Source organism: Amblyomma americanum, chromosome 5 (assembly GCF_052857255.1).
Source record: "Amblyomma americanum isolate KBUSLIRL-KWMA chromosome 5, ASM5285725v1, whole genome shotgun sequence".
NCBI classification, from domain to species: domain Eukaryota; kingdom Metazoa; phylum Arthropoda; class Arachnida; order Ixodida; family Ixodidae; genus Amblyomma; species Amblyomma americanum.
Window position 1 is genome coordinate 193,589,941 of NC_135501.1, and position 71,623 is coordinate 193,661,563.

General features: G+C 47.0%; 3 protein-coding genes across 5 annotated transcripts in view; 2 read left to right on the forward strand and 1 right to left on the reverse strand.

Annotated features, from left to right (window-relative positions):
* Positions 1-6,222: 6,222 nt before the first annotated feature.
* On the forward strand, positions 6,223-10,083 carry LOC144135451 (boophilin-G2-like). Its single transcript, XM_077668117.1, has 4 exons — positions 6,223-6,334; positions 6,843-7,022; positions 8,204-8,396; positions 9,952-10,083. Exons 1-4 carry the CDS (start codon positions 6,277-6,279, stop codon positions 10,004-10,006), a joined length of 486 nt encoding a protein of 161 aa, XP_077524243.1. The 5' UTR covers positions 6,223-6,276; the 3' UTR covers positions 10,007-10,083.
* Positions 10,084-18,645: 8,562 nt separating this feature from the next.
* Positions 18,646-57,359, forward strand: LOC144133289 (long-chain-fatty-acid--CoA ligase 4-like). 3 transcript variants are annotated; one of them, XM_077666266.1, is made up of 3 exons: positions 18,646-19,052; positions 48,031-49,279; positions 55,715-57,359. In XM_077666266.1, the coding sequence occupies exons 2-3, from the start codon at positions 48,563-48,565 to the stop codon at positions 57,146-57,148; spliced, it is 2,151 nt and encodes a 716-aa protein (XP_077522392.1). In that variant the 5' UTR covers positions 18,646-19,052; positions 48,031-48,562; the 3' UTR covers positions 57,149-57,359. The 3 variants fall into 3 exon arrangements, with proteins under 3 accessions (XP_077522392.1, XP_077522393.1, XP_077522394.1); XM_077666267.1 differs by lacking the exon at positions 18,646-19,052 and adding an exon at positions 43,976-44,093; XM_077666268.1 differs by lacking the exon at positions 18,646-19,052 and adding an exon at positions 47,374-47,507.
* A 14,090-nt stretch (positions 57,360-71,449) lies between these two features.
* Positions 71,450-71,623, reverse strand: part of LOC144133291 (nuclear RNA export factor 1-like) — a 52,363-nt gene continuing 52,189 nt past the window's right edge. The window contains exon 24 of the mRNA XM_077666269.1: positions 71,450-71,623. This exon is cut by the window's right edge and continues 69 nt beyond it. The gene's annotated coding sequence lies outside the window, so the exon portion shown is untranslated.

Sequence of the window (71,623 nt, forward strand, 5' to 3'; positions counted from 1 at the left end):
TTCCGCTTATGCTTCTTCTGGCAGCGTTTTTTTTTTCTGCTTCCATCCTTGTTTACACGTTTGTACAATCCGCTAAGTTTATTCCTGGCTGAAAAAAAAAACAGCCTAATGCCTCCTTTGCTTACTATTTTCTTTAAATGGTGTGAAACTTTGTGCATATACGGGATGCATGCTGTTTTCTTCTTCTCTGCCTGACCCGCATCGGTGCGCTTGTTCTTGCGCAGACTACATTCTGCAAGCAAGGACTCAGCGACACTTGACACAATCTTCTTATGGTATCTCCGCTGCAGATAGCCTGTCCACCTGTGCGTAGCAGCTGCCTTTTGTTTGATGCACACATGATCTTTGCTATGCGGCTCTTAGGCATGCCTTGGTGATACTGCGCTTAACAATCTTGGAGTGAGCCGACCGTAAAGGGAGAAGGTTCTTCCTAGACCGCGGCGAATACGGTCAACACACATGGTTGTTAGAAATTGTCAGTTCCATGTATAAAATTTGCGCCTATTATTAGTGGAAAGCTGGTAAGTCAATTGGATATCATTAGGTTAATAACGGAGCACGTCGAAAATCTCTGCAGCTGCTTTCTGTGCGTCATCAGTTCGATATAGGATTAGAAAGTCATCAACATATCGCATTATTTTAACAACGGTCGCGTCATCGAGGTTGGTCCGAAGACGCGGTATCGCCAAGGCATGCCTAAGAGCCGCACTGCAAAGATCGTGTGTGAATCAAACAAAAGGCAGCTTCTACGCACAGGTGAAAAGGCTATCTGCAGCTGGGATACCCCAAGAAGATTGTGTCAAGTGTTGCCGAGTCCTTGCTTGCTGAATGTAGCCTGCGGAAAAGCAAGCGCACCGATGCGGGTCAGGCAGAGAAAAAGAAAACAGTGGGCGTCCGTATGTGCACAAAGTTTCGCGCAATCTAAAGAAAATAGTGAGCAAAGGAGGCATTAGGCTGCTTTTTTTTCAGCAGGGATTAAACTTAGCGGATTGTGCAAACGTCTAAACAAGGATGGAAGCAGAAAAAAAAAGGCTGCCAGTGGAAGTTTCTCAACTGTCGTGTTGGTGTTGTTTACAAGATTCCGACCTCATGTGGCAATTTCTGCATCGGTGAGACGGGACGCCGCATAAACGATCGACTACGTGAACACGCAAACGATATAGAAAACAGGTCGCGCAGAAACCATCTTGCATTGCATTGCGCGGTGTCAAGATTGCGAAGCGCATCTCAATCGGACCACTATCATCGCCCAATATAAAGTTGAGACCTCGAGGCTCATTTCGGAGGCCAGCCATATACGAAAGCAAGGTGGCACCTGTATCAGCAGCCCGTCGATTAGTCTGTTACCGAAGGAACACGCATATCTTAATCAGTGACGCGGCTTGTTTTCAATCGGGTTGTGTGGTTGTGCGGTATCTTTCTCTCGTGCTTTTTTCTTGAGTTCTTACTGGTGCCATTTTCCTTTATATGCTGCCTCACCTGTAGCAATAAACCATCTGATTGTTAGTCAGCGCTGGTGTTTTTCGTTCTCTTGTCTCGTCTTCCGTAGCGCTGCTTTATCCAGTTCTTCAAAAACGTACCAACCAGCCCGTATTTGTCCTCTTCTGAAACGCATCTTCTTGCATCTTTCTGCCCTATTCGTGGTCCTGTGCATCTTCTTAGCCTTCCTTCTTCATCTAAGGTTCCTTAGATGTTCCTGAAAGTCACAGTCTCTAAGGTACTCTCTCCGTGATGAGTCTCGACACGATGTTTTGAACAAATTAAAATTAGCCAATGCACACGTGGAAGGCTGGGTGCAACTGTTGTATGAATGCATTGCCGCCGATTGCCCCTAACGGCTTGAAATGCTCTATCGAGGCTATCTTTTTAATAGTCAATTACTCCTGGCTCTTCTTTATATACTGAAAGTACTAAAATGGCTTGCATAACGTGAATAACTCGTCCTGCCACCACAGCGGCACTGTGCACGAAGTGAAGCGGGGTGGGCGGTACGTTATGATGTAATGCTGGTAGTTACTGTAAATGAGTGAAACAGACTGATCAGCCTACCCGCACTGCGCGTTGAAAGGGCTCAGCACACAATGACACAAGGTGTATCAAAATCTTGGTGTGGGCTAGTCGGTGGTTATCTTAAGTAAGAGTAGTGCAGCGCAAAAAACAGGGACAGAAGGAGAATACACAAACAACAGGACAGGCGCCAGTCCTGTTGTTTGTGTCTTCTCCTTCTGTCCCTGTTTTTTGCGCTGCACTACTCTTACTTAAGATGACACAAAGTGGTTCGAAATGTGCAGTTGTGAAATGAAGTTACCGAAGAGCACGGTAAATCTGTAGTCTGGAAATTCTAAGGAAGCGACTAAATATATCTGTGAGAATGCCAGACCATCTCTTCTAATAATGTGATCGTTGCCAGCCTTCCTTAGGCACTAGGTCTCTTCTGGTTTCACAGGGCTTACAGCTGTAACATGATCCTATCTGCGACAGAGGTCAGTAAAAACGGCTATGGGACTACTCCCGCAAAGGCGGAAAATCAGCGTAGAATCAAGTCTTCGACGTTCGAATTCGCTGAATCCTTGAGGTTGACACGCTTCTGCTTAGAGTATGAAGCATGTAATTATATTAGGTTTTTTATGACTTGTTTATGAGATGAGCTGACCCTATAGAGAATTCTCTACCGTTTGCTCCAAGAACATCGAGAGAAAAAATCAATAGCCGCTACAGGACAAAAATATCAAAACAAAACTCCAACTGCTGGTTTTACAACATTTATTTCCCATTCTTTAACCTAAAAGGCCATTAAAATTCTCTACCTTCAAGCAGTCCCTTTGGCCGCCAACACCAGTGAAGACCGTGCTCATGAAAGGAGTCCGACGGAATCCGAGAGCAAACACGCTAGGCCCACTTGCACGAAGTCAATAAGACTGTCTAGTTCACAGTCAAATCTTATTCGCAGTCTAAACCCTTTCTTTGTGCACTGTCATAACGACATGGTCGTTAATAAAAGTTCGTCAGTCGAGTCCAGGGCTGACAGTTCGAACCAATCATCGGTCAATGAAAGGCAGTTTGGACTTTGGCTAGTTGGTGCTAGATCATGTTGAGAAGTATGCATGGAGATGACGTAAGATTCTAAAGTTTTGTTTCACATTCTTCTTGTGTCGTGTTTCCACGCTGTCATCTCAACAAGTTACTCTTGGTGGTCTATACAGGCGAAAACTCATCTTTGTTAGGACTAGCACTGTGAACAGTGACTGCAAATATCCTGTAGTGAATACGGCGGTCGTCAGCAAAAAAAAAAAAGACCTTCAATGGTATGGAAAGAGTGAGACCAACCTTTGCGCAGTGTAATTTTAAAAGGACAAGGCGCAGAGAGCGATGTGCGTACAAGAACATGACATATAGTGACACAGCACCGTCCTCTAAACCCGAGTGTCTGCAAGATATAACGAGAATATAAACGAGTTCATCCTGATACTGTGACGGCAGTCCAGCAGTAAGAAGACAGCGAAAAGGACTTAAAAATAAAAAACTTTACGGTGCTGACTCTTGCTCACGAAAAAAACTTAGTGATCACAGCAGAGACTGCATTGGAGAAATGCGAAATCATTAGCATTTGCCGAGACGTTGGTGGCTCCCAGTCGACGCCTTTCAACACCTACGTACCCACTCCGTTAAGATCCGGCCGCCACTCTTCGATCCACGATGCTACCACTCGACGATGTGTACTTTTGTGTTGCTGTTCTCTGATTGGTTGTAGGCGTGACGTCATCAGACATATGGAAGACGTCACATCCTTATGACGTCAAATTATCTCTTCAGCCAAACCAATTAATTAAATTAATTACCCAATAGCATTGTCGTGGATAATTATGATTGTTAATCAGCTTCTTTAGATATGGTCATTCACTAGGGTCATTAATTAAAGCCTAACGTTAATGACCAATGACTAATGACTGACACGATATTGTTTAATCATTGACTTTTAATGATTTCGCCACAATTAATTTATTGAAATAACGCGAAACAAATGTAATATTAGTAATTTCTCCTCAATCTGCGTGTTTTAAACCCAGCTGTACCCTTTTCAGGGAAACATAAATTATATGAGGAAAGGGCTCTGTTTCTGTCACGTAAAGAAGATGACGGCTCATTTTGAAAAAAAAAATATATCAATAATTTACTTCTTTGCTTCCAAGCTACAGCCCACACATTTATTTTTTTTCTTTTGCTACCAACGAACTGTCAAAACTTAACAAGTCACAACATGCGACATTTTCCCCGACACCGATTCATCCATTAGAAAAACTGCCAAGCACGAAATGTCAAGTACACAGTGCTTCGTGGGGATACTTCTACTTTCCGTGTTTTTCGGCATCCAGCGTTTATCAAGAAATCAATACAAGAAATAGAGTGAAATAGTTAAAGTAAAGGTTTGCCGGTGGTGTTGGTCAGGTGATTTCCAGAAACTTGATGCACTGCTTGAAGGCTTCTCGATGATATGGCTTGCAGGCGAAGCGATTTAGTGCGAAACAAACTTTTATACAGGCTGTTTACAGATGGGTACAAACGAAAGTCAGTCAGTGTACGGCCACAACTATCCGCGGCCGGCCTAGCCGACCGCCTGCACAGAGGCGAGGGACACTGCGTCCCAACAGTAAAACCGGCGCGCCTCGCACCAGCTCTCAACGGTCACTCCCACCGCACTCGGCCAGACCGAGCGCCAGCTAGCGACAAAAGCACACGGGCGCGGCTCCCTTCGCGGGTACACCCCGAAGATGCCCGCACCCCTTTCCACACGTACACATAAACTACTAACTGCGGCTCATCAGTTTTGACGAATAGGAAATCTCAGAACTGATGTCAGCGTTTTCCCTTACCCCCGAGTTGCTCCCTAGGTGGTCTCGCAATCCGCCAAGGGGACAGGGGTCCAAGGTCGAGGCCGGCAGATAGCCCCGCCGTCCGGAGCGGCGAAGGAAACCGCAAGGACGAATGGGGAGACTAACCAAAAAGGCATGAGTCCCCTTCTAACGGCGTGCACCAAAGCAAAACAAAATAAAACAAAACCGGACGCGCAGCCTAGGTCACTGCCCTCTCGCGGAATATTCGCAACACATGTACAAAAAGATGCGACAGCGCGCCGAACCCTACAGTTAACTTCGGTTGAAAGACAAGCGCCACTTACGTACTCAAAACTCTCTCCTTCCAACCGAAAAAGATTTGTTATCATCCTTTACGCCTCCAGCAGCGATCCAGGGCATTCTATAACCGCTGCTGATTGGAAATTTTGTCTTAGTGCAATGTCGGCAGAGAAAATAGTGGGATGCACAATTTTCCGATAAGCTCCGATAAATATAATAATCAGGGTATTTCACGTTCGCCCTAAGATAGGCAATGCCAGCTAACAGTTCACACTCATTTTACCATCATTTCGCGCACACAGACAGCGTTCTTTTTTTTTTTTACTTTATTTTCAATGGATGTACGTTCTCGCTCAAAATTATCAGTTATCTGAAAGTGAAATGCGCGGTAACTGTCTCACTTCTCGGTGGACACCTCAACCGCGCCGTGAGGGAAATGAGGAAGCTAGGAGTGAAACAGGAAACAAATCCAAAAAGTTGATTCATTATAAAGACGTGCGAAAAGAACGTTTAAATACATGTTCACTTGTCGATGGACACCTCAACCGCGCCGTGAGGGAATGGAGGAAGCTGGGAATGAAGCAGGAAAGAAATCCAAAAAATTGATCTATTATGAAGAAGTGCGAAAAGAACGTTGAAATACATGTTTGCTGATGCGGCTTTTCATTGTCTTACAGTGAGAGAACACGGCGGTAAGAACCAAGCCAGTGCGTGAGATCATTTTGCGCTAAAAGAAACCGAAAGCTGTATGCACACCTTCAACACTGCCTGGTCTAAATGTCGAAGATCGAAGAACTAAGCCTAAGTCACTGTCATGTCAAAAGTGAGGCATCACATATTTTCTCTCTCACTTTGAATTTGCACGCTTAATGCCACCGAAGCCGCTCCTTTCTGGCGATCTCTAAGCTCTATTGAAAAGGGTCGACCTGTAGCAATTTCTAGGGAAGACTAACGAGCGACACCGTTCCTTGAACTTTACCTTTATTTGTTAGCATTCACAGCTTCGCTAACGCTGTTTTCGCAAAGCTGTCAATCATGAGCTGTCAGTCATGAGCAAGCCTCATGTGCTTGAGAGAATATAAACGTGACCGATGCTAGGCAATCTCGCTGGACACAATTAGTGATCTCGCGCCAAGAAATCAAGATGCGTCTCCTAACTTCCATCCTCACCGTATGCGCTCTCGTGGCTTCGATTCTCTCCGGTAAGTCAGTTCACGTCTAGAGGTTCGCACTCGTAAAGTTTTCGCTTTAAATCAAAATATTCAGAAACTCTAGCAAACTTAAAAAATGAGTATTCATTTAGTACGACGCATTATCGCGAGCCCATGCGCAATAGAAAAAACTGCCACAACCACATTGCAGTAAAGAATAACCGAGCAACAATGAACAATTACTGATTCCCTTGCACGGCGCATGTCTGTTCTGCTTGGCGGGTTGAGAAAATATCCTTGACTAATGTTCTATCGACGAAAATCCGAACACAGAAAGGAGAAAGCATAAGCATCATTTCTACTGTTACCTTCCATTACTAAATTTGAAATCTGTAAAAACGTACCGATGTTTTTCTTTTCTTTTTGTTGTTGCTCTATGTTCGTCAGCTAAAGTATGTAATTTGCATCGCATGTCGACAGTAAGCTTCGCCTCCACAGGCCGCAGTAATCATAGAGCTGATTTTCATGTTGTGTGTTTTCAAACTGTTATCGATTGCAGAGCCCAAAAAAACGGAATGCGTGATGCCAGATATTGAAAGCGGGTCAAGCTGTCGCCAAATCATCTTGAGGTACTTTTACAATACAACGTCCGGAATGTGCGAACACTTCCGGTGGAATGGCTGTGGTCAGAAAGGCGTCTTTGAATCTCGCTACGATTGTGTCTCCACATGCAATGAAAGTAAGTTCCCTCCAATATTTTCATTTCATTGAGAAAGGCGCTGTACATGCCGAGAGCAACTGCACAAGTTGCTAACCGAACGGGCTCAGTTAAAGCCCAGTAAATACACTCTACTTGCGTGTATATTTGCAAAAACTTTGGTCTCTTCCGATCCCGTTGCGGGGCAAAGTCGATACAACGCAATGAGAAAAGAGCGTTTACAGTTACTTCTGAGAAAGCAAAAATTCGAAGAAAGCGTAATTAGTGTATTGTGTGTCTTGCGCGCGCGCGCTCTTATTCCTTTTCTTTTATGGACATCCCGCGCGTACGACCTGTACATAAGCGAATTCTGTAAATAGAATACTTGCGTATAGTTCCCGCCTCCTCCCCCCCATTCTCTCTTCCTGTCCCCTCACCTCGCACGGGCAGGGACACTTTATTTTTTGTTATTTTTATAATCCCACAATAATTTTTGTCCCCTAACCTCTTCCATTTAATTTCTCCAGTCTGCCTGCTATCCTTTTATTTCCGCTGCCCCAGCTCAGGTGCTTCCTGTAGCGATGCCAGATAATGGGGCTAGCAAAAATGTTTTCCTTCCTTTTTTTATTATTTTGAATAAACCACTACTACTACTACTACTACTACTACTACTACTACTACTACTACTACTACTACTACTACTTAACACGCTTTTAAATAGGTTTGAAAATTCTCAGACATATTAAGTTTAAATTAAGTGATCATTATAACGAAATGGTTTCCGGTCATTATCCGGCAGTTCCAAACCGCACTACGCTCATGTTAATGAAGGAATCCCGCAGTCGCCGAAACCAAATAGCATAAGAGGATGTTTCTATTTATTTTTTTGTAATTTTTGGTGTAATTCTTTTAATAATTTGAGAGAAACATCCCCTATGCTACTTGGTTTCTGTGACTGTTGACTTCCTTCATTTGTGTGTCATAGCAAGCTCCTTATTTCCCTTTCCTTGTCTGCACCCAAGTTTGCAATCCAAGATATTCTTGTGTTTCGTGCTCAAACGTTGTCCACTGCGTGATGCCAGTGTTGTTTTTTTTTCGCCCTTCTTTGGTATAGAGGTCTGAAAAATTTACACAAATTAGTGTTCTTATAAAAATGATTCTCGAAATTCCTGCAGCTCTTTTTTGCTACGTGTAACACTGTAACGACTTTTCATCTAACCTAGACCAAGGCGCTCCATTCTGCGCTGATCCTCCATCAAGTCCTTGCGAGGAGGAGAAAGCTAAAAAAGGGAGAAAAAGGTATTACTACAACATAACGACAAAAACCTGCGAGGAGTACAACTTCTGCGGAGGACGGCAGAACTTGCTCGATAATAATTATTTCATCGCAAAAGGATACTGCAAAAAGCAATGCGGGTGAGTGACCAATCTTTTGAACTTTTGATTCCAGATTTTAAACGAATACAGTTTTTTGCACCCGCGAGAGTAGCCAAGTTACTCACACCTAATACGTCGCATAGCGGATTCAACATAGTCCCTCTTAGAGGGAGTACATTCTATAATTTTGCTCATAGTACGAGAATGCACTAGAGTATGAAAAATGGGGGAGTCAAATCGCTTCAAATCTTGACATGTGGCAGTGCAGGGTCGTTAGTGTTATCTGTGCGCTGGGTGGAGGGGTTAGAAGCCACTCGCTTCCGGCTGATTCACTTACGGAAAACAAAAGTAAAAAAATTTCACAGGGAACCTCATTCCGTTCTTTGTTAGCAGTGCAATAGCACTGGCAGCTGATGATGCCTTTACCTTAAGTGACAGCATTTCCGGTTTGGCGTCTTCACTTCCCTCCTAGCGACGCCACTTTTCTCCAGCCAATGGGAATGCTCCTGTTTGGTGACGTCACTCCCCTCTAGCCAATAGGAATGCTCCGATCTGGTGACGCCTCTTCCCTCCATCCAAGGAGCGAGTTTTATGACCCACGATACATTTTCGCCCATTGAGGCATCATAAAGGCTCCTTCTGCGCTTCTCGCCCTGAAATTTAGAAGTCGAAGGGGGGTGAGGGTGATATGAATGGAAGTGGAATGCGATACAGCCTTCGTACGACAACTTGCAAGGTTGCAATTACGCAAGGCATTGTGTCGCTTAATAAAATGTAAAGTGCGGATGATCCAAGATTTAAATCGAGAGTAGAACTATCGCGCTTCTTCCATGAATAAAATACATATCGATCACTCCAGTCCTGCCCAAACGGGATCCGCCTACGTTAATTCGTCTAAATTTTGCCTACGTCACACTGGAACGACAAAATTAGCGCTAAAAATGACAGAGGACAAAATGGATGCTACATTAACAATTGAATAAATTATCTATTTGTTAACGTAGCGCTTCTTTAAGATCTCGTCTCTTTTTTTTTGCGGTGTTTTTAGCGCTGTTATCATCGTTTAAGCATGCCTTACATACTGACCACTCAATCTGCCTTGTCAATGTACATACGTCGGCCTGCCTGCAAGCATCATGTAGCCGGCCCCAGGGAAGCGTTTAGAGCTTTTTCCCCCTTAAATACAAGCGGCACAACTCTCAGAGCAGAAATTACAGTAGTATATTTGTTTGTCAGACATTTAAAAGACGAAAGACAAGAAACATAACTTACAAGTCTTCAAACACACCACTCAGCAGATGATAAGCGCAGTAAGCACAACAGAAGGTGTGGATTTTCAAATGAAACTGATCTTAAACTTGCGGCATAGAAGAGACGTGCTGGCGTTAACTAATGGTTAAAGCTGTCAATTACTCCTAGAAAAAAAAAAGGCCAAACCGCGCGAGAGAGACTGAGACGCAAGAGCGGACACAGAGTTATCTTGCCTCCGTCTTCTGGTTTTATGTCAGCTTCCTTTTAGCATGTGTGTTTATTTTAATATTTGAGCGAATAACTAAATCTTTGTTTTTTTCTGAATCTGCAATCACTTTTGCAGAGGTTTCAACGAAGAAACAGCAAAGGCCAAGGGTGGGCCGGTGGTACTCGAATGACGTGCAATGGACGTTATCCACTTTTCGCGGCTTGAAGATGAAACCGCATGAAATAATAAAGCGTTCGTCTAAAAAGCGTACATGAATTCAGTCCATTTACGAGATGTGCACTTGCGAAGCAACTCCGTAAAGATTCGTAATTCCTGCGCCAGTGACCTATCTGGCTATACAGGTCCGTCCAGTCCATGTTGCAGAATTCCGATATGGACGAATGGAAAACTAAGGACGTGCGCTTCCTAGCGGAAATTGTCTTTTTTGCTTTCGACAAACTACACGCATCGTATAAACTACAGGCAATGAGCGCGCGAGCAAGGTCTATCTTCCAAGATGCTTAGTTGCTCGTAGTATGTCATATCATGGGCATGTTCAGGATGGAACCTGTAAGCTTTTAGCAATGGCCCGTACTAGATCCTCTTCTGATCAAAGTCGGTTTTGGGCTTCGTAGCCATGAAAAAGTAGACACGGTCATTTTTTGTTGACCTTGGTCAGTGACCAGTGAACCTCATCAAGCCATGATTCCAGACCAGACGGTATGCCGTCGAACCCTTGACTGCCCGACGAGAATTCGGCGATGAGAATCTGGCGGCAGCTGGTCTCTCGCCGAACAATCCTTCGTCACGCGGGTTCGATCCCGGCCGTGGTGGTCGAATTTCGGTGGAGGCGAAATTCTAGAAGCCCGTGTACTGTGCGATGTCAGTGCACGTTAAAGAACCCCAGGTGGTCGAAATTTCCGGAGCCCTTCACTACGGCGTCCTACATAGCCTGAGTCGCTTTGGGACGTTAAACACCCATGAACCAAACCATATACCGCTTGGACAAAGGGTCCGCATTATCGCTTGCTCCTCGACTTCATTCGAGCGGCCAATGTGTTTTCATTCATTTAACCATCCTTTTCTTTCATCCACCAATACATAACCGCCCCTTTATGTCTTGAGGCAATAAATGGCTACAAAAAAAAAACTTACCCGCGTGCGTACCTTGTAGAACGTGACGTAAGCAGTAAACAAGAGGCATAAGATAAACATGCCCTCACACGCAATGTTAAAGAGCTTAGCTGGCATGTTGTGCCAATGTGTGAGCGTTTTCGTGCCAGTCAATGACACTGTGTCCAGGAATTTCCCCTGCTTCCGCGCACAGCAGAACTGTTACGTGTTCGAACCGTGTTCAGTTTACTTTTTGTTCCACCCATACACTCGCATATGGATCTTGGTTGTATGACACATATGCATTACATTTGGTTGATTTTGGTTTCGTTGGGTTTAACGTCCCAAAGCCACTGAGGCTATGAGGAACGCCGTAGTGGAGGGCTGCGGATAATTCCGACCACGTGGGGTTCTTTAACGCGCACTGACATCGCACAGTACACGGGCCTTTAGAATTTTGCCTCTGTATAGAAATGCGACCGCCGCGGCTGGGATCGGACCTCCGTCTTTCGGGTCAGCAGCTGAGCACCATAACCGCTCAGCCACCACGTCGGCTGCACTAGACTTGCAGTGAAAACTCTACATCCCCATTTAAAGAGTCCCTGAAGCGTTGATGTTACCAAACTCCTGAATATCTTCAACACCTCGCTACGCTCGGCATCTCAAGACTCGAGAGCATGCCTTTCGGCAATTAACGAGAAATCTGTTCAGCACAACCATCCGTTGACCCATGGTCACTGCCCCACAGCAACTGCAAGAAAGCCTGCCTTCGACGAGTCGCGAAAATACCCGCACTTATTATTATTTTTGCAATCTTTGGCTGGCAGTGCCGTTTCCAGCTGCTGTTGTGTTTGACTCGGGGAATACTTTCATTGCTTCGCATAGATTCATCAACATTGTCATCAAGATCATCAGCCTGACTACCGCAACTGAAGGACGAAGGCCTCTCTCACATCCCCCCAATTAACAGTGTACTGTGCCTGCTGCGGCCACCTTTCCACCCGCAAGCTTCCAATCTCATCCACCCAACTGACTTTCTGCCACCCTTTGCTACGCTTGCCACCTCTTGGAATCTAGTCCTTTACCCTTGAAGGCCTTCGGCCGTCTTGCCTTCGCATTACAGGTCCTGCCAATGCATTTCTTCCGTTTACACATTAGATTAGAGAAATGTTTCTACGTAGCTCCGCTAGTGTGAAACGCGATGCACCTCTTTTAGAGGCATTCAGTTACTAAGCCTAATAGTTATTTGCATTTTAATACGAACATGTAAAATTCCACTCTCATTTTTCCGAAAATTCGTAACGTTACAAACCACAGCTCCGCTTGGTAAAATTAAAAGCGAGCCAGTGAGTTGTTCAGATTTTCTGAACATGTATAGCGTTATGGAAAGGAAGCATGGAATGACCAAAGCTCTGGTATTGAGGAGAGCACGTCTGCTATCATACCTTTGGAAAAACAGCAGAGAAAATGTGTATGATTTTGAAGCGCTGCACGTGCTCATCTCAGCATGCGTCACGGGCTTCCAGGAAGCTATAGCATGATTGAACAAACAAGGAAAGCCTCGTGAATAGCGAGAGTATCGACTCAGCGTGCTTCAAGGACCTTTTGGGCACACGAGGAACATTCGTATATGCGCGTATTCAAAACATATTCGCGGAAATGAAATAATTTTAGCTCATTATCTTTTATTTTCGAAATGAAGGCTACACGCGTGCATGAAGCTATTAAATTCTGTGCTCCAACTTCCATCCATTGCTTCATGTCTTTCTTTTTTTTTTTCTTGTGACAATTGTTTTGCCGAAAACTGCGAAAATAATACAGTTCATTTATTCTAGCAATGCAAACAATGTAAGCAATGTAGACATGAACACTGCGATGGCTTGTTTGTTTTGTTTTTATTTTTTGCTGACCTAGACCAAGGCGCTCCGTTCCGCCTGTCTCCCCCAAGTCATTGTGTTCAGACGAAAGCCGGTAGGTAGAGAGTAAGATACTACTACTACATAACTACACAAGCCTGCGAGAAGTACGACTTTTGCGGTGGCTTGGAGAAGTTGCTCGATAGAAATGTTTTCATCGTGCGAGGATATTGCGAAAATCAATTCAATCGATCCTCTGTAACTGGTCACTCAAATATAACCGCGGCTTACAATGGTATGTGGCAAGCGACCCAGCCATTCTCTTATAAAAATGGTCTATAGAGTGTCTATAGACTTCTTATAGACTCTATTGTCTTCCTATAGATATTTCATTTTTCGAGTCATAGTCTATAGATTGTCTATAGAGAAAGTCTACTAATAGTGTATGGCCATAAATCTGTAGATTCTCTATAGACTATATATAGGATTTGTATTGCCTATAGACTGTTCTCTAGGGTTTGCCTACAAAGAGTCTATAGATTTTAAAGACAGAAGTCTATAGACTGTCTATAGACTGTGTAAAGAAATTTTTTTAAGCGCTGGGCGGTTGGCGACAGGACCTTACCATTGGCTGAAATTGTACGCAATATGCAGCCTAATGTGAGGTGCATCGCAGTGCTCTGTGAACAGCAGGCGAACGTACTTGACAAATAGCTGCACATTGCATGCTCGCTAACATTCGCGACCTGACGAATGGGCACTTCAATATCTACACATGTGTAAGCGCTGCTCGAAGAAGGTGCAATTTTTAAAAAGTCGAAGGAAAGATCAAGTCAACTTTTGAGCCTGATTCCCCATTCTCTGTAGCGTGTGGCAGTGTAATATTTAGTTGAAATATTCGTGTCGACACAAACTAACGACTGTGCGAGTTTATCTATCATTTTCAAAAAAACTGTTGCAGGGGTCCTTTACGGTAGTTTATGTTCTGATATGAGATAATTAATGAAATGACAACGGCAGCGGCACTACTTACTTAAGCTAATATTCGGATGTACAGGACAGTAAACTGGACATATTTCTATTATATGATGATAGTCATGTCTCCAACGTAGATTCCGATTAAAGAAGGATGGTCAAATGTATTACGGTGTTCATAAATGCTTCGCACGAAAAAAAGTATTCCCGTCAGGCACGAAAAGACCGCAAAAGAAGCAGTCTAGATGATAAGGTAAAAATACGATTGCAGGACAGAAATGGAGGGTTATCGCGAATGATACGGGGCCGCCCCTTCTATCGGAACACAGCTAAGTCAGCTTCTAGAGGAACGCGACAGACCCGGCTGTCACTTGCCTGCCTCGCATACCCGGCAGTTTGATGCCCTCATAAAGTGATCCTTTTGTCTTTCTTCAGGAGTAGGGCCTCGCCCATCGAGTTTGAGATGATCGTTAACATGCACAAAATGGTGGCGTGTAGGGTTGAATCAGCGTATTTAGTGTTCATTCGAGCCTTGCGCGGATTTTTTTCGTCGATTTCAACCGGCCAGAAAAGAATGATTCGCAGTCCTAGGAGGACGTCCACGCAGGTAGAAGTCGTAGATGGGCTTTGTAGAAAGTCCACGCGGGCGGATCGCGCAGATCGTTCACACAGGCCGATGCTCGGCAAACCGCGGCCAACGCAGAGGAGTCGGTGAAGAAAATAGACACCTTTAGCATACCGTGTTCCGTGTTACCGGTACCGTTACCGGTGTGCCGGGAGCCAGCACGCTGTCAGTGCGCATGCGCAAGCCACGTTGGGGGCGCCAGATGGCGCCAGGTACCGGGCAGCTGCGCGGGCACCTGCCGCATCGCGACCAATCAGTGCGGGTGGACTGGCGGTGGGCGGGATCCCGGTAGTCCGGTAACGGTAGCGTTAACACGGTGCACGGTATGGGGAACTTGCGCTGAAGTTTGCGGTGCCGATTACAGCGCCATAACACACTGCCTAGCGAGAAGAGCAAGCAGTTTTGGGTAGTACCCTTAGTACTTTTCCGCGCCACCTTCAGGCGCTTATTGGTGTGAGCCTCCGCGCTCTGTCGAAGGCGCACGTGCCGTGCGTCAGCTATCTGGGCTACGCCGAGACAAGCTAGGCAATGAATTCTGTCAGCCAAACGCGGGTATCTAATCGCGCAGAATGTGTTCTCGCGTTTGCAGCGGCCCAAGCGGCTGGCAAAAGCAGTTTTGAGCCACCGAATAGAACAATTGCAGTGCCACCTTGACAGCGCAGGTTCCCCATTGCAAAAAGTTGGCTAAAACTGTGCTCAAGAAGAGGGGCGGGATTGTTTTTTCACTCACGAACTCCCTTTGCGGGGATGTTTGCCGTTATTAGATCTGAATCTTACCCTCGGCGAGCATCATGTGTGCTGGCGATACTCACCTCGAGCATAGAAGGAGCTGCTGCCTTATACCTCGCCTCATTCAAAAACTGTAAAACGCGCCATTGCTAACCTCTGCCTCGAGTCTGCTCTCGTGAAGTCATGTCACCATGCCATGCAGGTGAGTTTTGATAAGCAAGTTGATCGGTTGGTTTCGACCGGGTTCCCATGCTCGGCCATCACTGCAGTTGCTGAAGCCCTCCTAGGGAAAATCAAATGTGCCATGTTTCAGAAGTCGTCTGAGCCAAGAAAGAAAACCGTAAAACCAGAAGTGGTACCGTATGTCCACAGGGTTACGCGCAATGTACAAAAGGTGGCGAATCGGCACGGCGTTCCACTCGTGTTTTCTGCTCCACGAAAGCTGGCACAGCTACGCGCGTGCTGTTATTTCTTCTGAACTTTAGTAACTGCGACCGTTGACACCCCGGCAAGTAACGACTGAGCCGCACTAATTAAAGCCAAACTGCGCGTAAGACTCGTTCGGGCGGCGGGGCCGCGCGCGGGAGCCTCACAAAGACGACGCTCTCTCGGTGGCTTTCACTTTCACACTGACTTTATTTACACGGGTCGAAGTTTGACACAGAACACATGAATACAAAAGGGAACAGTGTGAAGGGGAGAAAAGAAGGCATCTCGAGCGGTTGGCCTCGGGCAGTCGGGAGAAAGAGAGATAGAGAGAGAGCCACTTGTGACCTTGGTCAGACCCGGCGCGAGGGCGGGTGTCGCGTTGCCCCACGTTGAGCGTCTTCCCGTTCCGTCCCTTCGGGGCCGTCTCCTATTTTCCACATCCTCCCCCGCAATGAGCTATTTCGGCTCATTGTGCACTGTGTGACACGTCTTAACCTTGAAGTTCGAGAGGGAAAAGGGCTTGCACTGGTCGACGCATCTCCCCTCTGTTTGGGAGCAAAATCTTGCAAGCGCGCACATTACCGTCCCTTCCTGGGAAGGTCTCCTTGACTCTCGCCATCGGCCACATCTGGCGGGGCGTCCGTTCGTCGCCGAGCAGCACAATAGCGCCTTCCTGTATGCTTCGCTGCTGTGTAGGCCTGGTGAAATGAGCGGACCTCAGTTCTAAGAGACACTCCCGCCTCCACCGTTTCCAAAACAAATCCACAAGTGCGACGCGGTACTTCCATTTTCCTTGCAGCGTTCCACGCGTCGACTTCGCAGAAGTGGCCGCAGTCGTGGGCGGCAAAGCTGTTAGCCGTCGTCCAACAAGGAAATGAGCGGGTGTTAGAGGAGCAGGCTCCCCCGCATCCGAGTGGACATATGTGAGGGGACGGGAATTTACGACCGCCTCGACCTCTGTGAGAACTGTGTGGAGGCTGTCGAAATCCAGGCTGCTTCTGCCGAGTGTTTTGCGAAGGCACGTTTTCACGGTCCGAACCATTCTTTCCCAGAAGCCGCCCCACCAGGCCGCTCTTTCCACAATGAATCTCCAGGACATTCGGTGTTCGCTGAGATATGCCTGGACCTCTGTTTCCCTCGATGCCCGAAACATCGCTTCAATGTCTTTTGACGCTCTTTTAAAGGTCAGAGCGTTATCAGAATAGATTATTTTGCACATCCCACGTCTACGCGAACACGCCAACGATATCGAGAACAGGTCACTCAGATACCATCTTGCATTGCATTGCCCAGAGTGTCAATATTGCGAAGTGCATCTCAATCGGACCACTATCATCGCCCCATATAAAGATGAGACCTCGAGGCTCATTTCGGAGGCCTGCCATATACAAAAGCTATAGGTGACACCTGTATCAGCAGCCCGTCGACAAATCTATTACCTAAGGAACATGCGTATCTTAATCAGTGACACGGCTTGTTTTCAATCGGGTTGTGTGGTTGTGCGGTATCTTTCTCTCGTGTTTTTTTTTTGTTCTTGCGTTTATACTCATGCCATTTCATTTATATGCTACCACACCTGTAGCGACAAATCATTTGGTTGTTAGTCAGCGCTGGTGTTTGTCCTTCTCTTGTCTCGTCTTCCGTAGCGCTCTTTTCTTCAGTTCTTTCAAATTTCTCTCAAAATTTCGTGACTGATGCGAAAAAGTCGTAAGACATACAACTTTAAAAAAAATTGTCACACAGTCGTTTTCAAACTGCGGCAAACGAAAAGTTCACTCAAAAGTTTCAACAGCGTGTCGCGACAGTACCTCTGACGTGCCCCAGGTGCCGCACCAACCAATGCCATTCAGCAAGAATCGTGATCTTTAGGCGCTGCGTAAACCGAATCAGTGGGCTACCGCCATCTGCTCATTAGGCGTCAATAGCGGTTCAAGGAAAAACCTGCCACTGGGTGTCTATCGTCCCTTTGTCAGTGTTTTTTTTTTAAATATTAGAGCTTTCGTGCAGTCAACTGAGCAAAAACTAGCCTGATGAACCGTATCTAAAGCTTTACTTTGCCCAACACCTCAACGTCCTCCACAGTGGCTGGATGGGAGCACATTATGAAGTCTATTCCCCGTTTGGGCTCTTCCATGTACTGAACAGTCCCTGTTCTCGCGTTTGTGGAAGGGGGATTCGTAATACTTATACTGTTCATTTATGCGTTACATTATGTCGTACAATATGCAGGGCATGTCCTGCCGTTTGTGTCTTTTTTCTTCACCTTCGTTTTTTTTTTTAGCACTGCTTAAATTTTCAACAGCGTTTGTTTAGGAGCTAGTTGGTTGATGTTCTCAAGGCACAACACTTTTACACATAAGTTTCAAGATGCATTTCAAGATGTCTATGATTCAGCGCACGACTGTAGTATAAACGCGCTACATTCGGTAGCATTTGAAAACAACTGCAGTTGATGTCAGGATGGCGCGAAATTTACGAGGACAAGATAGGCACAAGAAGACCAGAGGACAGGCGTCATCCTTGTTCCTTTCGCACCGCCCTCACATCAACTACAGCTATGAAAACGCTAAGGCGCCCGTGTGCTGTGCGATGGTGTCAGTGCACGCTAAAGATCCCCAGGTGGTCGAAATTATTCCGGAGCCCTCCACTACGGCACCTCTTTCTTCTTTCACTCCCTCCTTTATCCCTTCCCTTCCGGCGCGGTTCGGGTGCCCAACGATATATGAGACAGATACTGCGCCATTTCCTTTCCCCAATAATAATAATTGTTTTTTTGGGGGGAAAGGAAATGGCGCAGTATCTGTCTCATATATCTTTGGACACCCGAACCGCGCCGTAAGGGAAGGAATATAGGAAGGAGTGAAAGAAGAAAGGAAGAATAGGCCCCAAAAAACCACATATATAACCAACTAGCCCGAACCAAAATACTTGAAAACAACCGCGAAAGGGGAGTTCACGCTCTAGTCACAAGTTTAACCCGAGGCCCACGAGGCGGCGTCGCACGCCCGCGGAGCAACTTGCACGTCGGGAGCCTGCGCCTACTAGAACAAGCGAAAAAAAAACATCTAAACGTCACATGACAACACAGCCGTGACACAGCTTCCGTCCGTTCGGCAGCTTTCGCGTCCGTCGACAGCAGGCGTCGTTGCTAAAAAGCCCCAGTAGTTGTGCGAGGGCGTATCGCGGCCGCTGGAGCAAGGGCCTTCGGTCTGCGCCCCCTTTCCCCTTCCAGAGCGACGGCCAGACCCTCTCCCGCGCGCATACGCTCACGACAAGCGCCCTAAAGCCAGACGCCCCCGAAGCGCGCGGCGGCGCCGTAGAAACGTGGTATTCGCGCAGCGGGCGGCGTTCGTCACGTGGGCTGCGAGGCACGGCTGGCTCGGCAGCCTGAACATACACCAACACACGTGCTCGCGCGCGCGCCTGTCGACGGCGGAAGGGCTGTTACCGCAGAGGCGGGGCCGAAGTCGAAGTGCGCAGTTCGAACGCCCGGAGAAGACAGCTACGCGGTGAGTAATGCTCGGATATTTCTATCAGCGTGCTCTGACCATGATGTACTGACGGCAGGAAATGTGAATAGACCAAGGGGATTATTTTTTTTTTATTTCTTGAAACCGGTCAGAGCAGTAACGGTCGATCTGTTCTGCCATGGAATGCTAAGCATGGTTGAAAGCGCCTGTTGTAGTGCAGTAAAAGTGTTGTCACTTTCATGGTCCATTTGCTCTCCCAATGTCCAAAATTCATGGACAAAAGTTTTGAATATTGGACAGTTGTTAGGTGCTACTATGGAAATATTGAAGGCCGTTGTTCATTGCTCCGATGTGTAGCAAAATCTTTCCTTTAAAGTTTTTCCATCTCTCGCATCGAGCTAACTGCTCGAACATAGAAAAATAACGGAAAAAGCTTTTGACGATAGCAAAAACATGAATAGCGAAAAAATGCAAGTCTGCCGACGGGACATCTGCGAGAGTATTAATTGTTATGATGAAATCTTACAATATATAAAAAATCGCATTCACAAACTGTCCCGTTCAAAAATGCTTTTGTCCAGAATTATTGGGTAATGGCCTGTATAGTACGTGGCTCGCGTTGAGTATTAGTATTAGGACAGCTGTCTTCTCCAATGCGCTGTTACGCTTGCCCGCCTACGCGGTCCGTGGCTCAACAGTCGGAAAGTGAGTGCTCGGTGCTGCGAGATATAGAATGTTACTAAAGATCAGGAAATAAGTTGGACAGGGGTTGCAGAAGCCAACCGCAATTCCGCAATACAAAAATCAGACGTGCAACGCGGTCTGATTATTCCTGAAACTGATTGGTCAGCCCTGCCGTTGTTTAACATAGATCAACTACAACCGTCCTAAAAGAGTTTATGAACTGTCTTACGAGAGCTCTTTTCTGCAGCTCTGTCGTGTAACTCATTCTCAACGCGACTTGTGTGTGTGTGCTCAATCCAATGTTCTTGATCTGAGGTGAACGGCATCTTCTCGACTTTTTGACAGTCGTGGTGCTGCCTCGGGAATGATGGATATGATACTTCGTTATTGCCTAGGACTTTCTATACGACACACATATTGCATGCAGCACCTAGTACGCATGGTGAATTTGACGCACAAGAGCTGCATGTACTTGCACATAAGAGCAAGAGTGCTTGCGCAACAGACGTCGCCTTGATTGCTCACCGTGACGGCTACAAGCAAGCGACGGAAGACTTGGCACAAGCTCCTGTTTTCTTTCTGTTCGTCGCAACTGCCAAGTCGGATCTGAGGAGAGGGGGAGACGAGGGAAGGGGGGGGGGGGTGTTAAGAAAGAGGCAGTGACTAGGCGATAACCTTAGAGAAAGTCGAAGTTCTTGACAAAGGAACTGCGGTCACGTCGGCGCATTCCCAGGCTCATCAAGAGGCATTAGTAGTAATTGACTAAAAACATTATGGGGCATGCGTGGTGTACTTTCCCCGTTGGAGCAACGAGACAGTGAGATTTCAGATTGCTATCAATGTACAAAACTGCGGTTATTACTAACAATGAAACCACTCTCTCGCTTCTAGAAATATATCGCTATTCAACCGTCTATGATACCCGCTATCATTTTCCCTGGTCATTGCCTTTTTGTCGCACCAAATACGATGTGCAGTCATTGTCTTTTATTCTGTCAAATTACCTGAACATTATAGAAAATAACAACATGTCGCTAAGAGATATCACAGTGAAGAGCCTCAAAACCATTTTGTTCCTTTTTAAAGATGTTTTGCTAGAACTTGCTCTGAACTGTGAACAAAACTATAACGCGGGTGAATTCTGCTTATGTTGTACACTAGGATGATGTGATGCTTTTGTTTTGAGTATATATATCACTTTTTGTTGAGACTGTGATCCTAAATGTTTAAATGCTACTGTAAATATTTCATTCATATTGATACTTTAGTTTATTTGTTTTTCGACTGCCTCACCTGTAGCTGTCTAGTAAACAACTGAGGCAATGCCTAGCCTCAGCAATGTGGGCGTAGGGTGCCTCTTAAGCTGCATTCAAGCAGCTCTTTTCCCTGCGTCTTCTCTCTCCCAGTGATACCTGTACTACTAAGAGTGAGAAATAAACTTCGACTTCAACGCAAAACCAGGGTCATCTAAAGACGTGTGAACCCCTGCCGTGAAACGAACCCCCTACAGCGGCCCGATCCATAACCCGCCACAATATGCAAGTCGCAGCCGTCCTTACGGAAGCTACAGGTGTTGATGAACGCGCATGGCAACTAGACTTACCGAGGTTAGACTTATCGAGGTTAGAGCCTCCGCATAAGCTGGGACTTATGAATAAGAGCAGCCTGCACCCACGAGGAGAGTGTCACGAGGAAATTTCAGCTTTAGGCATGAATGGGGTTTTACTAAACTTTTCTTAATGCGAACGCTGAAGAGTTTGTTTTGGACGTGCTGTAAAAAAAATTGTTGCGAGGAAAGGGTGTTCTAGTTTTTTTTCGCATAAAAACTTATTTCTGAATCTTACAATCGAATCGTGTGGGCAAGAGTGATCGAACCAGTGTTTGAACGTCCCTTAAAAACGATTGTTTCCTGTTTTATTCAATATGTGCTGTATAAGAGAAACGTCACCTATTGGGACTCGCTGCCATAGGCTAGTGATGGGTCCAAGCTGGCCATAAAGTGTGAGCACAAACAAGCATTGATGAGAGTGCACTTAAGAAAATTTATCGACTTACATCTCACTAGCGATCATCGCGCAGGACAGATGAAATACATATAATGACGTAAATTGTCGCAAAAAAAAAATGGAGCAAAATACACAAAGGCACGAAAGAAAGCTAAACTACAGTGCAGTTCTGAAGGAATGTATCTGTTGTTGGAAGGCTTGACATGTATGCGGTGATTGATGGATTTTCGTCTGAGAAGGTTGCACGGCTTGTAATTTCATATTTTTTAATAAAGGTCAGAAAATAATTCTTACAGATTGCTCAAGGTTTCGTTTCTGATTTTTTTTAAAAATCCAAATGGTATTCATTCCAAGATTTAGCGCCAGTATGTTCGAAAAGTCTTTGCTTGTTCATAAGCGTTGCGTACGCATGGCTACATTTCAACGTAGTGTACATTTCATCGATATCCGCAAGAACGTATGCCCCTATTCCTCTTTCGGTACTTCTTTAAATATCAAAATCCCCGGAAATTTGCTGTTCGACACCGTAACTGTCCCACTTATGGTCATACACGGCTAACTTGGTTGGGCTGAAGGTCGTTCAAGGTCATTCTCCGGCCTACGCGACGACTGCTTTACCTAGTGTAGTGAAGCTTTCCCTTTCAAAAAGAAAAAAAAAGGGGGGGGGGGGGGGCAGTCGGGACTATGCCTCGCCTCTCCCGGTCCCTCCCACCTCACTTGGGCACTCTCAGCAATTAGGAGGCTCTCCCGGATTCTCCTCTCTACGTCAGAGGAGGATAGAGGCGGCTAAGAACGAACTGTGAGGTGTCGCCCTAATCCATTGCGGGCAGAAATGTTTTTAAAAAATGATTTTAAAAGTATTGAGTTCACGCTTTTTAAATTTGACTCGAGTACTCAAAAAGACGACCTCTACAGATTTATTGCATTAGAATATGACCATGAAAACCATTTCACGGTCCCTTCAAGCGCGTAGTGGCCGCGTTCGTGGCTGTGTTGTTTGCCGTCTGGCAGGCGGTTTTGGCCTTGCAAAGCAATCGGCAGCACTTGCGCGGCGCTGGCGTATAAAGATATGTGCCTATTGCCGCGAAGCCCGGCATCTTCCACGAAGACAAGGGGCGAGCATTCGCGTCCAACCGCACGAGCAGACTGTCTCCGGCTATATCTGGCTTTGTGCCCCCCCCCCTCCAAGGACACTCCTGGCAGACGAAAGAGGGAACCCGAGGGAACGCATCAGTGGTGATAGTGACGCGCCTCGCAGATTCCTTTCCTGTCTTCCTTAGACACAACGCTGTTGGAATTCCTGACATACTCTCTTCGGTGCCAGTCTGCCGTTTCCCGTTACGAGTTTCGTGACTGTAAATCAAGCAATCAATTTATTTCGGACATTGCACGGTGTCCGCGGGGAGAGGCTGGAGGAGACTTGGTTGTCACTCGTGGCGAGGCCCAACCGCCCCATTACACATCGGAGCAGACGGCTGGCAGCAAACATGCAGATGAAAATAATGATACAGCAAACATAGTGGTAAAGGAATTCAGCGTAGTGATACAGTAAGCAAGGCCTAGACAGTAGTTAGGCGGGAAAATACAGAGAAAAATACAACAGTAAGCAAGGCCTAGACATTAGTTAGGCGGGAAAATACAGATAAAAATGCAACAGTAAGCAAGGCCTAGACACTAGTTAGGCGGGAAAATACAGAGAAAAATACAACAGTAAGCAAGGCCTAGACACTAGTTAGGCGGGAAAATACAGATAAAAATGCAACAGTAAGCAAGGCCTAGACACTAGTTAGGCGGGAAAATACAGAAAAAATGGAACAAAAGAGCAAGAGTTGGGAATAAGAATAAATGGAGAATACCTAAATAATCTGCGATTTGCTGATGACATTGCCTTGCTGAGTCACTCAGGAGGTGAACTGCAAATCATGATCAATGAGTTAGACAGGCAGAGCAGATCGATGGGTCTAAAAATTAACATGCAGAAAACCAAGGTAATGTTCAACAGCCTAGCAAGGGAACAACAGTTTACAATTGGCAGCGAGAGCCTAGAAATAGTGACGGAATACGTCTACTTAGGGCAGGTAGTGACAGCTGATCCGGATCATGAGAGGGAGATAACTAGAAGGATAAGAATGTGGTGGAGCCCATATGGCAGGTTCTCTCAGACCATGAATGGCAGTTTACCAATTTCCCTCAAGAGGAAAGTGTACAACAGCATAATCTTACCGGTACTCACCTACGGGGCAGAAACGTGGAGGCTAACGAAAAGAGTTCAGCTTAAGTTAAGGACAACGCAGCGAACCATGGAAAGAAAAATGATAGGTGTAACGTTAAGAGATCGGAAGCGGGCAGAGTGGGTGAGGGAACAAACACGGGTTAATGACATCCTAGTGGAAATCAAGAGAAAGAAATGGGCTTGGGCAGGGCATGTAATGCGAAGGCAAGATAACCGCTGGTCCTTAAGGGTAACGGAGTGGATTCCAAGAGAAAGTAAGCGTAGCAGGGGGCGGCAGAAATTTAGGTGGGCGGATGAGATTAAGAAGTTTGCAGGCAAAGGGTGGGTGCAGCTGGCAAAGGATAGGGTTAATTGGAGAGACATGGGAGAGGCCTTTGCCCTGCAGTGGGTGTAGTAAGGCTGATGATGATGATGATGATGATGATGATGATGATGATGATGATGATGATGATGATGATGATGATGATGATGAAATACGACCGCACCATTGGTAAGGTGGCAAAAATGCAAGAAAACAGTTACATTCGCAAAGAATAGTATGAAAACAGTACAGAATAGTCAGAGATGGAAAAAGGGACAAAACCGCTGAGTAATGTATGAAACAAGCAATGCTATTGATGTTCATAATAATGTTGATAACGTTCCAGTATCTGCTATATATTATGTTATACACCAGTACTTAACGCTTCTTCAACGAGTTTTAGGTATATGACTCCTAAACGCAAGTGTGCTTGTTCATTGAGACCTATGGCAACGTTGAAGTAGGAAAAAACATAGGGGCCTCAACGTGCCGCCTGTTGAATCCTGCCTGTCATGCGGCAAAGTTCGAAAGTTTTTATTGCTCATACCCAGCAGTTTTGGACAAAAGCATTTTTAAATTTTTTTCATATGTTGTAATATTAAACTATGACAATCAATATATCCGCAGATCTCCCCTCGGCAGGCTTGCATTTTTTGCTATTTACGTTTTTGCTATTATCTAAAACGTTCGGCGTTGGTTTTTTATGGCAGTTTTAACTGCTCGATGCGAGCGGCGGGAAAACTTTAAAAGTAAGATCTTGCTACTCATCGGAACAATGGACTATTGCCTTCAATATTTCTATAACGGTGCCCTACAATATTCCACTATTCAAAACTTTTTTCCAAGAATGCTGCACATGGCAGTGAGCGCAATAAGTCTATCCGAGCGGACGAATAAGTGTCGATAAAACTTGGGGAAGTTATCATACCTAACAATTAAGAAGATCACCCCCCCCCCCCCCCTTCAACGGTCGCTTTCAACTAAGCGCTGTTCGTTTTCGCCAGCCTTGTAATCGGCCGCAGCTGGCATGAAAACCGGTCTGCCCATCTGCCAGAACACTAGACCACTCCGAACCGCACTTAACCGCTGTTGGCGATCAATTCGATGCATATACATCTGCTAGCAAGGCATCACCCAAACGTTAATGGGCGAAACCAGTCGTTTGCTGTTATTCACTGGCCCCTTTACTGCCTCTCGGTAGATGCTGCTTGCGCTTAAGAAGTTGTTATTCTTACCTGGCTTCGCGTGCGCGACAGGTTTTGACTTCGAGGCCGAAATAAATTCTTTTAAGCTCGTCACTTCGCCACGTTACGGAAATGTGCGTCTTTTTTCCTTTCTGTTTTTTTTCTTTATTTACCCACATTCAGGAAACCGCAGCAGGGCTTCGTTTCCGGGTAACTCTACGCAGCTCTTTCCTTGTTTTTATCGGTGGACATAATTATAATGCTCACGGATTTCGTCATGTAAAAAAGATAAAAAATAGTTCCCTCGCATGAAGGCTATCCGACTTTGTCCTTCGAGCACTCTTGACATCGAGGCTTCACGGTACATTATTCTGTATATATAGTTTTCCCATATGGTGCGGTCATGTTACGTTTGCGACGTCTTTATTATCTTGCTGTAAGCGTGATCCTGCATCCGGCAATAACCTCCAGAGTGACGGTAGAGCTCGGGTTGTGAAACTCGCCATGGGGCCCGTGCATCTGCGCAGGCAGCACCGAACATTACAATAATGTTATAAAATTGTTGTATGAGGCGCAGTTACGTACTATGGCGATAAAAAGTTTACGGGGACACGAGTGTGCGGAAAAATAATTATTTCAGAGCATTCATGTAATCCAGTCCCCTGAAATGCGTCAAAGCCTGAAGGTACACGCATGCTCTATTTGCTGGCAACAATTCCACGCTACTGAGCCACGAGGTAGACCACAACGAAAGTTTTTTCCTGAGAACATATGCGTCGCGTAATATTTTGATCGCTATATTACGTTACAGGAACGTTATGTTACTATTAACAATTAATAAATAATGTTCTGTATTGTATTTGTACATATTAGATTAACATCCACAGTAATAATAATGCTAATGCTGGCTTCTAAATGTTATAATGTTAAAAATTAACAAAACAACGTTGCATGCCTTATCATAATCAGTAGTTAGTCGTTACTATTACATCAACATTTTTGTAATGGTGTGACCTAAATGTTATTACAATGTTTAGATCAAGCTCTGTAGCATTATAAATATTCACGAATGGCATCCCAGAACTTTTCCCACTTTGCTTATAGTAATGATGTTCTTCAACTAGCAGTACTTTGCAACGAAATTTCTTAGATTCTGCCTGCCATAGATTGCACGCACGGCCTCATTGTTTTGTTATAAAACTGCTTATTACGCATTCACTACTGTTACTCGTGAGGCACCTTTTAATAACGGCTATATAAGTGTGTCACATGCATGTTATCTCCTCGGATATGAGTCTATGAGTTGTATTTGTCGCTCTGTATTGTGGAGCTCAAGCATCGGTCTAGTTGTTCGTCGCAGCAAAGTGGTTGTGTACCTCCACAAGCGGGTTTGCATGGTCTTGCAGGGTTACTTAACCATTTTAGAAAATGTTGCGTGCATGTTGTTCAAATATTTATAGAAGGTTTTATAACGTTTATTTGTAATAACGTTTCAGAAACGTTTGAAAAAAAGCACATTAAGAACAATGAATTAACGTTGGACCAAAGCAAAAAGTATCATTGTTGAAATGTGTGCCATTGTTGTAAGGTTTCAATGTAATGGTCGGTTCTACCTCAGTAAATCCAGCTCTCTGATTGGTCCACAACACGAAGCGGAGCCGACTGTCACGCCTCTTGCGGCTTTGGGACGAACTTAATCAGAGGTAGACAAAACAAGGTCACGATACAAAAACAAAAGTTGCAAGATGGCACAGATATTCAACTCACCACGTTTTATAGCGTATACACTGTTTACAGCTTCAACTTAGCGCGCGTGAGTCTCGGACTGTGCTGCGCATGCGCAGTAGATGCCTGTGTGAAATCCGCCAATCAGAACGCTGCTGGCACATCCCAGTGGAAATATGGCTGCGTCCAAAAGTTCTGTATGCTCAACTCCAGCAACCGGCCGCTCGTCATACCCGTCGGATTTTGACCTAAGAGTTTCGTAATTTTGCAGGATTGAAAAACTTTCACACATTGACAGGACTGACGTAGTCACCCTAATAAAAATGGTCTATAGACAGTCTACACACTTCTATAGACTCTGTTGCCTTAATTCCTATAGATATTTCTTTGTGTCTAATCATAGCTATAGACAGTTTGTAGACGAAAGTCTACTAAAAGTGTATGGCCATAAATCTATAGATTGTCTATAGACTGTCTATAGGATTTGTGTTGCCTATATACTGTTCTCTAGGCTTCGACTATAGACAGTCTATAGACTTTATAGACAGAAGTCTATGGATAGTGTATAGACTCTCTAAAGAATATTTTCTAAGGGTTGTCATGACGGACATTGTTTCGCTCGGCCAGCAACTTACGCAGTCAACCAGGTGTCTGTGATGAAGAGGTAGATATGTGCTCTGTAATTTTCTTGCCTCGTGCTCGCTCCCGCTACAGTCTCACCAGAGCGAAGACCGGAACCAAGGGCGTCACGCAACGTTGGCTTTTCCTTCTAAGGGAATTCCGCCGGTGTAGTATTTGCGTCGACGGTATAGGTCGCGGAATTCTCTTCACTTTTTTTAAGATGCCGTTAGCCGTGCGCACTTTACCAGTAGGCGAAAGTGCGGAGATTGATCCACCAAAGTACGCAAATGAGGGGTACTGATTTATTTGGTATAAAAGGGGACGGACTTCTAAAAAATTCTCCGTCCGCGTTTCGAACCCGACCGCGGCGGCTGCGTTTTTATGGAGGAAAAACGCTAAGGCGCCCGTGTGCTGTGCGATGTCGGTGCACGTTAAAGATCCCCAGGTGGTCGAAATTATTCCGGAGCCCTCCACTACGGCACCTACTTCTTCCTTTCTTCTTTCACTCCCTCCCTTATCCCTTCCCTTACGGCGCGGTTCGTTCAGGTGTCCAACGATATATGAGACAGATACTGCGCCATTTCCTCTACCCCAAACCAATTATTATTATTATTATTATTATTAATATTATTATTATTATTATTATTATTATTATTATTATTATTATTATTATTATTATTATTATTATTATTATTATTATTATTATTATTATTATTATTATTATTATTATCGCTTCTTGAACGTTAGGTAGTTCATGTTTACATGTTTATGATTACCGTCAGAAGTTCCATGCGCAGGCATGCAAAACATGCAAAACTCTAGCGAAATTTTTGTTTTCACTGCTATAAGAGCAGTTCAAAAACGTATGAGTGAACAGAATGACTTGCACACTTACAGTCTAGATGGTAATTTCAAAACAGTGCTGCAGTGTTAACTGTACTGCAAGCCCGTTCGTTTATATATAAACGGCATATATGTCGCTAAGCGGAGTTATTAATGTCGTAATCGTACGCACTTGCGTATCATTAGACGCGAGAAATAGGTCAACAAAAGATTGAGTAAATAAGCGGCTGTCCGTGCAACTCAAGGCAAGTGCTCCCGCACCGTGAACACCGGTACAGTGAGGGCTTGGACGTGAGGGCAGTGTTCGATAAAACAGCTTCACCTTCTCAGTAAACTGCGAATAAGCACTGAAAATGCACGCCTTGCGAAGATAAGACTACGCGAGGGCGTTGATAAACAGTCGTGAATATTATCAGGCGGCATTGAGAACATCGGAGATAATTGTCAAGTTGAAGTAGAAAGAGGCAGCGACCCGGAGATTGAGCATAGCTTCGTACCGTGCTATGTTTAACAAATTTGACTCAGGCAACGGAGAAACTCGACGATCTGTCATCCTGTAAGCAACAGTGATCGTCCTGTCACCTTCACCAAACGGGCGCCGCTGGGAGAAGGTGATTAGAGTCACTGGGAGGTTATTGCGATATCTCTGTAAGTGATGTTGCCACATCATCTCATGACAAAGCTCAAGGTCTCCGGAATAAGTTCGACCACTTAGGGATCTTTAACGTGCATTAACATCGCAGAGCACATAGGCACCTTTTTGCGATGCCGCCGCGGTCTGGTTCGACCCTGGGTACTCCGGATCAGTATACGAGCGCCTTAACCACTGACCCACCGCGGCGGGTAACTCCATCCATATTTACGCAGGTTGACATAGACAAAATGCTTTTGTCCATAGTTGTTGGGTATGCGTCAGTATACAGCTTTACCTCACTGGTGATATTGCATAAAGTGCTGCTGTTACACAACAGTATGTCTTCTTGCTTATTTATTTTTTATTCATTTATCATCAAGGCTGAAGCATTTGGAAGGGGGGGGGGGGGGGCACTACTTTTTAAACCAAAAAGAAAATGGACGTATTTGCATGTTGGCGCTGAAGCCATGAGTGAGAACCCTTTATACCGCGCTTCCCTTACAAAAACTTCTTTAGACAGTTTATAGACTGTCCATTGACTTCTGTCTATAAAGTCTATAGACTAACTATAGACGAAGCCTAGAGAGCAGTCTATAGGCAATACAAATCATACAGACCATCTTAAACAATATATAGATTTATGGCCATAGAGTTTTTGTATGCTTTTTTTATAGACAGTTTATAGGTTATGAGTAGACAAAAAGAAATATCTATAGGATGGAAATAGAGTCTGTAAGAAGTCTATAGACTGTCTATAGACCGTTTTTATAAGTGTTGTCTCTGTTTCGCCGCTATTTTTTTTTACTGAACAACTTTTATTTCTATAAGAAAAGAGACCTTACTCCCCGACCCCCAGCACGCAGGCCTCGCCGCACTCCTGGATAATCCGTATGCCGGACTCAGCAGCTCACTGTCAGAGAGTCTCGGTCGTCCTCTCCCCTCACGCCACACGGTTCTCCTCAGCGCAAAACAAAGGAGTCTCTTTTGACGACCCTTCAGAACCCATGCCCGATTGCTGCAAGCGCGTCCCGCCCGCCTCTCGGCGATGCGCCAAACTTGTCCTGTACTTCGACCTCCAGCCACTGTGGCGTCTCGCTTCCGCCCCCGCCGTTGCGAATGGCGCTGTCGTCTCTCTCTCTCTCTCTCCCCCCTCCCCCCTTTACCCCCCCCCCCCTCCGCGCCGTCGCTAATGGCGCTGCTCCAAACTCTCCCCGGAAAACGCTGCGTCCTTTGAGAGAAACCGCCCTTCTTTCTAGGTTCACGAAACCCGTTATCTCAGTGCGTGGCTGAGCCTTGATAACGTCCACCCGAGTCCAGTGGGTCAAGTGCACTCCAACGTTTACCGCAATGTCGCCTGGCGTTTGATAGGGGCAGGAAATAGTAAACAACGTGGATGGGGAGAGCAAATGCCTGCTAGTCTGATGGCGCTTCGATAACGGTGACAGATTAGGCGTTGTTTGTAGATTGCGCGCTCTATCTGCTGATTAGTTGTCATCGATGCGGATGTGCACAGGCGTGATCCGATACAATCCGACAGGTTCACGTGCGGCGCAGGCGTCGAAACCGCTGCCACGTGACTGTGCCGTCTGCACGTCTCCCTGACCGTTCTGTGCTAATGTCGCAGTGATATCACGATGCCGCCTTGTCAAAAAACACCACAAGCCAATTGTCTGTCTCCGCAAAAGATTTTGTGTAGCATTTTGACGATGAACTCGGTAGAAACAGTACAGTTTTCTTCAGTATTGTGCTGCCCCTTGTCATAGTGGCAGAAATTCCAGAAACTGCTACACTACTACAGAAAAATACTACAATACTTCAGAAACATCGGTCGTTGCGACAAAACATCAGAACATTCTGTCGTGTTTTGGGGCGAGGTTCTGTCGTTTTTTTTAAAACTCGATGTAGTTTAGTTTTCGGACAAATCCCAATTTTGTTCTAATCTGGCTCATAGACGCGTAAATGTTTCCTACACCGAAAATCTCTGCAATAATTTTTGTTGGCATGCCACCCAACACTGGTAGTCGGGTGACGTAGTTGGGTGACCCTTATAGTTGGGTGAACACCCTCGTAAGTATGCGCACTTCAGAGTATTATTTATCAGTAGATCCCCCGCGCAAGGTTAGGGATCACGCTGTCAGTTCTGGTTCATCTCTTCTTACCCCCGCACCTTGGATCTGTCCACGACGCCACAACCATCTATAACCCAACATGGCACCACGCCAAAAATTTGAAATTTGGCAATGGAACTGCAGAGGCTTCCGCCGCAAGCGGGCCCACTTGCAGCTCCACATCCAACAAGCACCGTCTGTTCCAACCCCAGACGTGATTGCATTGCAAGAAGCTAGCGGCAGGGCTACACTGCCAGGCTATAAAGCATATCTGCCACCTCATTATGATACTAGTAACGCAGCCGGCTCCTTCACAGCCACTCTGGTGCATAGAAATATCACCGCAATTCAACATTTTATAAATGATTCGGAAGAAGATTACACCCTACTTGAAATAGTACCAAGGCAAAAAGGAGGCTCAAATCTCTTCATCCTTAATGTATACAACCCTCCCAGAAACAAAGGCAATGGACTTCCACACTTGTTGATAAACACAGTAAAGCTGGCTGCTAGGGCTCAACTATTAATTGTGGGAGACTTCAACGCTCACCACCCAGCATGGGGATATACCAAAGCAACTCCGAAAGGGAACCTGCTCTGGCAAATCATACAGTCACCAGGGCTCACAACTCTAAACAACCCGAGCGACCACACACGCATGGGTAACAGTGTATGTGTAGACACATCTCCAGACTTATCCCTCTCTAAAAACGTCAAGGACGCAAAGTGGGTCAACACCGGGCAAAACCTTGGTAGTGATCACTTCATCCTTAGCATCACCTTCCCCACGACAAAACTTAAAAACAAAGCAAAAGAAATACGAACCACGGATTGGGACAAGTTCAGGCAACTTCGCGACAAAACAGCTCCAAAGGAGATCTCTAACCTTAGCGACCGGGTTATCTCCCTGAATGAGGATGTCAGCTCCACTAGCGTTGTGGTGCCAGTTGAGAAGGAGGAGCAGATTGCAGACTCAAAACTGTTACACCTGTGGCAGGCACAAAAAGGCCTCCAAAAACGCTGGAAGCAGCAAAAACACAACAAGCGACTACGCAAAAAGATCGCTGAAATCGAGAGGCGAATCGAGGAACATACACTTACTCTCCAAACACAACAATGGAACCAAATATGTGAAAGCGTCAATGGACAGCTCGGAAATAAGAAGACATGGCATCTTCTAAGACACCTGCTCGATCCAGAACAAACACGTCCCGTGCAACAAAGTCAACTGTACAGACTCATACATAAATATGAGGGTACAACTGAAGACCTAATCAAAGAGCTAGCAGAACGTTATCTAAACACGGATGATAGTACCACACAACCAGACTACCGGGGGACTCCTAATCCAAATTTAGACGCAGACATCACAGACGCAGAGGTCTGGTACGCAATTGGAAAACTGCGGACAACATCTGCGGCAGGACCAGATAAAGTAACAAATAAGACTCTCAGGAACTTAGACGCAACGTCGATCGCGGCGGTTACAGACCTTATGAACAAATACTGGCATGCAGGCAACATACCACCAGAGTGGAAACACGCGAAAATCACTTTTATTCCTAAAGCGGGTAAGAAACTCAGCACTGAGAATGTACACCCAATTTCATTAACATCATGCCTAGGCAAACTCATGGAGCATGTCATCCTCAATAGGCTCCAAAACTATGCGGAGGACATGAACCTCCTACCTGAAACAATGTTAGGATTCAGGGCCCAACTATCTACCCAGGACATTCTCTTGCAGCTTAACAAGGACATAATTGAAGGTGACGAGGGAACAGGAACGAAAGCAATATTGGGTTTAGACCTTGTTAAAGCTTTCGACAACGTCACCCACAAAGCCATCTTGACAAACTTGTCAGAAATCAACCCCGGAGAAAGGACGTACAACTACATCCGATCCTCCCTCACTAACAGAACAGCAGTGATAACGGTCGGAACAATAGAGTCTGCCCCAATGAAACTAGGAAGTAAAGGAACGCCACAGGGCTCCGTCCTGTCCCCTTTCCTTTTTTAACCTCTCCCTCATCAAAATTCCCCCAAACTGGCACAAATACCAGACCTACATCACACGTTCTATGCAGATGACATCACACTTTGGGTAACCAAAGGATGCGAAGGCTACATAGAAGACACCACTCCAAGCAGCAGTGGACATCACCGAGGCATGCGCATGGGATTCCGTCCTCACTTGTTCTGAGCAAAAATCTGAACTCTTCGTGATCCGTCGTAAACAAAGAGGTAGGCGTACCACGACATCCCCCCCGCAAATAAACGTCTATGTTAATGGACGATCTGTCAAAGAGGTACAGACCATGAGAATACTGGGGTTGTATTTACAAACAAATGGAAAAAATACTGACACACTCACTAAGCTAAAACGCACGGTAGAAGCGACGGCGCGATTACTCCGCCGCATAGCTAACCGCAGACAAGGGGTGAGGGAAAGAGATTTATGCCGCCTAGTGCAGGCCTTTGCGCTGAGCAGGATACTCTATGCCACCCCTTATCTGAAATTTTCGAAAGCAGAAAAGGACAAATTGGATAGCATGATACGGCAGGCCTATAAGGCTGCGTTAGGACTCCCACTAAATGCCTCAACCGAAAGGCTTATGAGGTTAGGAATACATAACACCTACAATGAACTGAAAGAAGCCCTTTTAATGGCTCAAACCCGCGCGATTAGCCAATTCCAGAACTGGCAGGAGTATTCTTACCAGGCTCGGAATTAACTTTCAACCTACGAATAACGATGCTAAGTAGACTTACCCCGCGCCTATAGGACGGCCCTACTAATCAAACCACTCCCCAAAAACATGCACCCCTTACACCATGAGGGTAGAAGACAAGCACGAGCCAAAGCCTTACATAAGAAATACAGACAGTGCGCTGCAACACTTTATGTAGATGCGGCAGAATACAAAAAATACCAATGCCTTTGCAGTTGTGGTTGTGAACGAGAATGGTGACCACATCGTCTCGGCGACAATCAAAACGAAATCCTCTGAAACGGCAGAAGAGGCGGCTATAGCCCTCGCCCTAGCACATACCCAAGGGAGCATCATCCTCAGCGATTCCAAAATGGGTATCAATAATTTCGCTAAAGGGCGAATTACAAACACCTCCCTTAGAATCCTTAACGCAACCAAATTCTCACCAAATTATTCCGAATTGATATGGGTCCCAGCCCATTCGGGGAATCCGGGGAACGAGGCAGCCCACAATAAAGCCCGAGGTTTCGTCGACCGGGCAGTGGATGAGTCTGGCTCCCTGAATTTCACGAAGGACTCAATGATCACATATCATGATCTCACCAATCATTTTAAACTAGAGAGGAGAATTTTCCCCCCTCCAGACAAAAGACTTACTAAAGAACAAGAGGTTACGTGGCGTCGTCTACAGACGAGATCGATACGCACCCCATCACTCCTCGCGCACATTTATCCAGATCTTTACAACCCAAACTGCAAACACTGTGGCCAACGTGCTACCTACGATCACATCCTGTGGGACTGCAAAATAGAGCCACCTCCGGGTGATCTAGTTACAGCTCCTTCTCTCGAGCGGTGGGAGACCGTGCTGGCTAGCTCTGACCCCAGAACGCAAGTTTTGGCGGTGGAGTGGGCTGACAAAGTCTTCGAGGGCTATGTACTCTCGACCACTTAACGCGACCTCTTGCCAAGCTCTTCCCGGCGAATAAAATGTTTTACAATCAATCTCTTCTTACGTGCGAGAGTCACATGCGTTGCATGGTTGTATTGTTCTCATCACGAGAAATATCAAGGGACACTGAGGACACAGTGAAGTTGGCTCGTATCGGAAGATTACCGCATTCGAACAATAAAGAGCCTACTAACCGAAAAACAGAACTTTTATAGGCTGGAAAAGGCAAGAAAAAGTTCTATGCAGGTGTCGCCATCGTCGGCCAATTTTGAAAGTAATCTGCAGTGCGTGAAGACAAATCGCCGATCCCTGAGGCTGAGCTATACCACCATTCACCTCAAAAATGACGATCACGGAGTCCTTTTCAGTCCTGTCGCCATGACTGAATCGGGGGGCAGGAAAAGGCTTAAATCAAAATTTATCAGGAAAAAAGGCACCTTTTGCTGCCGGATAAACATAAGCGCAGCTAAAAAGGGTCATAAAATCAATTTGTTAAAAACAAAGCGTGAGTTTTAACGTAATTGTTGTTCTTGCTGTTGTTGTTGCGACTGTAGGAAGAACGAAAAGGAAAGTGCACGGGCCTGGCCACTGGCTCAAGCTGAGCCACAATCGCTGCCACGTGCAGACTGCAGAGAGTTGAAAGAGATAGGAAGGAAAGATTAAAAGAAAGGACGCAATTCGTAACAACCCCGCCATCTGAAGCGATGACGACGGTTTAGCAACAGATACCCCCGGTGACAAGGAGCCCCCCCCCCCCCCCCCCCCCCCCCCCTCCCCCCAGATCCCAGCCCCGTAGGGCCAGGAAGCCACCTCCGCCGTCCCGTAGTTAAATCGAGTAGACGTGTGAAAGAAGGGGTGAGAAAGCACCCCTTGTTTGAAAGCTGCGAAAGCAACGGACCTTGAGGGTGCCAACGTCCAGGTCACCCTCCCATTGGATACAGCTGGCGCGACGCTCCTCCGTATTTACGCGAGCGTCCTCCCATTGGCTGCATCTTGCACGACGCTCCTCCGACATAACCCGAGCTCACCCGAGTTATTCCGAGGATTCACACAAGATTTTTTGGCTGGAACCATGTGAAGTAGTGCTTTCGCAAGAGTATTATAGACACAGTTGACCTCGGTGTCCACTAACCAGCGCATGGATATCCATTCAAGCGCATCGTCAGAGCTGTATCATCCTCTTTTGAGTTGATGGGATGGATTCGCTGCACCAGATACTCAGGGTGACCGATAAGTTCGTGTAGCATCGAGTGCCGTGACAGCAGCCGGAAACGTTGCACACGGCGCAGCAAGTTCACGGGGTTAAGAGGCCATCGTGACGCTGCGGCCGCCAGCCTCTCGTTCCCGCCGCAAGGCTTTCTTGACCTTAGGGTGTTCCGTGAGGGAGCCAAAACTTGGAGTAGATGAAGGAGCTGTGTGAAAAGGAAAAGATTAGCGTTACTCTCGTGTGCAAGTAAACACGAGCGTAGATCGAAGATAAGACGTTTGTGGAGACAGTGTAGCTGAAACCTAAGACATCCGCCCAAGATTGACGAGCGGAAAGCGTACTCGATGGGTGCTTACCGATAGACGTGAGATAAAGCAGGGGCGGAAGTGGAGCATCTGTGGCGAAAAAAGATAAGACCTCTTCGGGGGATAAGCGAGAGGGATCTGGAGTGGACAGGGAGCAGGTGGACAGAAGGAAAGGACAGAGAGGCATTCGTCCGGCTGTATGCCTACTCCGTTTCAAACATCAGGCGTAACCCTGTCAAAGCTAGCGCTCTTGTTTGCGCTGCTTGCAAAAGTAGTGCGTTCCTTGTGGTGAGCGAAAAATAATAAATGCTTTGCCTGCAGGTTTTATTACATGATAAATCTGTCATGAGCTAGATTAAATGCGCTCTCAGTGCTGACGACACGCTGTCGCTTCCTCGTGCCTTAGGCCACTAGGACAGAAAATGAGCGCGGAGTAACTTGCTCCCCTTTATGTATTCATGCGAACTACTTTCACACAGTTCACACCCCTTCACCTGATGTATGAAACGGTAAACGGTAGACGTGGCTGCCACTGGGGTGATAATGATGATTTGATGATGGTGGTATTGTGGAGTGATTGCTGTATTAAGCAAACTTTTGCGGAGTTTGCGGCGTCTGCGTCATGGTAGTAGTAGTAGTGGTAGTAGTAGTAGTAGCAGCAGCAGCAGCAGCAGCAGTAGAGAGAGAGAGAGAGAGAGAGAGAGAGGGAGAGTGTGTGTGTGTGTGTGTGTGTGTGTGTGTGTGTGTGTGTGTGTGTGTGTGTGTGTGTGTGTGTGTGTGTGTGTGTGTGTGTGTGTGTGTGTGTGTGTGTGTGTGTGTGTGTGTGTGTGTGTGTGTGTGTGTGTGTGTGTGTGTGTGATTATGATGGTGGTGGTGTTGTGGAGTGATAGCTGTATTAAGCAAGCTTTTGCGGAGTTTGCGGCGTCTGCATCATGGTAGTAGTAGTAGTAGTAGTAGTAGTAGTAGTAGCAGCAGCAGCAGCAGCAGCAGCAGCAGCAGCAGCAGCAACATGTGTGTGTGTGTGCGCGCGTGTGTGTGTGCGTGCGTGCGTGCGTGCGCGCCGAGTCGAGAAATACGGGACAGCGGGCGGAGTGCGGCAGTCGCATTCACTCGTCCATGAGTATAGCATCTGCAAATCGACAGAGAGCCCAGTGGATGGCACTGAGATACTGCTAGCTATGTTTGAAATGACCGACATGTCTGGTGCGCGAAACTTTTTGTCGAAAAAAAAAATTGAGATTTCGGCACTAAAAGGTGCATATCCATCAGTGACCTTGCTTGATGCTCAATAGAAAATCACCTGATGAACGTAAAAAGTGCTCTAGCATCTGAAATAAGCTCTATCAATGTGCCTTAGGTCACCGAAATTTCATGCGTAGCTGCAAATGTGTTGCAGGAAAACGGCCCTGTTTTGTGTGCGATGCAGTGTAGAGGAGTTGGATGGTGAAGTGGAGGGGGGTTTATAGGACATCGTTTCATCTTTTCTTAGCCTCGTCCACCAGTAGCAGTGAACAGTTAATGTATCTTTTAGAGGCCTATGACGCCTGATTATTTGCCTGTGGTTCCATTGTTCAGACGAAAGTTACCGTGTTGTTGCAACTACTCATTCAGGAAACAAGTTGAGTGAAAGCGGGCAACTGTGGAGCCACAAGACATGACGGACACAACAGTGCAGAGGAACTTCACGCCGCTTAGTTTTAATGGTGTATCTTCACAAGGAATTCACAAGGACGACGTGGGAAGACGTCGTCCTTGTGAATTCCTTTTCTTGTGGACGCGTCCTGTTCCGGTGGTTTCTCTACCTGGCACCAGGTCTAGTTAACTTGCCGGCTAGGGGTAGGTTCACGCACAAGACCCGATTGCCAAATTGCACTTCATCCGTTTCACGCCTAAGAATTGGAATACCTTGCCGGCAAATAAATGCAGGAAAAGGAGCAGTGTCTACTAACCGCGCATTGGCGCCTCCGAGGGCGCGCTCTTACACTTGATGGAGATCGCCGTCTCCAGCTCAGAGCCGGCCTCACAGAAGAGGCTGGTGAAAATGGGCGGAGAAGGTCGCCAGAATTCATGTACTGATGGCCGCCAACCGGATTAAGAACCAAGCCAACCAAACCTCCCCTAACGCCTTGCCTTACTTGGTTCACCAATAAAGTTTTTACCTGCCTACCTGATTGTATGGAGTTCAATACGCAACCCACAGACGTAACGTCGCCGTTCTCATTTCTTTTTGTTGTGTACGCGTCCTGTTCCGCTGGTCTCTCTACCTGGTACCATGCACCAACCGGCCCAACAAGCTACTCTTCGCTTCTAACTAGACTGCTTCGCCGCTTTATTTTTTCTTCCTAGCTTGGCGCATACTTTCTCAGTAACACGGACAATTGAGCGAGTTGGTACATCATTTTAAAAATTTCGAAAGGCGCTACTACAGAGGACACCAAGAGAAAGAAACGAAGGACAAGCGCTTGTCCTTCGTTTTCTTTCTTTGGTGTCCTCTGTAGCAGCGCTTTCGAAAAATTTTAAAAATTCTTTCTCAGATGCGCTCGTCTCCGCCGCTTCGCTACCTTCGTTTTGAGGTTCCATTTTTTCAGACCGTGAAACACGAGTGTTTGGAAAGAACAGACACAAATGCGAAAGTATGAAACGCAGAGAGAGTGAAAAAATTTAACTCCGGCGCTTTAATTGCACCTTGGGTTACGACAGGGTATAATTTTGCGTGCATTTCTAGTCGCATCGCTGCAGCAGTTACAACGAGCGGGCACGATTATAGTCGTTCAGTTGAAATCAAACGAAGCTATAACGGCACCGAGTCCTCACCTGGAAGGAAGAAGTTGTTTCCCTGAAAATGCTGCGAACACACGACCATCGACGCTGCGACTGGCTCGCCATTCTGGTTTCTGCACCCATACTGCCTACCCGCCGCGGTGGCTCAGTGGTTATAGGGCGCTTGACTACTGATCCGGAGTTCCCGGGTTCGAACCCGGGAACTCCCGACCGCGGCGGCTGCGTTTTTATGCAGGAAAAACGTTAAGGCGCCCGTGTGCTGTGCGATGTCAGTGCACGTTAAAGATCCCCAGGTGGTCGAAATTATTCCGGAGCCCTCCACTACGGCACCTCCTTCTTCCTTTCTTCTTTCATTCCCTCCTTTATCCCATCCCTTACGGCGCGGTTCAGGTGTCCAACGATATATGAGATAGATGCTGCGCCATTTCCTTTACCCAAAAACCAATTATTATTATTATTACCCATACTGCCTATTCTTCGGGCTGCTAGCAGTGGTTAAGCAATATAATTATACCTCCTGTCTTTTCAATCTCAGTGACATGAAAAAAATAATAAAAGCAGGAAGCAGTGCTGGTGAGTTTTTTTTTCTTTTTTTTTCACGATGCTCCGGGTACGACATATAATAAGGGAGTAATTACTCATTAGCATCCGCCCAAGCTCGGTCATACAGCTACAAAGGAAAGCTATGCAGCTTTCTCAGAAACTTCGCAGTTGGAGAAAAATTCGTCCTGATCCGGGGGGGGGGGGGGGGTTCGAACCCGGTACCACCGCTTCACCGGTGCAGCTCTGACAGAAACTACGCGAAAAAAACCCGGGACGTGTGCAAAAAGATGAGAAGTAATCTGGAAATCTTTTTATCTATGAAACGCAGCAGAAGGAAGTCATGAGAGTGGCACCATCGCCTGACTTCTGTGCCGTGGCGTATACAGCCAATCTGTCGGGCACTATCAGTTCGCACACTCTTCTTACCGAAGCTAGAGAATAACAGCGTATTTAGAGGTGCGATGCGTGCGCCGTACTACCGTACATTCCTGTTTACAGGCCGCGGGCTATATACAGTATGTCAATAAATGTTACAATTTTTTATGTTTATGTTGATGACGGTTTAACGCCCCAAAGCGACTCAGGCTATGAGGGACGCCGTAGTGAAGGGCTCCGGAAATTTCGACCACCTGGGGTTCTTTAACGTCCACTCACATCGCACAGTACACGGGCCTCTAGAATTTCGCCTCCATCGAAATTCGACCGCCGCGGCCCTGATCGAACCCGCGTCTTTCGGGCCAGCAGCCGAGCGCCATAACCACTTAGCCACCGCGGCGACTTACAATTTTTTCCTTTGCGGGCTATATTTATAAGTGCGGAATATACAATATTTTCGTTCAAGTATCTCCCAATATAGCAAGAAGTGTCCAATACAATTCTATGCGGACAGGAAAAAAAACAAGTAAACGTTTGTTTCAGCCAAAATTTCGCCCTGCGGACTATTATACACCGGGTGCGCGCCGTATACCGAAAATTACGATAGCATGACCACCTCGAACACGGCTGCTGTTACTTGTCAGACCACAAGTCGTGCTTCATGACTGTCAAAGACTGGGAGAGAAGTACTACTTAAATGACGACGACTTTTGCAAAAAAAAAAAAGAAATCTCGTATAACTATGCGTACATACGCGCCTCTATCAAATTCTTTGCACGCACATATAGCGAACTGAATCTACCTCGGCAGCTCCCGCTGGATCTCGCTTCACACAGCGGTAACCGCTCCTGTGCTTCTTATTTCCAGCTTCTGCTCGAGTTCACAGAAAACCGGCTCAGTGCTCCGAACAGAGAATAATAACTTCCTACTTATACGAGTCGCGTCACGCTCCTATATTTAACTGGAACATGAGTGACGCTTACTGGATGCACAGCGTTTTATAAGGGAGAGGGTGTTAACAAATACAGTGCAGACGTTGAAGCCTTTTGGCGAACACCAGTTTTCATGCCGTCATGTCTTTGCCTCATAATCAACGGCTCGACGAAAGTTCGTCTGGTCAGGCATTGTGTTAGAGAAAAGGGAATGCGGTCACTGACCATGTCATGAAATTCAAAGACGTTTCGGAACCTCGTACGGGTTCCTTGATCACTGAACGGGACAAGAAACTGTCGCGACTTATATACGCAACACGTGGCGCAAGGAGCGTGCGTATATGGGTGGCTTGATTCCTTGCACCCGGTTCATGGTAGCTGGTGTCGATTGTATGATTAGAGATTCCATCAGCCGCCGAGATGACACGTTCCTTTCCTTCGCGATGACAGTGGCGTGGTCCCAGTCAATCGTGTGAGCATGATCTTGCACATGCTCGGCAATGGCGTTCGTCGTGTGATTATTATTTCTGACGTCACGTTTGTGGTCGTTAAGCCGAACGCCATCGCCGAGCATGTGCAAGATCATACTCATGCGATTGACTGGGACCACGCCACTGTCATCGCGAAGGAAATGAACGTGTCATCTCGGCGGCAGATGGAATCTCTAATCATCCAATCGACACCAGCTACCATGAACCGGGTGCAAGGAACCATGCCACCCATCTACGCACGCTGTTTGCGCCACGTGTTACGTATATAAGTCGCGACAATTTCTTGTCCGCTCAGTGATCAAGGAAGCCGTACGAGGTTCCGAAACGTCTTTGAATTTCATGACATGGTCAGTGACCGCATTCCTTTTTCATTTTCTTTAATGTATTTGCCTCGTAACGAACACTAACATGTGTAATGCATTGAACCTTTCGGGGCATGCTGCCAATGTAGAATACACAGTACATTAGAGGATCATCGACTTAAATCGAAAAAAGCTAGTTTTCTTTCTTGGTTACGTTATAGAGAGAAAAGAAGGCATGAAATGCGCCTTCAGCTCAGTCAAGAGCAACGGTCTTCGGTTGGCATTCAGTTCGACATTTCTGAAAACCACCCTCCGCCGGGTGCCGACCAGACATCGTAGTGAAAAGTAATTTCTACTGTGGAGGAATTTGTTATTATGCAAAGCTAAGACGGCATACAAACACAGTAATTTGGCTCCAATTTTCTCAAAACTAAATTTGCATTAGAAGAGTATTTTCCCTCACACGGCAAAAGAAAAAAATAATTTTCCGCCAAATTTTCGTCAGTTAACAACTTTTTAAAACAATTGCAATGTCTCTTTTGCTGGTTCGAAGTCCCTTGAGTTATATACTTTTCAATTTTGTTTTTAAGTTGTATTTACACTTCATTTTTCAGTTCTTTTTTTTTCTTCATTTGCCGTAACGACAATCTTGCTATGACCTTAGCATGGACCTGGAGTATGGCTAAACGAATAAATAAAAACGATTCAGTTTGTTTCATTACTGAACATAAAAACACTGCCATTACAGGTCCTACAGCTTCGGAAAGGAACACATTTTGTCAAAAGTTTTGAGCCCAGAGGGTTTGCTTCTTTTCCACATGTGGTTCGTTATGAATCCCCAGCGTTCCAAGTCTCTTGAAGCTGAGATGAATTTTCATCATCACGTCTACAAGAGAGACGGCTTATACCCAACCCCTGAGCTCTCAAATTTCGTCAAATGCTGTGCGTGGTGGATTTGCTTTGTATGCAAGACAAATACATTTTAGGTAGCGAGAGATCGGCGTTTTTTTCTCCCCCAAAGCTAGACGCGAAGGTGAGGGAGACAGTTATTTCGACCGCCCAATATTTTCCTTTTTTTCTTCATCTTTCTACGCATCTTTCTCGGTAGGAAGATGTTTGCATGTTTCACCTCAATCAAAGCACTGCCGAATGCCGGCCTTAAATGGAACATCTTAACTGAGCCACTCCGGAGGGCTGGCTTAGGCAGCATTCACAAGCAGTAGCAGTAAAACTCGCTTGAGCTTTCCTTTCATATGCCTAGTACCTAGACAAGCAAGCCATGGCTAAAAGAATGCATGACTTGGATGTCAAAGAAATTTAGGAACGATAATCGTTGTTTTTTTATTCACTGTGCTGCCGCTACTGAGAGAGAGAAACACCATGTGTACTTTAGGTCTACCCGACGCCATGATTAATTCTATTTGACTCGTTCAGCGCAGATGCAGCCCTTGCTACTCTTCTATTAACGTGGCGCTGATAAAACAATACTGACACGGAAAATGGATCCTCGCTGCTAAAGTGCAGGCGAGACTGGTACGGACCCGTACGGACTCGCGCTGCCAGAACCGTTTCAGCGTTGGCGGAAAGTGTTACCGCACACTCGCAATCGCGTACTTGCGCTGACCAATTCTGCCACGTGACTGGTCGAAGGTCGTCGCCGCGGGCTCGTGTTCGGGCGCAGGCGAGGCATCGGCGGCTGGAGGGTAGGGAGCAGCACGCGCGCGCCTTTGTGTCCGCTTCCGGCGCCCGCCAAGGTCGGAAAGGGAAGTCCTCTCTTGTTTTTCGTTTCTTTAATTTGCGCAACTGATACAGGCCTGAGGGGGCTAGAGTTGGGAAAGCGAGCGGGGGGCCCTGTTGCTGCTGCGTCTCTGGCGTAACGATGTGGACACGCGTGCTACAAATAGATGAGGGGGAGGAATGAGGGGGGGGGGGGGTGTGCTCGTCGTCGTTGCGCGCTCAGCCGGCTTCGGCGCCCGTTTATAATGGCTGTTTTCGAGCCAAGTGGTCGCGCGGAAGGCACGTGCCCCTTATTCCTTCTTGGGACAGCACTCGACTCACTCAGTGCGTTCTTCGTTCTGGCGTTGTTGCTGTCGCCCTCTCTCGGGTTCTCGCGTTACTAAGCTGCTGTCGTCGTCGCAGGTACTGTGTTTCCACCTTTAATAGTAGGAACATTTAGAATAGGGTGACCGTATTGGTGAGGGGCATATGGGAATATCGGGGAGCCAGTGCGCCTGAGCAGGATATTAACGTCCCGCCAGCGCGCATGCGCATGACAGTGACCGGAGGTTAGGGTCACCGTGTGCTAAATGTCTCAAGTGAGTAGGTGGTGTATATAAGTTTTACTTATCGTGAGAACGAAATAACTAGAAGGATAAGAATGGGGTGGAACGCATATGACAGGTTATCTCAGATCATGAATAGCAGTTTACCAACATCCCTCAAGAGAAAAGTGTACAACAGCTGTATCTTACCGGTACTCACCTACGGGGCAGAAACGTGGAGGCTGACGAAAAGGGTTCAGCTTAAGTTAAGGACAACACAGCGAGCCATGGAAAGGAAAATGATAGGTGTAACGTTAAGAGACCAGAAGCGGGCAGAGTGGGTGAGGGAACAAACGCGGGTTAATGACATCCTAGTCGAAATCAAGAGGAAGAAATGGGCTTGGGCAAGGAATGTAATGGGAAGGCAATGTAACCGCTGGTCCTTAAGGGTAACTGAGAGGACTCCAAGAGAAGGGAAGCGTAGCAGGGGGCGGCAGAAGATTAGGTGGGCGGATGAGATTAGGAAGTTTGCGGGCATAGGGTGGGCGCAGCTGACACAGGACGGGGTTAATTGGAGAGACATGGGAGAGGCCTTTGCCCTGCAGTGAGTGTAGTCAGGCTGATGATGCTGATGATGATGATGATAGTAAGTCTTACTGAAGAATATTTTTACCAGCCAAAGAAGATGCATACTCAAGAAAGAACCTCACAGGACAAGGGCTGGTAAAAAATTCTTCAGCATGTCAAACCAACAGGCCCGTCATCCAGCCTTGATATATACTATAGCCCCGGTCCTGTGTGGTTCTCTCTTGCGTATGCGCCTTCGTTGGCTGGTAAAAAAAAAAATTGTTCGGCATGTAATACCAACAGGCCCACCGTTCAGCCTTGCTTCAGCACTTGTATACGTTTCACGTCCCTAAGGTGCACTTGGGCTATGAAAGACGCCGTAGTCGAGATATGAGGAGGATTAAGACCTCCGCGGGTTCTTAGACGTGCACTGACGTCGCACAGCATGTGTGCGCCTTATAAATTTAGCCTCCTTCGAAATGTGGTCGCCTCGACTGGGATTCCCCGAATGAGCAGCGGAACGTCATAGCAAGTAAGCCACCGTGGCGGACCCTGTGTATTGAGTAGTAATAAGGGAGTAATTACTCATTGGCATCCACCCAAGCGCAGCCACACGGCTACAAAGGAAAGCTATACAGCTTTCTCAGAAACTTCGCAGTTAAAGAAAAATTCGTACCGGTCCGGGGTTCGAACCCGGGACCACCGCTTCACTGGAGCAGTCGCTCTACCAACTGAGCTAATCGGATGGCAAGCTTTGCCAGGGCGAGAGCGAATTGATCAATAACTCGAAGTGGGAACAGTGTTGGTCAAATGTTTAGGGGAATCCCGTAGGGCGGAGTAGATTTGTAATAAGGGAGTAATTGAGTAGTGCAGACTGTCCAGTTATCTAGTAAGACATTTTTAAACTTATAGCACAAGAACAGAGGCAAAGAGAAAATCATATAAACAAGCACTAATGTCCGTCTGCGCTCGTCTGCCAACTCTCGTCTTTGTCCATGTTCCTGATCTGATGGTTTTCGAAGATTAGTAACAATTTTTGTATTCTTAAAATTGATGAATGCTTACACACCAAAGCTGCTCAGTGGGTCCTGAGAAATGCCGTAGTAGGGGTCACCAGAATAACGTCGACTACCTGTGTTTCTTCACACCGCACTAATCATCAGTGGGTGCACCAGCTTTTTCTTATTTCGCTTCCGTCTTATTACTGCCGCGGCCTGGTAAAAGCGATTTCGTGCGCATTAGCAGAGCGCCACAGCCCCCAAAGTAGGCACTATTACGGAAATATTGAAGGTAATGGTCCATTATTCTGATATGTAGGAAAATCTTTCTTTGAAAGCGTTTCCACCGATCGCATCGCGCAGTTACGACTGCCATAGTAAGCCAATGGGGAACGCTTTTGACAATAGCAAAAACGTGAATAAAAAATACATAAAACTGCCGCCGGGTGATCTGCGGTTACATTGATTGTTATGGTGAAATCTTACAATGTATGAAAAAATTGCTCTCATAAGCGGTTTCCCGCTCTAAGATGCTTTTGTCCGGAATTGCTGGGTATGAGTTTTTAGCTTAAATGCTGGCGGCTGCGATTGTTTGGCGAGAGCTTTTTATGGGACGCCTTCCACCGGAGATCCCGCGCAGCTCTGTCCTGCGATCACGTGACCACCCCGTGAAGCTTTGTTGTCATCGCGGTTGTGAGACGCCAAATTCTCCAGGCTGGGGCGCTCTACGCGATTATGTCTAGGGGTCATAACTTGGGAAAGGCGCTGTGGAAGTCTTACAATACATTCACACTTGGCCAGTGCCATGAAGGAAGGTATCAAAGAACGAGTGAAATGGCTAGAGATTTAATGAAAGCTGACAACGTTTACGCGTGCTGTGTCACTGAGTTTCTCGAATTACGCAGCATAGCTTAAGCTTAGCCAATTTTTTTGTGGTCTGCTATTATTTCTATGTTCCCATACTGTCTGCCATGTCTTTCCTACCTGCCTGTCTCTGAAAAACTTCCCCCACGGCTACTACAGCTATCCTGCGGCAGCTGTCGTGCTAATACCATATAGCTTCCGTAAGTTCGATCGAGCCATTTTGCCAGTGTTTCCTCGTCTTCCGCCATTTACATCTTATTATGCCGCACCGGAGCCAACAACAATTCTGGTGTACGTGGCCTTCAAGAAAGCGGTATTTGTCAGAGGCAATATCGCTCGAGGAGCTAAGCCTGACGATTTCAATTGCTTACGATGTACGCTGAGTTTTGTGCATATGATACTGCACCGCATGTACATCACTCTTAGTCTTGCATATATTTAAGCGGTTGCTGCGATGGCCCTTGGCGTCCTTGCCTCTTAATGGCATTAACTCGTGCTTTTCCTGTTTTCCTGTCGTTGTCCGCAGCCCAGGACCCGACTTTCCGCTTCGTGACAGTTTCTTGTCAATGTAATTGCGATAGAGGAAAAGAGCTCGCGATGTTTATTCTTGAGGACATCGCCTCTCTACATACACCGCCTATCTACCCGTACGCCGGTGCTTTTTTCCTGTAAACCTAATCAGAGAAGAAAAGCTGTCATGGATGCGCGTATGTTTCCTTTCTTGACAAGCTCGACGTCTTCCTGTGAGACACGCTGAGATCACCGCACGGCTGCGCTCTCCCGTCCGTTCCGAGGCACAGTTCTCGCGTAGAAGGGTACATGGGTTCGACGAATGCATGGGTCTGCAAAATCAGCGCAGGCGAGTGAGTGCACTTCACTTATGACCGAAACAACCATCAGCATTTCAGGCGTCAGAACTGTGCTAAGGAGTGCAGTCTAGCTGAAAAAAAAAAGCACGGATTTAACGTAGTTAAATCGTGTGGACGTGCGCAAGCATTTGTTCATTCTTCGCCTCTTCTTTCTGGAATCTTGCATGTGCACGCAACCCCGTTTCTCGCTCTTCAACTTCTGCATCCTCCGAACTCACTCAAGTTCCTCCGAGTTCCTCCGAACTAAGCCCAGCTTACCCGAGTTACTCCGAGGCTTAATCCGCACAAGATTCTTGGTTGGGACCGTGTTAAGAAGTGCTCGCGCTAAAGACGAAAAAAAATCACGCACGCACTAGCAATACCTGCATGTATAGTTACCAATTCCAGTATTATTGCGGTGAAAGTAATCAAAAAACTTAAGCACACAAAGTTTCTCAGAGATAAACGCCCGTTGAGCTCACTGCGGTGACACGTTTTGCAATGGCACTCGTGTGATTTTGTACGCTTTCTATTACAGGAGTGAAGACAAAGGCCCAGGAAGAAGGGATCGGACCTAGACACTCCAGCGAGAGAGGCATGCCCCCCGTTGGGCAGTCCGCCAAGACAAGCAGAACGCAAGCGCGGATGCGTTGACCCAGGTTCCCGCAATTTCTTCACGCCAAACCGACTTCGAGATAATGCGAAGAATCGCACACGAGTTCCGGTGAGATTAGCGCAGGGCTGACGTTATTGCTCAACCTGCGAAGCTCTCCGTGAAAGATTCGCCAAGAAGGCGCAACTATCGCTTGAGGGGCCGAGGAAGACGAGTAAGCTGACGCTTGCCTCGATGAACACAGGACTACCGTTCTCTAGTGGCTGCGACTGAATTGTGTCCTCCATTTACTTCGCCTGGAAATTTAGTGCCGAGACGGCGTGCCTTTGGGTAACGCGGAAGCTTCCGCAGATAAGGCAGCCCAGGCCACGCGGCTACTTTGTGCCACGACCTGTAAGTACTTGTACAGAGCTGTGCCGAAGCTGTCCTGTGTTTGGTGCAACGGTCTACAGTCGCCATGCTTCCCGCTGCAATACAAACCGTGCTGGGCCTCATCAAGGTGATTGGCGCCGTCTACGACGTCGTCACACTTCCGGTGTACTTCCTACTCCAGCAGCCATGGGTGTATTGGATACGAAAGCGAGCCTGCTACGCCAAACCCATCATCGACGGCGACCCGTCTTCTCCCTACCGGCTTGTGGATAACCAAGAGCCCGAGAGCCTGAAGGGCATCCATACCCTGGACCAAGCGGCCCGGAGGGCCATCCGCTTGTACCCGAAGCGGCCTGCGTTGGGAATCAGAAAGGTGCTTGGGAGAACCGAGGAGAAACAGAAAAACGGCAAGGTCTTCAAGAAGCTCATCTTGGGAGACTACCAGTGGCTCACTTTCGAAGAGGCGGACCGCAAGGTCGACCTCACGGCACGTGGTCTGCTGTCCATAGGCGCCAAGCCGCGCCAGCACGTGGTGATCTTGGCCGAGACGCGAGTGGAATGGTTCTTGACGGCGCAAGCCTGTTTCCGCACCAACATACCGCTGGTGACGCTGTATGCGACGCTCAGCGACGACGGGATAGTGAGCGCCGTCAATGTGACGGAAGTGACGCACCTGGTCACCTCGTCGGACCTACTGCCACGGGTGCTGAAGGTTGTGGACAAGATGCCGCTGCTGACGCACATTGTCTACATGGAGAATCCCAATGCCAAGCCACCTGCGCCTTTGGCCCAGGGGCCTCAGGTTAGTATATATTACAGCTCCTCCCAGCTGCTAATTTTGAAGCCTACAGGCAGCGCGGACGTCTGCACTCTGTATCTTCGCGAGTGCTGGCGTCCATGCTAACTGTGGAGAATTGAATGGGCGAAGCGATTGCTGTCCAAAAACATCTTCTTAGTCAAGGAAAGATAAGTGTTGGCTGTACCGTCAAAGGGGCACTGTCAGTGCTTGAGTAGCAAGGGCGACGCGTGACGCCAGTGGTTAAGGGTAAAAAAGTATGTTTGCTGCTGTGGAGGGCAGCAAACATACTTATACCTTATAGTACTGCGTTCTCAGATTGGGATCGTCGTGCATCCTATAGCGGTACCCGCCGCGGTGGCTCAGTGGTTAGGGCGCTCGGCTACTGATCCGGAGTTCCCGGGTTCGAACCCGACCGCGGCGGCTGCGTTTTTATGGAGGAAAAACGCTAAGGCGCCCGTGTGCTGTGCGATGTCAGTGCACGTTAAAGATCCCCAGGTGGTCGAAATTATTCCGGAGTCCTCCACTACGGCACCTCTCTCTTCCTTGCTTCTTTCACTCCCTCCTTTATCCCTTCCCTTACGGCACGGTTCAGGTGTCCAACGATATATGAGACATACTTCACCATTTCCTTTCCCCAAAACCAATTATTATTATTATTATTATTATTATTATTATTATTATTATTATTATTGCTGTGGAGGGAAAAAAGTATAAAGGGGTTCTGCAGGCGCACGAGTGGATGTATCTGACACACCTCCCATATTTTATTTTGTTTTGTTAGCACACGTGCGTCGTGAGTAACTAGGGGAATGGAGAAATCTGGCGATGCGTTAGCAGCGATTGGTTTGGTCCGAGGTTAAAAATGTACGCGTTTAGTATTTAGCGAACGTAACCACGGAAATGCGCTATTGACTGTGTTGGCTGCTAAGCGCATCGTAGCTCCACAGATCACGAAAGTTTTTGTTGTGTTAGTTCATCAGGAAGTGCATACATGAAACATGTCAAGTGCTGTTCTTGCATCTTTTTGTTTACTGCAGGCTTTTTATTGGAAAATTGATTAGGGATAATTATTGCCATGAAGAGGATAAAATTTAGATAATATGAATTAATGTGTGTGCAGAAAAAAATACAAAATTATTCAGAAGCCGTTTTGGTTTATTATACATAGGGAATAATGAAATACAAGGTAACCAAAACGTTTCTTACCGTTAATGATGTGGCATTATAAAAATCAGTACTGATACGGTAATAACTTCCCCTTGTGTGTACTGGGAAAGCGCTTGAGGTGTGGTTAGGAAAGTTGACCATTACTAATCCACACGTGTTTCACCTTCACAGCAGTCGTAGCTCGCGCAGCGGCGAAATGACCTTGAACCCTGCGTGGGTGTAGAGGAGGGGGTATGCCGGTTTGAGACACAGGGTCCTGTAGTGACAGGCAATGTCAGGTGCAGGTCCCTTCAGTATTAGAGGAAACAGCTGCAGTTTGCACAAAAAGACGATTTTTCTTGTTATTTCTCTGCTAAAGTTGGAAAACATTAAAAAAACATTTGGATAGTGTACGCCAAGAGGAAAGCAAGTTACTACAAAACATGAAAAAGTGTGCTTGGCAAGCATAACTATGGGGTTATCATTATTTAATGCTGAAACTTTGTTCAAATTGGAGGGGCCTCTGCGCTTAGGGATTTTATTCAGGATACACTTTTTATCACCGGTGAGCACTCGGTCGAATACGGATGCGTTGCAGTGTCGGAAAAGTTACGAAAAACAGGATGCCGCCACTCGTCGTTGCCTGTTGACATCCGGCTGTGTGCGGGGCTCCCATTTGCTCAGATCGAACGCCTTCCTAAAGCGATGCAGGGCAGGTCTGATGACGTCATCAGAAATCTAGAAACATGCTATAAGTTCACCACATGTTTGGCTGCTGTCCTCGTCTGTGGCCGCCTTCAGGACCTCGTCATCCAACACGCCTGTCCGGTGACTGCGGGGTCCATGACAAAGAGGCAGATCTTCCACGTTGGAACTTTTGGAACCAATGCCTGGCAGTGCATTCAATCACAGCAATATTCCCAAAGGCTTGACGTGTTCCCCGTCTTGATTCTGTTGCTGGCAAACCCACTTTGTGAAGTCGAAGGGCAGACAACTTCGGATGAGCTGTTTCTGCACCTCCATTTCTCATTGCCAGTGCTCAAGGGCGCAACGCGCGTGCATTTGTCACTGTCACTGTTCCCACTTCCAGGCTAACCATTTTTTTTTTTCACCGCACGGGGCAGTTATTCCCATATTACTCTTCACTTTTGCAATGCGCCGTAAAAAGACGACGAGAACTTTTTTGGTTACCTTCTAGTTCAAAACTGTAAAACCCCATATGGATTGAGTGAGCTTCAGAAAACTACCTTTCAGTGATACCAAAGATGAAATTTAACCAAAAAGTGGTAAGACTTTAACGTAGTAGACGTGCGAAAGCATGCATTTAGCCTTGTTGCCTCGTGGTTTTGGTTTGCTGGGCGGTCGGCAAGTATGGCGACGATATTAGTTAGAAGCATTAGTTGATGAAGACAACGATGTGCAATGCACAGCGCGAGAGTGTGTATATCAGTTCGATAGTAGTATTGGTTGAAGACTTCGACGATTTGCAATGCACAGCGCAGTAGTGTTGCAGTTTAACACGAGGCATGATCGGCTGACCCGCCGCGGTGGCTCAGTGGTTGGGGCGCTCGGCTACTGATCCGGAGTTCCCGGGTTCGAACCCGACCGCGGCGGCCGCGTTTTTATGGAGGCAAAACGCCAAGGCGCCCGTGTGCTGTGCGATGTCAGTGCACGTTAAAGATCCCCAGCTGGTCGAAATTATTCCGGAGCCCTCCACTACGGCACCTCTCTCTTCCTTGCTTCTTTCACTCCCTCCTTTAACACTTACCTTACGGCGCGGTTCAGGTGTCCAACGATATATGAAACAGATACTGCGCCATTTCCTTTCCCCAAAAACCAATTATTATTTATTATTATTATGATCGGCTGCTGCGATAGCATAGTACTCTCGTGCAGTGGCCAGCGAAGCTTAGCTGTACGAACCGCCAATGGTTCGCCACGGGTTCGAATTCGAGTCGCGGCAATATTTATTTGTTTATGATTTGGGCAAGGTCACCCTACAGGTCAAGCTTCACACAAACTCGGTGCGCCGGTTAGACTTCGTGAAGTAGTGACAGAGAGAGAAAACCGTGCTAAGGCCAGATACCTAGCTAGGTCAGCTCAACCATGGCGTGGCGCGCGAAATCATTACATATGTCACAAATTTAGATATCTAGGATTGCGATGGCATCGTTGGCAAGGGTCACGAGGCTTGGCGGACAACTATGAGCATAAAACGCACACTTGAATTCTTTGCTTCGACACGAATTCTTTGACCTTGAGTCTCGTTCTCATTCCTAATCCGGGAGATATTATCACCTATCTGCAAACAACTGAATCCTGAAAACCCGTTCCCTTTCTCATGGTCACCTGCTACGAAACGTGCAGAACGCGTTAATTGAAGACAACAAACCTGTGTTTAGAAATGGCAGTGGCATATTTGTAATGTCCTTTCTTGATCTCTTGCCCTCTAAAGAGCTACATTTTCTAATATAGACTCAGTCACCTTATAAGGTGACTGAGTCACCTTATAAGGTGACTGAGTCTATATTAGAAAATGTTAGACGTTAGACGTTTCAGCTTTGGTCAGGAGCACCTTGCGATATACAGGTTCCAGTGGACCGAACGGGCTGGTTGCTCCCCATCTGTGCTGTACATCCTTATAAGCATTCAAAGGGAGCAGTCGCGGCCACTTTTACTTGACAAGTCTCCAAGAAAAACAACTTAGAGCTCGAATACTCCAGTGGACAAAGGTCATTTGGCCGCCAGGACAGAACTGTCACAGCTGTCTCAGGACAGCCATCCTTTCCATCTCGCGAGGAGGGGGAAAGGGAAAGAGTGAATAGCGCGGGACGCCGGCAGTGGCCGCGGAGGCAACGCAGTCCAATGTGCAGTCACTGCAGCAGTTTTGGTTGTGAACACGACCTTGCCCAAGAGAGAGATCAACGCACTCGTAAAATCCAAAGCCATTAATATTATATGCGCGCTGAATCATACGTAAGCCGATTCTGAGATCACAAAGCTGAAATCTCAGTCGGAAACGCATTTCCTATTGCTTGCACAGTTACGCAGTCTTCTTCAGATTTGGGGAGATGATATAAGTGCTGCACTATACGACTGAGAAGCAAAAAATGCTCCCTGGTTACTTTTGCAGAGATGGAATGTCCATTAGTCAAAGGTAAAGCTACACCTCTAGGGCTTTCATTCTGGGCCGTACTGTATGGTTCGCTATGCATTTAGAGCGTTCCGAAGCTCTTGAAAGTGAGGTGAACTCATACTCGCCGGTCCGAAGCTTATTTCGCCGGATGATACAAGTGTCGCACCCTTACAAAAATTTTTTAGACAGTCTATAGACTGTCCATAGTATTCTGTCTATAAAGTCTATAGACACTCTATAGACAAACCCTAGATAAGTCTAGGCAATACAAATCCTATAGACAGTCTATAGACAATCTATAGATTTATGCCCATATACTTTTAGTAAGCTTGTCTATAGACAGTCTATAGGCTATGAATAGACAAAAATAAAAATAGGAGGGCAATAGAGTCCATAAGTGGTCTATAGACTGTCTATAGACCATTTTTATGAGAGTGCAGTAGGCCTGTTGGGCTCTATACTTTTGACAACAGTTGTATGCGCAGTCGAGCCTCGTTATAACGAAATATTGTATATATCGAAGTAATGACGATTCCACTTGGAAGCTCGGCCACCACGGGCTATAACGAAGCTACGGCTATAACGAAATAATCGCCGGGAGCGTTCAACTTCGTTACAACGAGGTTCAGCTGTATGCCATCCACTATTCCTGCAGTCATTTCTTTTTCCCATTGAATCGTTCATAATGTGTAAGAGGGATGTGAGGGAACGCAAGCTTTCTGTTCAGACGCGACGGACTGAGCAACATATTGTCTAGTATATACCCACACCATCCACTTGCACCAGGTGCAGCTCGCCCGCTGCATGGCAGCTGGCGACGCAGCTGGCTGTCATGTGACGAGCGATCAGTAGGTCAGCACAGCTGTCGTGTGGATAGCTAAGCTACGTACGAAGAGAGGAATACCTGCTGGTTAAATCTCCCGAGTTTATTTTTAAATCTCCGAGGACTTGAGTTGACCGACCGCACAACAGCGTTACAAGTGTAAAACCGCAATTATGTAGGCCTCTGAGCTCGTTAAAGTCAAAACTCCAGGAAAAACACGTGCAACACAAGCGACGCAGAAGCAATTGTTGTTCCCATGCAGCCGCCATTTCCTCCTGCAGCAAAGCAGTTGCCAGCTACCCAATGCGTCGTTTATTTTGTGTGAAGCAATGCTGCCCCTTATTAATGCGAAGGCATTATATGGCTCATCAACGACTAAACTAGGCTCATAGTTGTCGTTGACCGCCAAAGAATGGTCCCAAAAATCCCAGATGACATCATCCCTGGTACCAGAACTTAGAAACTACGAGCCGGCGCTACCCATAGGCCGCAAAACCGCTTTCCCAACATGGTATTTACTACACGAGATTTATGTATATGCAGAAAGGGGATATATAAAGGTTATTTACAAAGCACGCAGCTAGGGACGGAACTGCACTGGCTTGACTGAAAACAACACAGCTGAAAGGGCGGCAAAGATAGACATAGCATCAACAGCGGAGACCAGTCCGGTAGAAAGTCCTTCATCGTAAATGTCCCTGAGTTGGAGCATCATTCGACTGAAATGCCTTCTGGGTGAAACAAGAAGTTCAGCTTTGCGGTCCAGCATGCGCGTTTTGCACAGGCTATGAAGTCCAATGAGGAGAGCTATGTCATATGGCTCGTATAATCTAGTTGAGTACCCGCAAAGTAACGAACACAGTAGGAATTTAAAACAAAGTCTTTCTTTAGCGTCCTTTGCAACACATCCCAAAACAAAATCGCATCCTTGCAGTTAATAAAACAGGCCACAAAACCGCGTTGCTTCGTGACGTAGAAAGAGGAACCTAGTTATATGCGTTGCCTTACGACTGTATGCTGATGAGTCGGTGTGTCATTAGAAGGGAAGAGAAAAAATTACAAATAAAAATTAAAAGAAATGAAAATGAAAAACAATGTATTGGCATTTAAAGCACGTAAGTGAGTCTCAAGTGCTCTCCGTAATTTTTTCCCCACATAGTGAATTGCTATTAGATCGTCTTATAATCAAGAAACATGAAGCTTCCGAGGCGTGCAGTGGATACGCGGGGTTCAACAGTACCCACCTATAGCCGGTCAAGACGTCTCGCGTTCCTTTAGCATCTGTAGTTGAAGTATGTCTTTATACGCAAAGATATTTTTCCTCTTGTCGCAGGTCATTCCATTTTCCAGCCTCGAGGAACGGGGCGCCGACTGTGAGGTTGAAAATTCCGCGCCCACTCCCGACGACGTGGCCATCGTCATGTTCACGAGCGGCTCTTCGGGAGTGCCCAAGGGCGTCGTGGCGACGCACAGAAACCTTATCGCAGCCATGAACGGCTTTGGCGTCGTGTTCGAGCAGCTCAACCTCACCAACCCCGAGGACTCCTATATCGCCTACCTGCCGCTCGCGCACATGCTCGAGCTTTCTGCCGAAGCGCTGCTCTTCTGCGCCGGGGTACGCATCGGCTACTCCTCTCCGCTGACCCTCACCGACAACTCCACCGCGGTGGCCAAGGGGTGCTCCGGAGACCTGTCCCTCATCAAGCCAACGCTGGTCGTTTGCGTGCCTCTCATTGTGGATCGGATTCGCAAGGGCGTCAACGATGTTGCCGCTTCAAAGGGGCCCTTCTTCAGGGCCCTGTTCGACTACGCCGTCCAATACAAAAACTTCTGGCTCGACCTCGGCTTCGACACTCCGCTCCTGAATGTCCTGGTCTTCAAGCACGTCCGCATGCTCCTGGGCAACAACGTCAAGGTACTGGCCTGTGGCTCGGCGCCACTCTCGGGTCACACGCGCCGCTTCGTGAAGGCCTGCCTCGGCTGCAAGGTACTCGAAGGTTACGGCCTGACCGAAACGTGCGGCGCAGCGACCATCATGAACGCGCAGGACGTTAGCGCGGAACGCGTCGGAGCCCCGCTTCCGGGGTGCTACATACGGCTGGTCGACTGGCCAGAGGGCAACTACCACACGTCGGACAAGCCCAACCCTCGCGGCGAGATCGTCGTAGGCGGCGAGTGCATCTCCAAGGGCTACTTCAAGAACGAAGAGCTCACCCGGGAGTCGTATCGCGAGGAGAGCGGCATCCGCTGGTTCTACACGGGCGACATTGGGGAAATCTTCCCCGACGGCACGCTCAAGATCGTCGACCGCAAGAAGGACCTCGTCAAGCTCCAGTACGGCGAGTACATCTCTCTGGGACGCGTCGAGTCGGTGGTGAAGACCTGTCCGCTGGTGGACAACGTGTGCGCGTATGGCAACTCCCTGCACACGTACCTCATCGCGCTCGTGGAACCCAATCTGAAGCAGCTGCAGCGAGTAGCCCGAGAACTGGGCCGGGAAGGCGGTGCCACGCTGAAAGAACTGTGCGAGGACGCTGAAGTGGCGAAGGCCGCTGAAGAGTCGATCATCGCGTACGCGAGAGCCAGTGAACTGCAGAAAACAGAGGTACCCCTCAAAGTGAAGCTGTGCTCCGAGGAATGGAAGCCGGACACCGGCCTTGTGACGCCCACGTACAAGGTCCGCAGGAAGCCGCTGCAGAGCTTCTACCAGCGTGACATTGACGCGCTCTACGGCACGGGGGAGGAAAACAGACTGCGCCATGTCTAACACAAGCGAGCGTTATCCAGCACGAGGACCGTACGGTGCCTGTGGCAGTTGAAGCAAAAGACAGAGTTGAAAACTGTCGCACGGTCTCTCTTTTTTTTTTTCTTTCGCCTAAACTGCGGGACAGTGGTGAGAACGTTTGTATGGGCGAACACATATGTTTTGTTTATTTTTCTGAAAATAAGAACTGAATAAAACTCTCCAGTCGACTGTATACTTCTGTTATCATGTTGAGGAAATTAACGGTAAGTTGAACTGCCCGCTGATTGTGCTGTCATCGCTAAAGTTCCTATTGCAACTCTCTAGTCGACTCTATACTTATCTCTTGTCATGTTGGGGAAATTAACGGTAAGTTGAACTGCCCGTTGATTGTGCTGCCATCGCTAAGGTTCCTATTGCAAATCTCTAGTCAACTCTATACTTATCTCTTGTCATGCTGGGGAAATTAACGGTAAGTAGAACTGCCCGTTGATTGTTCTGTCATCGCTAAAGTTCCTATTGCAACTCTCTAGTCGACTCTATACTTATCTCTTGTCGTGCTGGGGAAATTAACAATAAGTTGAACTGCCCGGTGACTGTGCTGCCAGATGGCCCCAAGGCCGCGAGGTCAAATGTAGGCCCCGGCGGCCGATTTCAGTGGAGACTGAATGCACAAACGTTCGTGTGCTGTGCGACGTTAGTGCATGTTCAAGAGCTGTCAGTGGTCGAGATTCATCAGGAGTCCTCCACTGCGGTTTCTGTCAGGCCGCGCGCGGCTCGGGATGTTAAATCATATATAAGTGTCAGGTGAACAAGCGAAACAGAAAATCCTTGAAAATGTGTCTATTGATGCGGCACTATTTTAGTTTTGTATGACACAAAAACAGCGACTGTCTGAGTGTATAGCAGCTGTAATTACGTTCCAGACACACACAAAAAAAAACTTTAAAGGCGTGTTGGTGATGGTGTTGGGTGCGTTAAAGAGCAGGCGTGGTGAGCTTTTACGTTAATGATGTCGGCAATTGCTCCGCCTTCTTGAGGGCGTGTTCAGCAGCTCCCCGATCACAGCCAGCGCCAACACTTTTCCTTCCTGCGCTTCTGTAAACATACAGAGTGTCTCGATGGCTGTGCATCACACGTGCTGACGCGGAAAAAAGGCTAATCTCCACGGTCACATTTCTCACTTTCCTCACTACAGCCATTTGTTTCTTTGCCACGTCCTGCATTTGGAGGTCGTAAAATATCAGCACATTTGTGAGCGCTTTGCGACGAATCTGGCAGAAGACTTCTCACCTTCACAACGTCAGGATCGAGAAGCTGCTATGATTTTAAATAAATTGTTCATAATGAAAAGAACGGTGCAGTAACTGTCCCACTCTCAGTAGACACTTCAACCTCGCCGTGAGGGGAGGGATGATGGTATGGCATGTGAGGTTTAACGTTCCAAAGCTTTTGAGAGACGCCCTGGTGCTGTTTTAAATACAGGTCCCAGCTTTGCAGACGAATTATCTGGTAATTTCTTCACCGAAGTCGCTTTTGGATATTATACGTCAAGAGAAAAACCAGTTAGAAAATAGAAGCAGATTGCTTGTCATGCATAATTTTGTATCAATTATTAATTAATAATAATAATTGGTTTTGGAGGAAAGGAAATGGCACATGATCTGTCTCATATATCGTTGGACACCTGAACCGCGCCGTAAGGGAAGGGATAAAGGAGGGAGTGAAAGAAGAAAGGAAGAGAGAGGTGCCGTAGTAGAGGGCTCCGAAAAAATTTCGACCACCTGGGGATCTTTAACGTGCACTGACATCGCACAGCACACGAGCGCCTTAGCGTTTTGTCAATAATTGAAACGTTGTTTTTTCCCTTTCATATTGTAGTTACCTGTACACTGACAGCAAACAGCTCACGGCCGTAAGCTGTGTCGTGAGCTGTGCCGCCTCAACAGAAACGCAGAAAGGATTGGACCACGCGTCCTATATGGAAAAATTGAAAATTGGTTTCTGATAAAAGGAAATGACGCAGTAACTGTCTCTCATATCTCTCTGGACACCCAAACCGCGCCGTAAGGGAATGGAGGAAGGTGGGTGTGAAAGAAGATAGGTGCCGCAGTGCAGGTCACCGGAGTAATTTCGACCACCGGGGGTCTTTAACGTGCACTGACATCGCACAGCACACGGGAGCCTTTTCATTTCGCCTCCATCAAAACGCGGCCGCCGCGGCCGGGTTCGAACCCAGGAACTCCGGCTCAGTAGCCGAGCGTCCTAACCACTGAGCCACCGGGGCGGGTTCTATAATTAAGGCTCAGCGACCGAAACCCGTAACTGCTTCAAGCCACCCAACGGCTCGGGGAAAAAAATGAATTGTAGGAATGCCTCACGTCGGCAATGCATAATAACCTCCCACATTTGAAGTTCTGCGACACCGTTCTCAGGCAGCCATGTGTGTGCCGCGAACGATTCCAAGCATGAATTCATCTTTTTCACAAGGCCGCCACGGCGCATGCGCACCTTAGTCGTCCATTCTCCAGTGCTACACTGCATGGTTGAAAAACAACCACCTGATTGTACGAGCAGAAGTGATAAAAAATATAGTTTTAGCACAACGCACGATTCGCTACAGCTATTATACTCCTCCGCTACGCGCCAGCTGCGGCGTATTACCTACAGGCGCAAGCGACCGCTACAAGTGCACACCTGCCACTTCGCGTGTACAGGAAGGTAGAGCAGAGGGTACAGAAGCCTCTACGTGCATGTTTTCAAACTTTCCTGCGTAGCAGGTGAATTTACGCCCACCGGCTAGAGGACATGCACCATACCCTGTGAAACAGAGGCAGCACCTTACTGTTTGAAGCGAAATCAGGGTGCCTCAAACCGCGAACAAAAAAGGAATTTAACCAAGATGGCATGTGCGCAGAGTGTGGTAAATGTGTACATACTTCAGCATATTTTACTAGAATATGGCTGTATCCGGGCCGATATCGACACAGACATAGATAGCTGCTATAGCCGTCCTGATATACTTAGTGCCTATAGTCCTGGTTAGCTTGGGTATATACAGGGCGGCTAAAACAGCTCGAGACTCATTTTTCGGACCTCACTTGGTTTCAGTCGTGTGGCGTTCACGTGTGGCCACAACCGTTTAAGCGTTTTTTTTTTTATTTGGTCGCACCGCGCGCGGTCTTCAACGGCTTGGCGGAGCGTGTTTTTAAGCGTGAAATGCTTTCAGCTCCCGTTGTCGGCGCCCCGCGGGTGACCATGGCGCCACAACGGAGGGACAACACGGAGGCGAACCTATACGAACTTTGGCGAAACTTTCAATCACCCCCTGGTGCCTACGTGCTCCTTCACCCCGCGACGCCACGAAGATGCGGTGGCGCAGATGTCAACAGCGACTTTTGCATGGTAGGCAGAATAGGTTCCGCCTGCCCGTGCCTACCGCAGCTACCGGCAGCTGCATGATGCCTGCGCACTGCGGAAGCAGCATGTATTGACTAGCTGCGTCACTGTTGTATCCGCGTAGTAGCATAAAAGGAAATTTAAATTAGCCTCAATAGGTTTCTCGCAGATAAATACCGCAGATAAATAAATAGCTGGCTAACAGGGAATGGGCTGCGGTAGTAGAGAGATAAGTCTGGGAGTCGATCGGCACTGCCACTCAATGTACTTAATAGCATGCAAGTTGCTGCGTTCATTCACCTGAACATCAGCATAGTACGCTTATAACTGCGCAAGAAAAAAAAAGCACATATGTAGCTGCACACGTATTTATCAGCTTGAGCCGGTGTGCACTAGGCGCCGGCAGGTTCACTCGCCCCCAAGGAATGCGTTCTTTTGTTAATAGCGCAGCATGTTTTAACGGCGCGTTTTATGGCAGTTAATATTTAATTGAAACTGTTTCTTAATATGACCGACTTAATTTTTTTATTCGAGTAGATAGAAGCCCGGTAAGTTGTGTCAATTTTGCGCGGTCACGTTGGCGTGCGTACCTTACATACCTTAAGTGTGCTAAAAGCCGCATGCTTTTTCATTGCATTATGCATGTGTCATGTTTCATTAGATAGTACATGATCGCGAAGCATGTTTGGAAAGAAGCAGCCGCAGGCGTGCTACTAACAGACACGTGGCGAGATTGAAAGGGGACGCGGCAATGAAAAGTGTTTTCATTATTTATGCATGCGATATCTAACTAAATATGATGCAAATATGAAATTGCTGTGCTAGTTTCAGTAATGTGTTTTATTTTTAGCTATACCTGACGGAGTTCTTGGGTAATTATTATTAACACCCACAAGTTACCCCAAGGTCTCAAAAAATTGAGTAGAAAGTGCACCCATTTTTTTTTTATGCCAGCTTGTTCACAAAGCCCTGTTCTATATGATGACGCTATTAGTTCTTTTTTTAGAATATCAGTACTAACGCATGCATAGTTACATGAAAACGTTTCTGATAAAAATAACTAACATAGTTCTGCACGTGTAGGAAAAAATCGAGAGATTTATTACACTCCTCCATGTCCCAGGAATTATTTGCGACCAATAGAATTCCTCCATTTTCATGCCTTACGAAATTACGAAGGTGTGAGTGATGCAAATCGCAGAAAATGTGAAAAGTCAGAAAACGAACCTTAACGTTTATTCCCTCGTTTATGGCCTCTTCGCTTTTGCTTTGGTCACAGAAATGCGGCACTAAAATCAAGGAAAACCTAAAAGAAATCAAGGAAATTACCTGACAATTTTCGACGACTGCACATCTAAAAGGCGTAATTTATAAATGTCTACTGAATATTTTCCTATAATTTTTCGTCACGAAACAGAAGACCCCAGGGCTAGGAAAGAAAATAATTCCGGAAATGAAAAATTTTCACCAAATCGACCAGTTTAACAAGGGGAGAGAGAAGTCGGCCTGGCTGGTGCGTGATCCTGCGGCTAAAAATAGCGCTTAAGCGAGACAGGAGATCGGGGACACGACGCTGTCCCCACTTTTCGCACAGCGCGACGCGTGTGTCAACAGACGGTGAGCGCACGTCAATCTGTTCCGCCGAAACAACGCCAGCACTTCCCCTCACTGATGTCCCGAAGTATAATCATTCCTTCAAGTGCAGAGTTCCAAAAACTTGTTACTTTATTCAATGCCTAGCGTGGAAATCAACTTCAGAAACGCTTTCTGTTTACTACTAACCATATAGACAATACACAGCGGCGAACTATTTCTCTGAATACGCCGCACGTGGCCAACGCGAGCTCGTGTACTTCGAGAAATTACTAAGTTGAAGGCATCAACCATTGTTGTGATTCGCAGAAACTGAAAACGCGCCTATAAGCCTTGAAACCCCGCCGCTATGGCTCAGTGGTTAGAGCGCTCGGCTACTGATCCGGAGTTCCCGGGTTCGAACCCGACCGCGGCGGCTGCGTTTTTATCGAGGCAAAACGCTAAGGCGCCCGTGTGCTGTGCGATGTCAGTGCACGTTAAAGATCCCCAGGTGGTCGAAATTATTCCGGAGCTCTCCACTACGGCACCTAATTCTTCCTTTCTTCTTTCACTCCCTCCTTTATCCCTTCCCTTACGGCGCGGTTCAGGTGTCCAACGATATATGAGACAGATACTGCGCCATTTCGTTTCCCCAAAAACTAATTATTATTATTATTATTAGCCTTGAAAACCAGCGCTCAACACCTCTCCGCAACGCCCCTCCCTGGCTTTTTGCCTACCGCTAGGGACTGCAGCGCCACCTCCTTTCTTTGCAAACATGCAGCACGCTGCGCGAAGGAGCGTTTACTCTCTGAGCAGGAAGGAATACTTCTATACGGGAGTAAAAACGTAATAAGATGTCCTCTAGCGCACATCCCTTTATGAAAAGCCCTAACTCGATGGGCACATCCTACGCGTACGCGCAGAGCGCCTGTTCGCCCAGCGCCGCGTCGCATGGGCGTCGCAAGTGGTGTGCGCCTCCATAGCCTGTCGCTGTCGCTGACTCACGCTCGTGCGCGCACTAGCACGTTGTTGCTACACCTCATAGATTGGAACTGGCCAAAACAGTTAGAGTGTCACTTGAAATCTTTAGATTTTGAAAGTAGCAAGGCAAGTTATGTAATATATAAACCGAACTGCAGTTTTAATAGTAGCTTTTCATTCAAACTGGCACGTATTTCAGTGCAGTTTTCTCAGGTCTTTGTTTTAACCAACAGCATCATCGCCATAGCATTGCATGGACGGCATTTCCCGCCAGCTCGTCACCCGCAAACGCTTGTCAGCTCGTCAGCATTGCGAGCATTCTCGGTGTTGCTCATACTTGTGCCGCAGTCATGCCAGCAGTGTGCGCACGACAGCAACGAAATGGACTTGTACTGCGTCTGATTCGAACAGTACTTGCTGTCATTCTGAGATGGAGGCGGCGCCAGCGGAGGCTCATTCCGGATATTGCGGGGACAGTGCCCTCTCATTGGTTACAAACCAGCGAGCCACTTCCGGCGCGTGCGCCAGCGCGCCGCCAGGGCCGAAAATATCTGACATGAACAGATATCTAGCAACGCGCGCGTCTCGCTTTGCGCATGCGCAGACAAGATCCAGCGTACGCCCGTGCGCGTAGGCGCTCAGCCGGTACGCGTAGGATGCGTTCATCGAGTTGGGGCTAAAGGGAGTGAACTAGATGATAAATTACTCCCTTTTTACTTTGTTTCGGTTACTCTCTTCAGAGCGTCCTCATAGGAAGAGAAAAATGGGTTCAGGATGGGCCCGACGGCCCGCGGCTGCGGTCAGGCCCATGCATAATGGCAGCGGTCGGCGCCCCGCCTATGGGAGTTAATATGCAGTTTCCTGGAGACCACTTCAGCCACCATGGGCGCTCTAAGCATCATGGGGCGGAGAGCTACCGACTGCAGAACCACAACTTTTGGCCAAAAAATAGTGAAAATACAGACGCATTTCGACAATCAAGAATGTCCTATCACTATCCTGTCTACAAATTGCAACAAACGAGCAGAAAAGCATGCAAATGTGAAGTTTGACCAAAATGAGCGATGGCTTGCTCTCCTATTGGCCAACTATTGGACACCACAAAATCTAATATTTCGTGCTTAACAGAGGAATTTTTAAAATCAAATATGTTTTTAAAAAATGTTGTTGCTTAAACACTTTAAGAGGTTGTTAATAACATTTAAAAAACAAAAATAATTATTTGCGTCGTATGCTGTTGCGTTTTCGCTAATATGGCTTTTGCGCACTACGTTCGCGCCAAAGTCGTCTGCGCACGGGGCGCGCCGTGGACGGAAAGGCGTATCTCAGCAATGCCACTCTGTGTCCCCTAAAAAAAACCGGCTGTCCCGCACCACGTAGCTCATCGCCCCATGATGCTTTGAGCGCCCACGGTGGCTGAGGTGCAGCGCCGCCAGCTTTCCCTCTAGTTAATAGTAAGAAACTCTATGGCCGCTGGGGCCTGACAGGTAGAACAGTGAGTTAGGAATAAGGCAGGGTGCATGCGGCTCACTGTTAACGGCGAGACATACGTGTTTGAAGCTGCCTCCAGACCGCGCTCTCGTGTGTGTAGAGGTAGTTGTGCGGCGGTGGGTAAAGGCGCCTGCTCTCGAGGTAGTAAGTCATGATCGCATGATAGTCGGGGGATCGCCCCTGCCACGAGGGTTTGGAGAGGGTTCTATCGGCGCTCGGAAAGAGATTTCTCAAGCGTACGCATGGACGCGCAGATTACCGACGATACCCTCGTGCCCAGGTCCCCACGTGACAGTTATGGAATGTCGCGGAGCGGGCGAGTGTTCAAGTACACGTGCAGTCTTGCGTGGGACGATGCAACGGAGACAATCATCAAAATGCAAATGTCTGTGTGCGCTTTGTGAATCGGTGCAGACAGTCGTCACAACCAGATTTCTCAAGCGCACGCATGGACGCGCAGATTACTGAGGATACCATCGTGCCCAGGTCCCCATGTGACAGTTATGGAGTGTTGCGGAGCGGGCGAGTGTTCAAGTACACGTGCAGTGTTGCGTGGGACGATGCAACGGAGACAACCATCAAAATGCAAATGTCTGTGTGCGCTTTGTGAATCGGTGCAGACAGTCGTCACAACGAGATTTCTCAAGTGTACGCATGGACGCGCAGATTACTGAGGATACCATCGTGCCCAGGTCCCCATGTGACAGTTATGGAGCGTTGCGGAGCGGGCGAGTGTTCAAGTACACGTGCAGTCTTGCGTGGGACAATGCAACGGAGACAATCATCAAAATGCAAATGTCTGTGTGCGCTTTGTGAATCGGTGCAGACAGTCGTCACAACGAGATTTCTCAAGCGTACGCATGGACGCGCAGATTACCGAGGATACCCTCGTGCCCAGGTCCCCACGTGACAGTTATGGAATGTTGCAGAGCGGGCGTGTTCAAGTACACGTGCAGTACTGCGTGGGATGATACAACGGAGACATTGTCTGTGTGCGCTTTGTGAATCGGTGCAGACAGTCGACAACGATTCATAAACAGCCCGACAAAGCCACCTCCAGAACCGAGTGTCGATGACTACTGGAAATAAGACATGGAACAAAAAACCGAATGTGCAAGGGGGTTAAGTACGCAAGTGTATGAAGAGAAAAAAGTAGAGGTATACAAATGTAAAAAAATAATAGACTAAGCGTGCAAAAAGATGAGTTTGAAGAAATGTGTGTGATGTGTCACCTCATGCAAAGGGGAATGAAAGTCGCATGTTATGTTGCTCATCGTAAGATCTGTGCATCGGCCGCCTCTCAGTCTTTCTTGCTTGTTATAGTTGCTTCCTCCTCCCTGGCGGTGCCAAGCAACGCGCGCGCGCATGCAAACACCGATCACAATGCGACACGTAGCGCGATCGCTCCTTATGCGTCTGCTAATTCAGCTCTGCGTAGGGGGAGCCAGTGTCGAAAAGAGGAGCGACGAAAAATGAAAAATGGTTTTAAGGAAACGAAATGGCGCAATATCTGCCTCACATATCGGAGGGCACCCGAACCGCGCCATAAGGGAAGAGATAGAGGGAGTGAAAGAAAGAGGTGCCGTAGTGGAGGGCTCCGGAATAATTTCGACCACCTGGAGATCTTTAACGTGCACTGACATCGCACAGCACACCGGCGCCTTAGCGTTTCGCCTCCATCGAAACGCGGCCGCCGCGGTCGGGTTCGAGCCCGGGTACTCTGGAACGAGCGACGGCCCAGGAGGAAGGTAGAGGAGGTGGCACCATCAAATGTAAATTCGCCCCCTTTTTCACAACGCCGCTCTGCGCATGCGCGCCTCTTCTTCTCCAGCTCCACCGGTTTAAAATAAAACCGCCTGTCTCGACTGCGCATGCGGCAGGGAGGTGGGGTTCGGGAACAAGTTGTTCATTTTTTTTGAAGAAACCATGTTGCGCATAAAAAGACAACCACAGGAAAGGCCAAAGGAACAGAAAGAGCGCAAACTATCAACTGGGTTTATTTGTGCGAAAGTGCCTTATATATGCAAAATCACATCAAAAGAGCGAGGAGGTTGAGAGAGGGGGTATATCCAAGCAACTCCTGATCAACAACAGGTGCGCAGAAAATACTTTTCCTTATTGTAAAGTTTGACGGAAGTGTCGCTAATACATTTATCACCTTTATCTTTTATGTGATAGGCCTCCAAAAGCTCACGCGCTGTTTTGTTATTACTTTTGCCTAGTATTTTAATCTGCTTAAGCAAAGGCTCGCATCCACTGCAATCAAAGCAATGAGCAGGCAAGTTAGCTCCTTCCTTATTCCGAATGGATCGGGCATGTTCCCCTGCGCGTTCATTCACGCAACGGCCTGTTTGGCCTACGTAGGCACTTCCACACTTGAGTGGGATTTCATACACCACACCAGTGGCACATTTAACGAACGTCTCAGCATGTTTGATGCCGCATCCACTGCCTCTAGTTCCTTGGGTGCCGGTTCTCGGGCACAAGGCTGCGAGTTTCCGTGGGGCAGAAAAAACGACAGAGACGCCATGCCTCTTGGCCACTTTTTTTACATTGTGCGCCACTTTGTGTATGTATGGCATCACCACGATATTCTTTTTTGGCGGCGGCTCATCCACACTACCTCGATTTCTTCTTTTTATCTTCCTAAGAAGATTCTCGGCCACGGCTGATATGACATCGCAGGGGAAGCCGGGGTTCGTCGTATTACGTGATAAAGTTTTCAACGAGAAGGCGCTCCAAGCCATCGCAATGAACTTCGTCCGGGTGAAATCCAGTGCCACAAGGATCAAGACCAGAGCTGCTACTTTGTGCAGAGACCTTGAATTGTCCAGGCTGGCGAACTCAATAACTGCATGTAAGACAAAAGCGCTGTTTGTGTTCTTTACTGCAAAAACGCACAAGGACTCAATGCCGTTTAGAACAATCGTCAGTGAGAAGGGATCATGGCAGTTTCTAATTAGCCAGTATTTACTGAAGCACCTTAATACTTTACAAATTGAAGACCCCTTTTTTACAAAGAACTCGACTGATGTTGTTAACTTCTTCAACTCCAATGACCATAGCGGCTACGCCTTTTCAGTAGACGTTGAGGATTTATTTTATTTAAGGTTTGTTTGTTGCTGCCCGAGATTGTATTGAAAGAAGCGGTTTAATAGGCTTCCAAAACTCTGCTGGTGTTTCAGCAGATAGCTTCATGTCTTTGCTCGAATTTTATCTGCAAGCCACCTTCATTTCTTTTAAAGACAACTTTTACATTCAAAAACAAGGAATTTGTATCGGTTCTTGCGTCGCCCCTGTTCTTTGTAACACATTTTTAGCCGCCATTGACCGCTTTCTAATGGACGAGCTTACTAATCTGGGGGTATTTAAGTGTTTTAGATACGTGGACGAGTTTTTGATTGTCCATACAAATAACCTTGACCCACACTGATTCAGTGAGTAGAATTTTAAATGTCTTTAGACAGTATGGGCGAGGTCTGACCTTCACGCATGAACTTCCTTCTAGTGGGTCGTTGCAGTTTTTAGATATCAACCTGAACTTCGGCTCACAACACGTCTGCTGGCACTATGCCCCACGAGCAAAGAAAGAGCTACTGCCGTTTGATTCTGCGCATTCTAAGGTAGTCAAAAGAGCAATTGCAAGCTCGTGCCTGGAATCTGCCATCACCAAGTCATGCCCGCATGCAATGCATATTAGTTTCAATAATCAAATTCAAACGTTGCTTTCAGCCGGCTTCCCCTGCGATGTCATATCAGCCATGGCCGAGAATCTTCTTAGGAAGATAAAAAGAAGAAATCGAGGTAGTGTGGATGAGCCGCCGCCAAAAAAGAAGATCGTGGTGATGCCATACATACACAAAGTGGCGCACAATGTAAAAAAAGTGGCCAAGAGGCATGGCGTCTCTGTCGTTTTTTCTGCCCCACGGAAACTCGCAGCCTTGTGCCCGAGAACCGGCACCCAAGGAACTAGAGGCAGTGGATGCGGCATCAAACATGCTGAGACGTTCGTTAAATGTGCCACTGGTGTGGTGTATGAAATCCCACTCAAGTGTGGAAGTGCCTACGTAGGCCAAACAGGCCGTTGCGTGAATGAACGCGCAGGGGAACATGCCCGATCCATTCGGAATGAGCTAACTTGCCTGCTCTTGCTTTGATTGCAGTGGATGCGAGCCTTTGCTTAAGCAGATTAAAATACTAGGCAAAAGTAATAACAAAACAGCGCGTGAGCTTTTGGAGGCCTATCACATAAAAGATAAAGGTGATAAATGTATTAGCGACACTTCCGTCAAACTTTACAATAAGGAAAAGTATTTTCTGCGCACCTGTTGTTGATCAGGAGTTGCTTGGATATACCCCCTCTCTCAACCTCCTTGCTCTTTTGATGTGATTTTGCATATATAAGGCACTTTCGCACAAATAAACCCAGTTGATAGTTTGCGCTCTTTCTGTTCCTTTGGCCTTTCCTGTGGTTGTCTTTTTATGCGCAACATGGTTTCTTCAAAAGCAATGTACCAACTTGCCCAACAAGAAGTTCTTCTAAAGTTGTTCATGCCGGACAGGATACAGGGGTTGTCGTTGGAGCGGAGGAGTCCTTACTGCAGCGGCGTAGGTTATGGCCTGGGGTTCTGTGGCCGTCGGGGTGCCAAGTGCCTGTTGCACTTCTTCTCGGACCACATCCATCAGAGTCGCTGCTTGTGGCAGTGGAGAGGATGGCAGTAATCGGTGTAGCTCCTCTCGGGCGATTTCGCGGATAACTCCCCGCAAGATGTCGCTAGTGGTGGCCGTCGTGTCCGAACGGATTGCACAGGCAGAGGGTCGTCTCAATCGTGCAGGCCTCTTGCATGAATTCGACTGTTTTTGGCGGCTAGCGGACGAGGCTGCCAAAGAGTTGTTCTTTTACGCCGCGCATTAAAAACTGAACTTTATTTTCCTGGGTCATCTCGGGGTCGGCGCGGCGAAATAGGCGCTTCGCTTCATCTCCTCGACGTAACCACCGACGGGCTCATTCGGAAGCTGGATCCTGGACTCGAGGAGTCGTTCGGCTTTCTTTCCTCACGGCACTGGTGAATACCATCAATAGTTCTCTTGAATAGCTCCCATGTTGTAAGGAAATACTCGTGGTTTTCGTACCACGTGCGTGCGGAGCCATTCAATGAGAAAAATACGTGTAATTTTTACCGCATCATCCCACTTGTTGAATAACGCCACGCGCTCAAATTGGCCCAACCATTCTTCGGCGTCTTCGCCTAGAGATCCATTGAAAGTTGGCGGCACCCGCGGCTGCTGCAGTATGATCGGTGTCGACATCTTCGGCGAGGTTGCGGTGCTCGTAGCAGCGTCTTTTCGCTGTCTGGTGCGGTCCGGCAGGGTCCCGGACTCGGGCTCCTCTCCCTGGAGACGTCGGCTGGCGTCACGACTTGAAGAGGGCGTCCGGAACATGGAAGGCCACCCAGCACCTCCACCAGATGTCACGTAGTGGTGACGGCAGTCGAAGGAGCGATGTACACGGACAAAACGGTCTTCTAAAACTGTCTATTGGGCTGACTTGCGCCCACAATGGACTGAATCACTCGGCGGTCGTTGAACAGAATGCCCGCCGCTGTCGGCCGTGCTCAACTTAAAGCTGATAGCGAACTTTGGAGATAAAGCATGCAAAGTTACTAGAACATTCCGGAACAACGTAGAATCAGCTCTGCCTGGCTGCGATCAATCGAGATAAATCTAGTCGCGTCTTGCGTCGCAAACAAAGCGATACAGTGGTGTGGCGGCAGATTTGAAGAACGAACACTGAAAATATTCGCGGCAGCATGGAGAATAGAGAACATTTTTCATGGCTTTATTTACACATATATATCCTTCCCGTTACTTTGTCAAAAAGAGATATTTCTGAAAATACCCTAGATTTCTATGTTGCACCATTCCGTACAATACAGATTACGTGTGTGGATGCACCAGAGGTGCTAATTAAGTTTATCTCAAACAGCGCAACTGATATTTTCAGTACACCATTTCGTGCATCATTCACGCAATACATATACAATCATTCCTACATAATTTTCACGTAATAGAGAAGGATCAGTCTGTGCATGCATGATGTACCTTATAATCATACACAATTGCAAAAAATGTAGTATTTACGGAAACATGTGAAAGCAAATCACTATCACACAAAAGCTCTCTCTCCATGCTGATATATGTGGCACCAATAAAATTCAGTTAACATGCATTTGCATAATCGGTTCCCATGATGTGCAGACTCTTACGAACCAAACCCGATGACCACTTCGTCAAGAACAGTGATCAAATCATTGTTTATAATCCACGGCGTAAAAATGACCGATGGCTCATGAGAAAGCGAGCGCAGGTTGCGGTTCTCGTCGTATCCGTGTGGGTCTTGCTGCACTCTTAGCAGTTTCGAAGGTCACGAGCTCAAAACGAAACACCACCGTAGTTGTCGCAGTACCGACATCAAACGCAATGCCAGCCAAAGTGTCTGTGACTGGTGCCGCAAAGCATGCGACAGCATTTGAGATAACGCGCGACTGACTGAGTTCGTGAAACACACGGAACGGATATGTGGCAGTTGCAATGGCAGCGCGGTTCAAATTCAAAAGGGATAGAGAGAGAGCGAGACAGCTGTTTTTAGATACGGAACTAGAACTTTTGTGAATAACAAATGTCTGGCCATCAGTGCGGCCAAAAATGGCAGCTCTGAACCAAACACTGGATATTCCTATCTGAAAATATCGGCACTTCCCTGCTAAAATGTGCACCAAATGTGCTTCAGCCAGTAGACAGAACACACGATGTCAACTAGTTGGTGCGGTTAAGGAAGAGGTACTAATGCACAGTCGCCACAGAGACCACATGAAGACATCATTGAGCAAGATGTGTTTATTCAGGCACATTAGCAGCCTGTGCATCAACTACTTTGTTTTTTTCACATACATACGCAATTGGCATTCACAAAACTCATGCAAAGTTTATTTACAGGATTGAATGTACTTATTTACATGATAATGACCGCTCCTTTTTCCTTTATCAGGAACT

What these genes read in the sequence shown, in the direction of transcription:
- LOC144135451 (XM_077668117.1), top strand. Translation starts at nt 6,277, where the DNA reads ATGCGTCTCCTAACTTCCATCCTCACCGTATGCGCTCTCGTGGCTTCG. An exon ending in CGTGGCTTCGATTCTCTCCG is followed by an intron (nt 6,335 to 6,842) that starts GTAAGTCAGTTC and finishes TATCGATTGCAG; the next exon opens with AGCCCAAAAAAACGGAATGC. An exon ending in TACTGCAAAAAGCAATGCGG is followed by an intron (nt 8,397 to 9,951) that starts GTGAGTGACCAA and finishes TCACTTTTGCAG; the next exon opens with AGGTTTCAACGAAGAAACAG.
- LOC144133289 (XM_077666266.1), top strand. Translation starts at nt 48,563, where the DNA reads ATGCTTCCCGCTGCAATACAAACCGTGCTGGGCCTCATCAAGGTGATT. An exon ending in CTTTGGCCCAGGGGCCTCAG is followed by an intron (nt 49,280 to 55,714) that starts GTTAGTATATAT and finishes CTCTTGTCGCAG; the next exon opens with GTCATTCCATTTTCCAGCCT.